Source organism: Euphorbia lathyris, chromosome 2 (assembly GCF_963576675.1).
Source record: "Euphorbia lathyris chromosome 2, ddEupLath1.1, whole genome shotgun sequence".
In the NCBI taxonomy this organism is placed as follows: domain Eukaryota; kingdom Viridiplantae; phylum Streptophyta; class Magnoliopsida; order Malpighiales; family Euphorbiaceae; genus Euphorbia; species Euphorbia lathyris.
Window position 1 is genome coordinate 18,815,905 of NC_088911.1, and position 72,089 is coordinate 18,887,993.

Sequence of the window (72,089 nt, forward strand, 5' to 3'; positions counted from 1 at the left end):
TTATTCCACAAACCATGTTTCTATTCAAACTTGCTGACTCCGTAAATAGGCAACAATTTCCTCCTCCATTCTAGGTCTCAAGTCTTCCTCACAAGCATCAAAATTGGAAATCTGGAACTAGGATGCAATTTACAACAAGTTTACAAGCTAAGCAAACACCTTCACAAGTGGCACAACACAAAAATGGATTGTAGTTTGGACTCTCAAAGATTCTCCATTCATCATTCTCCAAGAGGGTCCTAATTAGAGAGAAGAAACTTATCTTCTCTTTCCAACGCTTTAAATTCATCTCTTGCAACCCAACAAGAAAACATCAGAAGTTAGACATGCTAACATCAAAATTCCAACATATTAAAAGATTCACTAGTTACGTAGGATTAATTTGAGTTGTTGCTTTAACAATTCAATGGACGAGTCCGATTGAAAAATTAGGAGTGACAACGTGACGGAAAATCCCCGAAACCTGTGGGGATACGGGTACGGGAGCGAGTGATACTACTCGCGAATCGTGGGGATCCCTGCTTCATCCCTGAAAACCCCAACAAAGATACTCAATATGTAATTATAAATTATGTATAATAACAACAACAATTTAGGTATAATGAAATGGGAGATTTGGAATTAACCATGTAATGTTCACTGTTTTTAGAATGCTAGTTGGCTGCGGATCCATTGAAATCCTTGTTTATGGATCTTAATTTTAAAGTAAGATTTTTATAATATCTTTAGTTTTACTTAATTTTAAAAAAAATAGTAACCTACTGAATGGAAGTATATATAGTATCATGTTTCTAAATCTATAAAAACACCATAAAGACATGAAAAATAAAAAGTTTTTTTTTTTTTTGGGGTATGAAAAATAAAAAGTTAATTTATTTTAATGATTAGAATCACGATTTTTCATGATTCACTTTAAAAGAAATCACGTGACAAATAGGCTATTTTACGCAAGTTGAGAAGGCTAAAAAAATGATGTAAGTTTAAGGATTGAGGAAGCTCTTGATGTGTTAAGCCTTTATAGTAAAACTAGTTTTTGACCCGTGCAATGCACGGATTCATCTTAATATATAAATATTAATAAAAATATAATTTAATAATTACAATTAATGATATAAAGGTACTATATAAATTAAATATTATTATTTTATTTTCACATTTAATTTAAATAATCTTTTTATAGATAAATATAATAATATAATTAAAATTAATATATTATATATTATATTAAATTTTTTATCAGTAAAAAATAATGAAGTGACACCTCAGCTCCATCGTTACTGTTTTATATTATACTAGTTTTTGACCCGTGCATCGCACGGATTCATCTTAATATATAAATATTAACAAAAATATAATTTAATAATTACAATTAATGATATAAAGGTGATATATAAATTAAATATTATTATTTTATTTTCACATTTAATTTAAATAATCTTTTTATAGATAAATATAATAATATAATTAAAATTAATATATTATATTATATATTATATTATATTTTTTATCAGTAAAAAATAATGAAGTGACACCTCAGCTTCATCGTTACTATTTTATATTATATATAGATATGCAAAAAATTAGAGAGATTTTAGGGATTAATTTAAATTATGTAGAACTTTTAGATATAGATATGCAGAGAATTAGAGAGATTTTATGGATTAATTTAAATTCTGTAGAACTCTTAGATATAATACGGATAAAATAATCTTTTTATAAATAAATATAATAATATAACTAAAGTTAATATATTATATATTATATTATATTATATTTTTTATCAGTAAAAAAGGAGGAAGTGACACCTCAGCTCCATCGTTACTGTTTTATATTATATATTATATATAGAATATATAGATATGCAGAGAATTAGAGAGATTTTAGGGATTAATTTAAATTATGTAGAACTTTTATATATAGATATGCAGAGAATTAAAGAGATTTTAAGGATTAATTTAAATTCTGTAGAACTCTTAGATATAGTACGGATAAAATAATCTTTTTATAAATAAATATAATAATATAACTAAAGTCAATATATTATATTTTTTATTATATTTTTTATCAGTAAAAAATGAGGAAGTGACACCTCAGCTCCATCGTTACTGTTTTATATTATATAAATATAATATAGATATGCAGAGAATTAAAGAGATTTTAAGGATTAATTTAAATTATGTAGAACTTTTAGATATAGATATGCAGAGAATTAGAGAGATTTTAGGAATTAATTTAAATTCTGTAGAACTCTTAGATATAGTACGGATAAAATAATCTTTTTATAAATAAATATAATAATATAATAAAGTTAATATATTATATTTTTTATCAGTAAAAATGGAGAAAGTGACACCTCAGCTCCATCATTACTGTTTTATATTATATAATATATAGATAGATATGCAGAGAATTAGAGAGATTTTAGGGATTAATTTAAATGATGTAAAACTCTTAGATATAGTACGAATAAAATAATCTTTTTATAAATAAATATAATAATATAACTAAAGTTAATATATTATATTTTTTATCAGTAAAAAATGAGGAAGTGAGACATCAACTCCATCGTTACTGTTTTATATTATATATATAGATATAGATATGCAGAGAATTAGAGAGATTTTAGGGATTAATTTAAATTATGTAGAACTTTTAGATATAGATATGCAGAGAATTATAGAGATTTTAGGAATTAATTTAAATTCTGTAGAACTCTTAGATATAGTACGGATAAAATAATCTTTTTATAAATAAATATAATAATATAACTAAAGTTAATATATTATATTTTATATTATATTTTTTATCAGTAAAAAAGGAGGAAGTGACATCTCAGCTCCATCGTTACTGTTTTATATTATATATAGATATGCAGAGAATTAGAGAGATTTTAGGGATTAATTTAAATTATGTAGAACTTTTAGATATAGATATGCAGAGAATTAGAGAGATTTTAAAGATTAATTTAAATTATGTAGAACTCTTAGATATAGTACGGATAAAATAATTTTTTTATAAATAAATATAATAATATAACTAAAGTTAATATATTATATTTTATATTATATTTTTTATCAGTAAAAAATAAGAAAGTGACACCTTAGCTCAATCGTTACTGTTTTATATTATATATAGATATGCAGAGAATTAAAGAGATTTCATGGATTAATTTAGATTTTATAGAACTTTTAGATATAGATATGCAGAGAATTAGAGAGATTTTAGGGATTAATTTAAATTTTGTAGAACTCTTAGATATAGTATATAAATCATATATTATTATTTTATTTTCACATTTAATTTAAATAATCTTTTTATAGATAAATATAATAATATAATTAAAATTAATATATTATATTTTTTATCAGTAAAAAATAATGAAGTGACACCTCAGCTCCATCATTACTGTTTTATATTATATATATATATATATATATATATATATATATATATATATATATACATATATATATGCAGAGAATTAGAGAGATTTTAGAGATTAATTTAAATTATGTAGAACTTTTAGATATAGATATGTAGAGAATTAGAGAGATTTTAAGAATCAATTTAAATTCTGTAGAACTCTTAGATATAGTACGGATAAAATAATCTTTTTATAAATAAATATAATAATATAACTAAAGTTAATATATTATATTATATATTATATTTTTTATCAGTAAAAAAGGAGGAAGTGACACCCCAATTCCATCGTTACTGTTTTATATCATATATAGATATGCAGAGAATTAGTGAGATTTTAGGGATTAATTTAAATTATGTAGAACTTTTAGATATAGATATGTAGAGAATTAGAGAGATTTTAGAGATTAATTTAAATTTTATAGAACTCTTAGATATAGTACGGATAAAATAATCTTTTTATAAATAAATATAATAATATAACTAAAGTTAATATATTATATTTTTTATCAGTAAAAAAAGAGGTAGTGACACCTCAGCTCCATCGTTACTGTTTTATATTACATATTGTTTTATACTACATATAGATTTATTTAGGGGATGGAGATCCTCAGTCACCTGAGGAATTCCCGAAACCATTCATGGGAATTCCTCAAAACCATCCCCCGTAAATGTTCAAAGCGGACTGAAGAATGCATCCCCATCCCCGCCCCGTCGCCACAGCTATGAGAATTAGAGAAATTCAACCAGCACACTTTACCTCATTATTGCAGACATTATTGCAGCCTTGCATCGCCCAGAAAACTAATCCTCCAAAAAGGAAACTCCAGAGACCACCAGCAGCAAGCCTAGGGAAGCAATTAGCAATTCAGAAAGATTAATATTATGCAAAGATGGTTTCACAGTAGAAATTGTTACTTGTATTAACATTGCATAGTAATACATACTTTTACAACCCAGTAACAACATACCCTCACAACACTTAAAACACGATACGCCATACAACTTGGTATAACTAAGCAAACAACTCAATCCTATAACATTTGTATACATGAAATCAGTTAGCTTCATATATCTTTATCTCACTATCTGTTCTCCTACGTTACAACCTAACATCGAGTCGACACCAGATGCTCTCAAGTTACATAACAAAGCATCACGACCGCTCAAAACTATCTTGAAAAACCCATCCACTTGTTTGGCAACAATATCCAGCCCTTCAGAAAGCTTTTCTGCTCCTCCTCTTAAATCTGAAACAGTCTTCTCGAATTCTTGCACTTCAACGGGCTGCAACCCGTCTTCAATCACGGGATACAACTTGTTCACTATTATTTCAACGCCGTCCACTTCTTTCAGCACAGAAAATTTTCCACCAGAAAGTATCTCTCTAACCTCCACATTTACATTAGCCTGCAAATTTGAATATGCTTGTGCCCACAAGAATGTCTCAGCAACATCCAAGTGTAGCAAATTCTTAGCGGAACCTGAGAAGGCAGCAGCAAACACACTACATACAAATACTGTCTGCACCTTCACTCCATACATTGCACGCATCAAGACCTTCCCCTTGGCAGAGTTCTTCACCTTTGGCAGATTCAGTGATTCCACAAGACCATTCAAGATGGAGTGGCAGTTCTGGACTCTTTGATTCTTAGAGTGAATATGTTGTCTCCAGCTATCAAGGGAAGAACGGGCACGAATCAATTGATTTGATGATTTGGACTCCAAATTGTGAAGTACACATTGAAGCAACAGATGGCCTTGGTTTAGGCGTGAAAGCTCCGAGCTAAATGCAATGCAAATATCAAGCAACTTCACACTGATGTCCAAGTACACATCTATCCATTTCTCATCCCAGTCAGTTATGGGGAGCTCAAGATCAGTAATCAGAGTTTTGATGTCTTCATGTGTCTCACAGAGTGACTCCATTGCATATTTCATCCATGTCAAACTAAGCACTTCATCTTTGTCATTAGGATTAAGTTTCCTCAACCTCTCTGCCAATGTTTCCTCAAATGAGTTCAATACGGAAAGAAGCCTTGGAGATAATTGAGACCCCTTGGGAGATATCATACGGAAAGGGTTCCCAAATGAAAAGAACGGGCGGTGTGGCTCCTGTGGTCTGCTCATCTTAACAAGTTACTGCAAGGAATAAAAAATAAAATTCTTAAACTAAAAGCAGAAGGCCACAAAATTAACATGTACAAGCAAAGAACTGTAATTAAATTAAAGAAAAAATAAAATGATAACAGAAAAGGAGCATCAAGGCTCCTTGATTTCGAAGTGCTGGGGGAGGGCAGCCTTCCTCCTGGCTTCACACAAAGAGATCTCATGACTCAAAGCTGTGACCTCCCACTCACAAAGGAGAACCAAGACCAGCTCTCCTGTAAGATCAAGCACTACTAGCTTCAAATATACATGAACTGAAGAAAGTGAAACATAACCATCTCAACCTTGGATCAATTTATAAGTTCCAAACACCAATCGACACAAATTTTTCAAATATGAATTTGCACAATTTTTAACACAACAATACATAGATAACAATAAAATCAAGATTATACGAAGTGAAATAATATAAATAACAGAGGTTATGTGTTAATTCATCCTAGTAGCATTTCATCTCCTGAAACTTAGAACTACATAAACCACATACTAATTAACCAATAACTTTTCCTGTTTTTCTTTCTATTTTATCCTAATCCAACGAATTTCAACCACAAACAATCCATCATATTAAATTGAACAATAAAACAGAATTAATAAAAAAAAAATATACAACTTACCAAGAAGCTAGATCTTCAAGTTGAAGATAGAACTACGAGAGACTAAGCAGGAACCAACAGAAACAGGCACCAAAATTCGCACAAAATATAGAAGAAAAACCTAACCTAGAAAGTAATCTAGTAAAAACCCTTAGATCTAAACCAAAAAGAACAAATAACAACGGATCCAAAAGAATACACCGCTCTTTGCTGAAAATTATAAAAAAGAAAATAACGAAAGATCAAGGAAGTAAGGCAGATCCGTACCTGAATTGGTACTCGCTCACACGAGATCTGAAATTTCGCAGAAAGTATCAAACGCGTTATAGAAAGAGCTTTCGTTTGGTTGAAAACTTCACCCTTATCTACGATTTCTTCTCAATCGTTGATTTCTTTCCAACAACCAAACAAAATAGAGCAAATGTTAGGTTTTGATTTATAATGCAAGGAAATGGTGGTGTCACGGGCTGTTAGGAAGATTTTCTCACAGATATAACACGTGGAATATAAAGAGTGGGCAAGTGCAGATAACCGTCGGTGGTGTAAAGTATTTTATATGTTGGTGAGAGTCGTTTAGAGCCGTCAGCGTACTGTAGCTGAATTTTATTATTTTATTCATTTATTATGGAAAATTAAAAATGAGAAAAAAATGAATATTTATTAGCAGAAAATGTGGGTCAAAAAAAGCATATCGTGATATGCACTGCGTGAAATCCAACGGCTAGAAAAGCATTGTCGGTTTAATTAAATATCAAATACGACAATGCGTATGCTGTTCCGAGCCTCACTCCACGGCTCCACCTCATCTCTTCTTTTTCTTTTTAAATAATCAGAAAATTCGAGAAAGTCTCTTTTCCGTTGCTAAATTTTTTTAGAGGAAATTTCTTTTCATCTGTTATATAGAAATTTTCTAGATGAATGGTATTATTGATATAATTATAAATTTATATATATATACACGTTAAAAAAAGATGTTACCAACGACTAACGAAGAGAAGCGTAACCTAATAGAATAGAATAGACAGAAGGAAGAGTAGATGGTTTTCGAACCGTAACTAAGAAGCTTGACTTCGAGAACAGAACAGAAAGGAAGACTAATTACGGAGCAAGTCATCATGCCCCACAAGCACCCCCAGGCCCAGGGGGGACCAGAAAACGCCTTTCGTTTTCCCGACGGTCAGAAGGCTTTTGGGCAAAGGAAACTGATAGTCGCATCCCGTTCCTCTCCTTTCAGTCGAGCAGCTCCACCAATACAAATACAATGGGTCAGTCGAGTCCTCGATCGGGTACTCGACCAGTAGATACACTATAGCTTGCCCTTTCATCGCCTTTCGATAAGTGCACGTCATCGGGCTCCCTTCTTTCCAGCGGAGGCTGCTGTGGCGGAGACAACAGCAGAAGCACTAGTCTATGTTGATCACCGGGGAGCAGCATAGGTGGCAGGAATTCAAATATTTGAATTATTAAACGGAAGAATATAATAAAAGCTAAGAAATGTAATTATTAAAATACAAAAACTAAAATCAAATGTATTGTTACACCTTTAGTTTTAGAAAGGGTGTTGTTAAACATAGCCTTAATTTTCCACCTCTAACCCCGTGAAAAGACAAAAATACCCTTTGAGGCTTTGAGGTGGGAAAAGGGAAAAAAATTCCTATCCCGACATGCGGGCGTGAGGTAATCACGCATCACCACAGAGTGAGGCGTGAGGTAATCACGTCTCACCTTGTGGTGAGGCGTGATTACCTCACACCCGCGTGGCTTGGATTGGAAAAAAATGAGAAAGTTAACCTTTTCGAAATAAAAATTACGGAATTTAACTCGGATTACCCTTTTACAAATAAAAGTTAACAACATAAACATTAAAATAAATTAATAAACATAAAAGAGTACATATAATATCAAAAGTGTTAAAATGTAATAAGTTCTAATACATAAACTCATGCAAACATAATTTAGTTCGCTCGACGCCACGCGTCCATAGACTCATCCATCTCCCTCCTAATGAGTGGAGCCTCCTCTTCAGATCGGTTGGTAGCCGCTCGCTGGGTGATACGCCACAACCAGGTAACCCACTGTAAATAAATAAATAAATATTAAAAAACAGACACATGTTAACTAGTATTAAATAATGATAAACTTACAAATTTGCTGTTGGAGCGAGCATGCTGGACCGGTCCATCCTGTGGGGCATGAAGGAGATGAGGATGCGAATATTGCATGTACCAGTCCATGTAAGCAGCATCACAGGCAGTGGGATCGTATCCAACTGGCCGGCATCTCCTCCAATCAATGCCCCGAGCCGATGGAAATCTCTGCCAGGTATCTTCAACTGTGACAGAGGAATGCGTGAGCCTGTACGATAAAGACTTCCATGGTCGTACTGTTTTATCAGGTCTAATACGCTCAGCTGGGATAGGCTGAGTATATTCGACCTGTCGCAACGCTCGATCCGGCATATACGGCTCGACAATGTCTCTACACCGTATCCAACCGGCATAGGACACTCGAAGCTGATCATCATCGGGGACAGGACTATAAGGCAACCACGTCACCTGCAAAAAAATAATACTCAAAAATAAATAATAATATACTATAAATAATACTTAAATTAATACTAAAATTTTATAAAATACTACACTACTATAATTAATTCTAAAATTTTATAAAATACCTCGGCTGCCGTCATGCGATCCAGCTGCCCACGTATGGTATCTAGTCGGACGGTCATCTTGCCTGGTACCCTGGCCTCCCATCTGCATGCACGGGGACGGTCAGCTGGGATCCTGTGAGGTAATCTATGCGGCCGGAACACCAGAAAATACTCGTATATCCACGCCTGTAGTAGGGTCAAACATCCGCATATACCAGAACAGTCTCCTCTGGTCGCTATCACCAGCTGCCGATATAACGTGGCAAGTGTAGCAGACCCCTATGAAAGTACAGCTGCCCCTCTGATACCACCGTGAACCTCAGCAAGATGGGCCGGCCTAATCCTATCGCCACTCTTGTCAACAAACAAAGTGGATCCGAGCATAAGCCACATCCACGCTGTGGCCCGAGTAGCGTCATCCCTACCCTCGATGGTAAGTTTGTGTACAGCATCAACAAATACACCTCCACCACTCTAGTAATGTCGGGTCGGTGATAGCAGGTTCTCCTGATCCACCCCGAACATCATCATGCACATGGCATGCAGCCGCTCAGTACTGGGAGACTCGGACACCATCGCACCGTCGATCGGGATACGCCGAATCTGTCATACATCATGCAGTAGAATAATCATCTCACCGAGCGGCATGTGGAAGGAGTTCGTATCGGGCTGCTACCGCTCCACGAAAGTAGTTAACAGCGGAGTGTCGAGGTTCCTAAACATGGTGGATGGAAGGTGAGACAACCCAGTCTTCTCGATCATATCCTTCAGCTGTAAAATGACACGTATAAAATTACTGAATGTTTTTGAGGTTTAGAGTAAAAAATACTAACTAAAATAAATTTTGACAAACTAAATTATTCTTACCTCAGATGATGCACCAGATAACCACATCCCCCAAATTCTGACATGCTGATAATCTGTTGTAGCATGTCAGAAACGATCGAAGCTCCCCTCCCAGCATCCGTGAGGCAACATGTCCTAGAAAACTAGGACTCATGGAACCATCAATGGGGCCATCATCCACCGGCATAGAAACAATCCAGCTCTGGTCCTCACTAGCTTTAGGACGTTTGCTGGCCCCTGAAATTTAAAATTATACTAAAATTATAAAATTATACTAAAATTATAAAATTATACTAAAATTATACTACACTAAAATTATAAAATTATAGTAAAATTATATTAAAACTATACTACACTAACATTATACTACAACTATACTACACTAAAATTATACTAAAATTATACTACACTAATATTATAATAAAATTATACTAAAATACTAATATTATACTAAAATACATGTACTCGTAAAGCGACCACCTCTGCGTTGTCTGCCCTGGTTCGGCTACTCGCCATCCTCACCATTACCACATGATACCGGCTGTCGCTGTAACTGGGCTACCACCTCGAAATAGTCATCCATGACATCTACATAAGGATCTCGGTCATCAGAATAATCTGTTGCCGACTCTGCTCCCCGAATCTCCGGCATATCAGCCTCCACAATCGGACCCCTCCGCACCTGCTTCGTCGTAGCCCCTCTTCCCCGACGACCCGATATATCAATACCACGCAGTCTCATATGTCGTGGTGTATCCTCCTCCTCGTTCATATCTAGACGATGAGCAGATGACAGGACGGATTTCCCCGCGATAGTAGACCACTCCGTCTACAAAATCACATTAAATTAATCTAAAAATTTAACATATAAATTATAATCAAATTAATCTAAACATTTAACATATAAATTATAATCAAATTAATCTAAAAATTTAACATATAAATTATAATCAAATTAATCTAAACATTTAACAATTTAATTAAAATGTAATTATAATTTTTTTTTTAAAAAATCGAACACCACTCGAGCGTATGAACATCACGCCTGGCCTGTGGTTCGGGCATATGAACATCACGCCCGACCTGTGGTGCGGGCATGAGGCTATCACGCCCGCACCATAGGTCGGACGTGATGTTCATACGTCCGACTGCGATTCCGGCGATTTCAAAAAAATGCCCACGGATTCAAATCACAAGCTTAAATCAAAAAACGAAAACCGTAAATCGTACCATTTTTGCTTTCCCTTTTCGTCCTCTGTCACGATCCATGTTTTTGTTGACGAATTTGTCCGGATTTGATCGAAGAGTCTATAGGGTGTTTGAGAGGTTTTATGTTTTTTCAAATTTTGGATAAAGGGTTATTCGGTCTATTCCCGAGGCTAGAGGTAGGAATAAGTGGCTAGGTATAGTAATTCACTTTAGAAATGGTTTCATATTAATATGCTACTAAACAATTTTAATTCTTGAAATTTTTCATTTTGAGGTTGTTATCGTCCAAATTTTAGAAATAAATTTTTTACCAACCACATATATAGATCTCTAAAAAATGTGAAACTACAGAGCTTTATTTAAAATTTACCCTTAAAAATATAATGAATAGATGGAGTTTCGAATAACATGTAATATGTCATTGTAATCTATTTTACGAGATCTTTCCAACGATATATTATAAGCTCAAATTGATGAATAATGAGTGAAAAATTGATACTTAAAGTAAACCACTTAAAATGATTTCATTGAGAAATTTGAAACTTATCCCACATTATTAAGCTGTAGAGAGCTTCTATGATTTATAAGTTAAAACCATTTACAAGGTTTTAACTAATGACCAACCAGAATACTCTCTTATGTGTAACGGATGCTAATCAAATGCCAATGAGCTTAAGGATGCACACAACCCGATCCATAACTTTTTATTCCTATCAAACATAAATTTAAATTATTCCAAAATATTTTTCTTCCACAGCTCTTCTTTCATTTATGATTGTTTTTTAAATTTGCATAGTATTATTATTCATTTGTTAAATACAATTTACTGTAAATATAAATAGAAAATCATTTTTTTAAAATAAAAAAAAATATTAGTATGGGTGGGCTTGGGATGTGTCTAGAATTGAGGTTGTCTAATCTAACCCAATCCGACTTGAGCCCAAGGAATATTTCGTAATGACCTGTTTGTTCTTTTAATTCTCGTGATAACTCCTCTGCACATGATAGAGTTTGGCGATGAAGCTTTTGTATTTCGGGAGACAATTGCCCATGATGGCAAATTATGTCTTAACAAAATTATCAAGTACTTGCTCAATTTTCCTTCTTTTAGTTTCCGCTCACTTGAAGGTTGAAAAGTATTCTGTTTATCTTTTTTGTTTCAATTACTTTCAACTTATTAAATAAAATAATTTTGTTATTTTCTATTTGTATTCTTTTACAATTGATCATGTTGCTAAATTTGAGTGAGTGTAGTATACCTTTAATATATATAAAAATGAAAAAAAAATCATGCTGGCTGATGACTAGTGGAGAATTTCCGATTAGCTTCTGTCCCTGTGGGGGCGTCGTTGGGTTCAACGGGGGGAAGCTCCGATGCCAAAGTCAGTATAGAGTATGGAGGAATAAACTGAATTGACAAAATAGGGTTTCTAGGATTGTGAGAATGTGTACCTTGATAGCTTGAGATGCAAGCTATATATAGTCATGAAGTTGTAACCCTTAGTAACTAAAAAGTCTCCATTAATGCTTCATTAATGGCGGTTACTGGTTTCCTTTAAGTATGTCTGTTAGCTTATTAATAGCTCATTAATTGCCTTTATTGAGGAATCGGCTCAGCTGTTCAGCTGGCGGATCGAAGGGTGATGGCGGATCTAACGTAGGTTTGACTACGGATCTCGTGTGGCGGAGTCTCGGTGATCCGCCCATCGGATGTCTTTGCTTGATACGTCATGGCCTTCTTTGACCGGTTCAATACGCGGTCGTTTGGGTAAATATCTCCTTTGATCCCTTGGATAATATCTCGATGTTATCAGAAGCCCCCCTAAAGTTCCTTTAAAGTCCTTTAGGGCTTTTGAGCTTCTTCGCTTGCCGTCGTGATGATTCGCATTGATGGCCACTCTGTTCAATGCCATTCGTTGGGTGACAGGTGTCATAGACGCGCTGCTCGAGGGAAGAGAAAACATCTTCTTCCCTCTTCCTTTTCTCTTTCTACTTCATTTGCGTCTTTCTCTTTCGTCTTCCTTTGAGCTTTTTACAGAGCTTTTTCCGGAGTTCAGAATCCTCAAAGCCTTTAACTCTCATGTAAGTGAATCCTTTCGCTCTGTTTTCTGAATGTTTAGGAGTTATTCTTCTTATGAGTCTACCTTCGAACTCTTTAATTTGACCACTTCCTCTGAAACTATAATTAGCTGGACTACTTCTTCGGAAAATTCCGATTCTTCCGAAGGTACTCCCAGTTGCGACCTAGCCGAGTTGTGTAACTCGGTGTGTAGTAACTATAGAACTCGTTTAAGTAGGACTCAGAACCTTCTTGTCGACGTTTCTCCCATTGCTCCGGTAATAGATTTTAGGCAGTTTTCTGGGATGGAGGCTTCTTCTTCAACCCCGTCTAGGAAAAAGGCGCCACGTGCGGAGTCTACTCCGTCTCGTATGAGCGCCGCGGATCTAGCGAATCTGGCGGATCGCTATCCATGGATTAAGAATTACGAAACTGAATTGGTGGCCGCTCATCAGCGACCCGCCTGTCCGCCAAGTGGATATTTGTCTGTGTACAGTTGTCATGTAGAAAGAGGGTTCCGACTTCCTCTTCCTAAGATGATGGCGGACATCTTGGCATACTTTGGAATCACTGTCTTCCAGCTGCATCCGAATGGTTGGTTAGATCTAGCTCTGGATTGTTATTTAGCTTCAAACTTAGGGGTAGTTTGTAACCCTCGTGTTTTTCGGTCTCTTCACAAACCGACGAAGTGAAAGGCCGAATCTTTCCTCACTTTCGCTAAATTCAAAACTTATTCACCCTTCTGCGGTAAGATGTCAAATGTCCATCTTTAGGATGAAAGATTTTTCTTTGTAAAGATAAGAGAGGGCGAATCACTAGGATTTCCGTCGGTTTGGAATGCCAAACCTTTGCATATGGCTGGAGACATGCGTATATTGACGGACAGTGACGAGGAAGTGGCGGATCTCCTGAAAAGTATCAAGGCGGATGCCTGGACATACGCTGACGCCTTGGACTTTATGATGAATGACATTCCCTTGATCCGCCGGGAAGGGGACAAGATCACTTACGTGAAGTTTACACTTACTTGATGAAGGTAACTTTGTTTTTACTTGAACTTTGATTATTTTATTGTTCCCTTGTCAGGGGTTTGTCTAAGGCCAGTCGCGCCCTTGTAGAGACACGCAAGAAACAGAAGGAGGAGGAGGCTCGAAAGAAGGGGCAGGTAGCGGATCCCCATAAGAGTTCTGAGAAGCGTCCTACTGGTGATATCGTTGATCCTCCTCTCCCAAAGAAGAAGAAATCTGTGTCTAGCAGTGGAGGGAAGCTACTGGCGGATGCCATGAGAGTCAAGAAACCAATGGCGAGGCTTGAAGAGGTGCGTCTATCTTATCATTTTCTCTTCTCTTACTTGGATCTTATTTTCTGCTTTTTAATGCTTGTATAGGTGGTGAAGCCGGACTTAGGAGGTTACTGGTTCGCCAAATATGATGACAAAGGATCGTTGAAGAATGAATTCGTCATCAATGATTTGGACGAAGCTATTGGTCAACTAAGCGAGGTACGGGAGAGCCAGAATAAGATCTCGGGATCAGCCCATGTCTAGATGGGAAAAACAGAGCTTCTTACGGTAAGTTTCTTCTATCCCTTTTTGCATTTTTGGATGAAAGAGTGATCTCCCTTAAGGAGAGTTTGTCTTTTATTCCTTTGTTTGAATCGGCTTTTGCCTTGATAGGTATACACTCGCATGCGTGCTATGGAAGCGGATCTCCTTCAAGGAGTGGCGGACAAGGCAACCATAGAAAGGTTAGAGAAAGAGGTCGTTGTTGCCAATGCGAACACTGCTTCCGTCGTTGCTCTTAATGAGAGTAAGGATGTCGAGATCCTTAGATTGAAGGAGAAGATAGATGCGGATGCTAAAGAGCATAAGGCTGCCTTACTGGACACAGAGATCCTGGCAGGGGAACGAGCTTACTACTATGGCGAGTGGATCATGGCGTATGTTCAACTTGCTCACCCTGAGATTGATTTTACCGATCCGGAGTACGTGGTTCCTGACGTGGAGGTTTGCCTTAAGTATCGCAAAATTCCAAAGTGATCACATTCGCAAAGTGATGAATGGATCCGTCGAAGAGAGTAAACCCCTTGTCAATCTTGAACCAGAGGACCTTGATGAAGTGTCCCAGAAGGCGGGTGATAAGAGTGAGGAGCTGATAACTGATTGTACCATTCCTCAGGAGGGTACTGTTTCTGTAGAGAAGGAAGCCCCACTGGAGGGCACATCTGGTGTAAAAGATGCTAAGGAGGATGCTCCTTTAGATGTTTAGTTCTTTGTAAATCTAAGTACAATTTTTAATCCTTGCTATAACCATTTATCTTTACTTTACGCTTTATGTTTTTGAGCAAGTAAATCTATAAGTTTTAGGATTGAATTGAAGTAGGTGGCTAGCCATACCTCAGAGTATGAGCCTTTGTGAAGGCTTGGAGCTTTTATTCCTTTAGAGGAAGTTAAGCTGCCTTAGGCGATCTGTCACATCCGTATCCAAAAGTTTTCATATTAATTATAATTTGATATTAAATTATATAATATTTCAAATTAGTCTATTTTTAGAATTTTGTGTACAATATACACGTAATTATATTTTATAAAAACAATTTGTTTTTATTATTTTATTTTACATATATGGTAGTAGAATATGAATTTTTTTTAATTCAAAGGACGATTTTCAATTTGATTTAATTTTATGGATTTGGAGTAACATGAATTGAGATCAGTCATACGTGATGAATTTTTATGATCGAGATAATAAATAATAAAGGTTAACATTCCGTTCTTCAATGGATATTGAAGAATTAATCACGTAATTTTCTGATTACTCTTAAAACGGAAATAAGTACGAAAAAGGAGGAGAATAAAGGGAAAATAGTACCCAAAAATAGGTGCAAGAAGGTGATACACAAGATCTAATTTCATGAATTAGAAAAATTAAGGGCTAAAGTGAAATTATCAAAGAAATAAATATCATACTACATACAAAACATAAACTCGAAATTAATCTATTCAATTTATATGGGAAGTATCAAATTTAGTTTTTCAATTTGTGTTTTGGGGAAGTAAATTTAGATTTTCAAGAATGGGATGCATCAAAAATTTGGGCTATGCCTCCCTCTCACCACTCACTAACGAACTCATCTTCTTCCTCACTTTTCTCTCTTCCCTTCCCAACCAAAAACCAGAAAAAAAATAATAATTCAGAAAAGCCTTGTGATGAAATGCCCTATCTTTCTTCTCTGTCGCGATGAAAAATTAGGAATCAGAAAAGGCTCTCTGATCAGTCTCTCTCTCTCTCTCCCATCTGCATCCATCAATGTGCTAAGTTCTCTGATTCCTGTTCACGAAGAACCATACTCCGATGCATGGCGGCTCCCTGATTTCTTGTGATTTCAGGTTGTTTTCTTTAACTGTCATGCTATTTCAATGAGTTTCAGTCACTTTCTCAATGGGTAAATGAAGCTTTTAGCTTCGTTTCTTCATGTTGGGGTTCTAATGGGTATTTCGACCCCTGCCGTGGGAGATTGGTCGCCGGATCGTGACAGGTAGGTAAGGAGGTAAGTGATTCTAAGATTTGTTCGGGTTCGGTTTCGTTAGACCCTTATTTTCGGATTTAAAAGACTAACCTTTTGATTTTCATTGTGAATCAGAGCCTTAAGGCTAAAATTTCCATTTTAAGACTTGTTTGATGGACTTGTGGTTGAAAATGTTCTATCCTATGCTATATTTATGATTGAAATTTTGAGGTAAGTGGGTACCTGTGGCTGTTTGGTTTCAGTTCTGTTTAGAATTGGATTTCAGTTGGATGTGTTTGGGAAAAGATTGAAAAGATTTTAGACGTTTGAAATCGGGTTTATTTGATAAAAATCGTGTTAGACATTAAAATTGGATTCGTTTGGTAAAAACAGTTGGTTTGGTAAAAGAGCCGTGTTAGACTTTTAACTGATTCATTTGGCACAAATGATTCGAGTGATAAAATTTGTGGAGTTAGACTTAGAGGTTGATTTGTTTACTACTCGTTTTAGGACGAAAGATGATCTTGAATCTGGAGTTGACAGTATAACTACAAAAATAATTAAAACTATAATTTTGAGACTATCCACAGCCAATACATTCATGCAATATTATTATTCACAATAATGGAGAACCATTTGTGCAAAAAGCAAAGAATAGCAAATAATGTTGGAACCGAATATTGTCTTCTATAATTGAAAATAATGTTAATTATCACATCTCAATTTATCAAATTGTCTTAAAGAAAATGGTAAATAGTCTAACAACCACATATTGTAACTTGGCAAGTAAGATAACCTTTGATATTAGAACCTTGTACAGATAAAATAATAAAGTTAATTTGAATTAAATTTGTATCATCAAAAGAACCATTTAGATCTTAAGTTGAATTGGTTCGGTAAAAAGTTCCGTTTTTATGGAGTAAAAAGGATTCGATTAATCATATGAAATTAATGAGCAGGAATGAGAGTGTGTCATTGAATTAAAGAATATTAAAATATTTTGGATAGTTATAAATTTAGGACCTACAAGTTAGGTCATTGCTATATGGTACAAGTGAGTAGTATTAGACAAGTTTTCTTTTAGGAATTCGTTTTTTTTTACAAATATTACTTGTACTCGATATTAACTTTTGATTATGGGGTGTGGTGCGAAACATTAAAATTACTTTTAGGTAAAAATGCGCTGAAATAAATTAATTGTTTGGCATTATTAGATGAGTAAAAATGACTGAGTGAGGATCAACGCTGTATGAATATATATATATATATATATATATGTGGGTGAATATAAATAGCAAGAATATGTTGTGTATATATATATATATATATATATATATATATATATATATATATATATATATATATATATATATATATATATACTTTGAGATTTTTAACTCGAAAGACGAGTTGTGAAAACAAATGTTATCATATAAAGCAAGTTATGAAGATACAAGTAAAGTCGAAATAGAAACAGTATCCAGTAAAAGCTAAGTAGAACTACGTGGCTTTGATTCTCGATTTAAAGATAAAAAAAAAAAAGATTCGAGATACGTAGGAAGCTTGATAGAATTATCAAGTCCAAGCCAAATAATTAAATAAAACTTTAGGTAGTCCAAATAAATTTATATCTAAAAGAAAATAAGTTTGACTTTTAGACTGTTAGAAGTTTGTTATGATGTTTTCCGTTCATACCCGATGCCGTTTAGGGTCGGGCGTGACACGATCGATTGACTTCCTGTCTTTGAGGTGAATCGATCTGCCACTAGGACTTTGGACTCTTTTTTGGAAAGAGTGTACGAGAGTGTAAAGATCTCACGTATGAGAAATGTTTTAACTCTATCTCTGACGGGGATCAATGTGTTTCCTATCTTTGAGGTAGATAGATCCGCCGTTGAGATGGTTCTCCTATCTTTGAGGAGAAAGTAGTTTATGGCATGATAGCATTATCCTATGTGTGGGAATGCGTTTGTTGGCCTCCCTTCTTTTTTAATCTGGAATATTTATATTGCTATAAGAAAATACTTAAAAAAGAATTGATAGGACAAAAGTTGCTTTTTATTGAATGGCGATGTGCCTTATTACAGCAAGTGGGTCTTACATGTGAGCCTCATTAAAACCTTTAATAAGAAAAACCTCATGGGATAAAAACTTTACTAAAGGAAAAAGAGTACTCAAGACCTTGATTACATTCTATTCTCTGGTGAAATATTTGCGGAGGTTCTGGATGTTCCACGTACGTGGCAATGTGTTCCCCTCCATATCTTGAATTTTAAACGTGGCGGATCCAATCTTGGTGATTATTCTGTATGGACCTATCCAAGTGATCCCCAGCTTTCCTCTTCCTTCCATAGATTGGATTTTATCCGCCTTTCGGAGCACGAGATCTCCAACATTCAGATTTACAAGCTTTGCATTTTTATCATGATAAGATGCGATCCGTTGCTTGTAGGCTGCCATGCGTACATACGCCTTATCTCTTTTCTCCTCCACTTGAGCGAGACTTTCTTTCAACCTTCGGCTATTTTCATCCTCGCAATAGAATGCAACTCTGTCACTAAGGACCTGTATTTCAACAGGGATTACAGCTTCCACGCCGTGAGAAAGGGCGAATGGTGTCTCGCCTGTGGCCGTTCATGGAGTGGTTCGGTACGCCCATAGGACGCTCATTAACTGATCCGCCCATTTTTTATCATGCTCCCCCAACCTTTTCTTTATTCCTTTAACGATCGTTCGATTTGTAACCTCGGTCATCCCATTAGATTGGGGATAGTAAACAGAGGCGAACCTGTTTTGAATGCCCAACTTTTCACAGAAAGTTTTGAACTCTCCACAATTGAATTGCGTCCCATTGTCAGTGATAATCGTGTGGGGAACCCCGTACCTTCCAACGATATTATCCTTGACGAACTCCACCATTCGTTCGTCGTTGATAGAGGAGACAGCTTCGGTCTCTACCCATTTAGTAAAATGATCCACAGCCACCACTACATACTTTCTTTGTCTTTTGGTAAGAGGAAAGGGACCAACGATATCAATTCCCCAAACTGCAAAGGGTCGACCTTCGATGATGGCCCTTTGAAGGTGTTTAGCAGTGTGGGATTCATTTGCATGCACCTGGCAATTGTGACAAGACTCCACTAACTTTTGGGCATCAAGTTCCGCTGTGGGCCAATAAAATCCTACTAACCTGGACTTCTTCAAAATTGAGGTAGACGCCTCATGGGCTCCACATGTGCCTTCATGCAACTCTTTGAGGATCTATTGTCCCTATTCTGTCATGATGCATTTCAACCAGGGGTGGCCAAAAGACTTTCTGTATAAGTAATCATTTATCATGGAGAAATAGGCGGCCTTCCTTACCGTCCGTCGAGCTTCTTCTTTGTCATGTGGCAGGGTGCCATCTATCAGGTACTGGCGAATAGGTGACCTTCAATCACTTTCGACGGATGCAAGTAAGGATACCTCTTCTGAGGCGAATGCCAGTGCTGTCTTGACCTCGAATGGGCACTGTAGATCTGCCCAATGCTCCTTGCTTGAAGCCATTTTTGCTAGGTGATCGGCCTCGGTGTTAGATCCTCGGGGAACATGGATCAGTTCCCACTTGGTTTCTTTGGCTTCGAGGTGGTTCAGCAATTTCTTAACCTTTTCAACATATTTGGCCAGAATGTCATCTTTCACCTCAAAATTTTTGATTACCTGGTTGACCATTAATTTGGAATCACTATAGATTACGATCCGCTCGGGAGTGATTTCCTTCAACAGGCGTAGTCCCAATATTAAGGCCTCATACTCCGCTGCATTGTTGGTTGCAGAAAGTCCAATTTTGCTGCGTAATGCAGTTTTATATATTGGGGACCTTTGATCACGATGCCTATTCCTGCGCCTTCCGCCGAAGAAGCCCCATCTGTATACATCGTCCATTCTTTGACTTTAGATTTAGGGAGATTCATCCCTTCCTCAGTGAATTCATTCACAAAGTCTGTCAAGACTTGACTTTTCAGGGCAGATCGACTTTCATAACGAACATCAAATTCGCCTAAGCGAATTGCCCACTCCATCAATCTTCCCGAAGTTTCTGGCTTTTGTAATACTTTCCTCATGGGTATGCCTATGCGGACTATGACAGTATGTGCCTGAAAGTAGGGTCTAAGACGTATTGAGGTGGTGACAATGGCCAGTGCCATTTTATCCAATTTGGAGTATCGGGTCTCGACGTCTTTTAACACTTTACTCACATAATAGATTGGATACTGCTGTCCATCCTCTTCCCTGATCATGACTGTGCAAACAGCTTTATTTGTAACTGAAACATACATGTAAAGATTCTCACCTTTCAAGGGCCAACTCATCAGAGGTGGTTCCGTGAGAAATCGCTTGATCCCTTCGAAGGCTTGCTTACAGTCCTCATTCCACTCGAATGTCTTTTGTTTTTTGATCACCTCATAGAAGGGTTAACATCTGCGAGCCGAACAAGAGATGAACCTGCCCAAGGCCACGATACGCCCATTCAAACGTTGCACTTCTCTGATGTTCTGTGGTGTTTTCATATCCAGGACTGCTTTAACTTTATCCGGATTTGGGCTCACTCCTTTCTGGCTGATCATGAATCCCAAGAATTTTCCATATGTCGCCCCAAAGGTACATTTCTCTGGATTCAATTTAATGTTGTGATGTCGGAGTACACCTAGGATCTCCCTTATATCATCTGCGTGTTTTTCTACAGTGGAACTTTTGATGATCATATCATCCACGTAGACAGAAAAGTTATTACCTTTGCTTTCTTCGAATATTTTGTTCATCATCCATTGATAGGTCGCCCCTGCATTTTTAAGCCCAAAGGGCATGACCTTGAAGCAGTAGGTTGCTTCGTGCATCACGAGGTAGAGGGTAGTTGTCTTTGGGATAAGCTTTGTTGAGATCTGTGAAGTCAATACACATGCGGTATGATCCGCCTGCCTTTTTTACTAGCACCACATTCGCCAGCCATTGTGTGTAAAGTACTTCTTCGATGGCGTCCGCCTTTTTAAGCTTAGCAATCTCCTCTTCTATTACTTTCTGTCTTTCAGGACCATGATTTCTCCGTTTTTGTGCTATTGGGACAGCGTCTTCGGCAATATTGAGCTTATGAGTGATCACATCTGGATTAATCCCTGGGAGAATCTCATCCTTCCATGCAAAAACATCTTCTGACTCATGGAGAACCTTTGTAATAGCCTCTTTAATCTCACCACTTAGCCCTTTAGCAATTCGTACCTGCTTTTCATCCGCCATAAGGTACATCTCTGTTTCACCCAGAGCCATGGTGACAAGTTCCTCTTCTTCCTCATCTTTAGACTATGGGCGAATCATTAAGGATGCCGAATATGTCTCCTGAGCAACTTTTTGATTTCCCCTGACCATTACTCCTCCCTTGGCCGTGGGGATGTAAATGGTTAGATGGCGGATGGAGATGAGAGCCGCTACTTCGGAGATGAAAGGCCGACCCAGGATGATATTATAGGCCAATTGACCATTTATAATGGAGAACTCCAGATCTCCCTTCCAGATTTGATCTTCGTCCGCCAACTCACAATCTAACGTTACCTGTCCCTTCGTTTGGATCATGTGCCCCGTTACTCCTAGGATGTCCACAATAGTGGTTTCCACTTGGACAGGATCGACCATAAGTTTGGCGAATGCTCCTCTTGTAATGACGTTGCACGAACTTCCAGTGTCAATCATTACTCTTTTCATTTCCCATCCTTCTACCATCATGGTAATGACTAGAGCATCTGCGTGAGGGGAACCTCCGGGCCTACGACCGTAAAAGGGCGATTGAGTGATGTCCTATCCAGAGCGGTGGTCTTTGCCTTCTTCAGCACGGGTTGATATCCTGGTCCGCCTGCTATGACATTGATGGTCCCCTTCGCCTTCTTTTTCTGATCATCCCTTGACTTATCATTATTTCCTTTCTTATTATCATTTTGGACGAACCTGTCTAGCTTTCCCCTTTCTATAAGCCTTTCTATCTCCCTAGCCAACTCCCAACACGCGTCTGTATCATGACCATTCCTCCTATAGTACTTGCAATAATTTTTGGGATTTTCCCCGTGTTGGTGTACTCCCCCCCTTTTGGTTCGGGGTATGAAATACTCCGTTTGTGCTGTCTATTTTCTATCCACACCAGCACTTCGCTTTTGGAGGCATTTAATGGTGTCAACGATGGTATGTATGCCGATTTGTTCTTAGAGCCTCTACGCCTGCCTCTGGATGACGAGTCCAGATGTTTGTCCTTCTCTTTATCCCGTCTACGAGATTCTCCCTTGTCCCTCTTAGGCGGAGATATCGACTCCCTGCGGATGTCATCCACCTCCATGAAATCCTTGCATCTTTCTATCAATTCTGTCATATCTCTGGGCTTCTTTCTGATCAGATCTTCCTGCAAGCTTTTACACGTGGTGTTTTTCACTAGAGCTTCCACTGCCATGGAGACATCCATATCAACAATTCGTATACACAATTTGTTGAAATTGTCTACATATTCTCGAAGGGGTTCATTTGCTTTCTGTTTCAATTCAAAAAGCTTTCACGATTTGACCACTGGAGGGATGCACCCGGCGAATTTTGCACAAAACTCTCTACTCAACTGATCCCAACTGTCAATTGATCCAGGAGGTAAAGATTGGAACCAATCATAAGCGGGTCCGCCAAGCGTGGTGATAAACATCCGACATAATACCGCTTCACTGGCTCGGTTAAGGCTGAGCAACATGCGGTACTTCTTGACATGGGCTTCAGGGTTGTCCACGCCCGTATAGACTGGGATATTAGGAATTTTAAAATGCCTATCCGTTTCCTCAGCTTCTATCCATGCTGTAAAGGGCGAATCCCGATTGTCAAAGGGATTATGTCTCGCATTCTCTTCATTCTGGCGGCGCACCTCGTCTCTAATTAGATCCGCTATATTCCCGGGATTTGCCCCGGGACGCCCTCTATGTGGAGATCTACTCGGAGAAGATGAAGAGCTGGAATTAGATGAAGGATCTGATGGCGAACCACTTCCTCCACGTCTTCCTGGTGGAGCCTGCCTATGAGCCCCTCGATTCGGAGGCGGGTGTTGCCTATCTTGACGAGGTTCCTCAAATGGTCGCTTACTTCTCCTACGTTCTGGGGGTGGAGGAGATCTACCTCTTTGGGAGGATCTATGTGTTAAGCGAGATGGAGATTTAGATCATTCTCTGCCATTCGTCTTCCTACGCTTTTTGTGTCTCCGACCCTCTGGTCCGCCCTCCGAGGGATTAGACCTGGTGTTATTGAGAGCACGAGACCCGCCAATGTTAATCCTTGGGTTTGCTGATCCCTCAGGAAAAGTTTGATCATTCCTCCGACTCCCTTCTGCTCCGTCCGAAAACAGTCGCCGATTTATTGGCGGGTCACTGGCTGCCACGGGAGTAATCACTGTGGAATCTGCAGGTTGAGATTGAAAAAACGAAGAATCATGAGCGTTGGGTCCTATGGTTACATTTTGCCATTGGGATGCCGTAGGAGTTGGTGTCGTACGTCTAAGCGGGGGAATTAACATGTACGACCTTAAGCGGCTTTCCATCTCAGGGCCAAACTCTCTTCCTATGGATCCCGCACATATTTCAAAAAATGAATCAGGTGACATACTTCCCTCACCATGCACCGTAGGTGCGTCAGGATCAACGCGACCAGCGTTCGCAACAGGATTGGCTGATGGTGTTACTAATGGTGTTTCAATCCCTGTTGTGGGATTAGACTCTCCACTCGTCATATCTTACAATGTGAACGAAACCCTTGTTTGGTTAAGGTTCCACGTTCACCGCACCAATTGATGACTAGTGGAGAATTTCCGATTAGCTTCCGTCCCTGTGGGGGCGTCGTTGGGTTCGACGGGGGGAAGCTCCGATGCCAAAGTTAGTATAGAGTATGGAGGAATAAACTGAATTGACAAAGTAGGGTTTCTAGGATTGTGAGAATGTGTACCTTGATAGCTTGAGATGGAAGCTATATATAGTCATGAAGTTGTAACCCTTAGTAACTAGAAAGTCTCCATTAATGCTTCATTAATGGCGGTTACTGGTTTCCTTTAAGTATGTCCGTTAGCTTATTAGTAGCTCATTAATTACCTTTATTGAGGAATCGGCTCAGCTGTTCAGCTGGCGGATCGAAGGGTGATGGCGGATCTAACGTAGGTTTGACTACGGATCTCGTGTGGCGGAGTCTCGGTGATCTGCCCATCGGATGTCTTTGCTTGATACGCCATGGCCTTCTTTGACCGGTTCAATACGCGGTCGTTTGGGTAAATATCTCCTTTGATCCCTTGGATAATATCCCGATGTTATCACTGGCATAAATCACTCAAGTAGCCATGAGGTAGTATGGCTTAATAGATTCATAAACCATCTGAATCTTACTACCTCAAATACTCTCGTAATGATAAACAGTGATAGTCAATCTACTATTGTATTTTTCAAATATCAACGGTTTCATGGCAAGATGAAACATATAGAGATGAAGTATCATTTTTTAGAGAATTAGTTGCATGTAAAGAAGTTAGTATGAAGTACGTGTCTATTCATGATATGGTAGTTGATCCCTTACTAAACATATCAACAAAGATGTTTATGTAAAATATGTTAGATCATAGGGTTTGCATATAATCTAAACATACTTCTGTTTTATGTACTTATGAGAACATGATCAACAAATAAAGTCTTTTAAAAAAATTCAATACGTGAGTGCGATGTTATTTGTTGATATTTGATTTATATTATTATGCATGATAGGCAGAGAAATAGCTCACTCACACGAGTGTTTACCCTTATATTTTCACACTATGACAAAATGAGTAAGGATGAAGTTGTTGTTTTTTTTTAATAAAAGGAGAGCTAGCTCAATAAACATGAGCCACCATGCATAAATAATGAAATTAAGTTCATTAAAAGCGCAAAATGGATATATGTGTATGATATAACGTATAAACATAAAAGAGAATTATATTATACCAAGATGACAAAGTTAAAAATAACTTAAGTTATTTTATCTTTATAGTAAAAAATAGTCTCTGTATAGAGTAAACTAAAGCTAGATGTTTGGTACATTTGAACTAAAACTTATGTATGATGTTATGAAAATATATGCTCTCCTTTTAGAAACAAAAAGAGAGAACACCATAACACAAGTTTCATACATACCATGTGTGATTTTAGACCACGTGATGGAAAAATATTATATATAATGGATCTCAATTTTTCCCAGTGTGAGACTCACATCATGAAACTATGGTTTTTTTAAATTAATTTTAATTATCATCGGGACCCTTAACTTGTTATGGAAGTATTATCCAGATTTGACTTATCTTGGAAGGAAATTCTGAAGACCATGAGATAAGTCGGACCGTAAAAGAACCCGACAATTTAAGTTAGTTGGATCATGATGGAAATAATATAGTGAGAGGGAAATAACTCCATTTGATCACATCAAAGTGTTTCTGTTTATCATTATCCGAAAAATGTATACATATGTGCATATTTTATGAAATTATAAAATTGTAAATGAGATCAAAGTACTACATATGGTTATGAGATGAATTTTAGATAAGGCGTACCACTTGTCATAATGTCTGTTTAAATCAAAAGGCTATGTATCTCCAGCGAGTGCATATCACTAGCTTTGAAACATGCTCATTGAGACGATATGTATCTCTGATATTATAAGTTATAACACTAGTCCTCTCAAGTGTATACCGATAGCACGAACTATTTGCGAGTATAAATGTCATTAAAAGATATATGATTAAGTTTCATTACGTGTGAGTGAGAGATGTTGGAAATATTTAGGCATGAGCCAAATATAAAGTCCGCGCGTGAATGAAATGAGTCAGACCCATTAAAAGGGAAGGAGGTTAGGGTTTGCCTAAACCACTCCTTGTAAATAAACAGTTTATTGTTTATTTAAACCTAATCACTTTAGCAAGTTAAAACAGCTAAACATTTGTGTCCATATGTACTCAGCTTCAAATTATAATATAAAAATTATTCAGTTTTTCCCTTTACTAACATAAAAAACACTCAACTTTCACTTTAATAGCATGTAACCTTCTATTGTAAAACTGATGCAAATGATATTCTAAGGAGTTTTAATTCTTAAATTTTTTGGTTTTGAAGTTATTTAGGTGTTGTTTGGTTATGAGAGAGAAAGTGGCGGTTTAAAAAGATAAAGCTCTAAAAATGGTGATTTGAAAAGATGCAAACTCGGTTCCTTATAAAATTTGGTTCTTACAACTTTAATTCTTGATTTTTCTATTTTGAAATCATCAACAATCAATTTGAGGTTGTTTGCTTTCAAAAGAAGCCATAATTTTATTAAAAAACAAAGTTGGGTGACTTTTATGCTAGACTTTGAAGTTGAATGGTCATAATCAGTGTTCTAGAAGTCACTAGGCGCTAGTCGGACGGACAAGATCTCCGAAGATTAATCAGGAATTAATCGGTGATTAATTGGATTTGTATTTTTCTATTTTTTAGATTTATATTAAATAAATATTATATAAGCACATTTAAGATATAAATTATACTATCTAAAAAAATAAATATGATATAATAGAAAAATATAAATATTTGTTTTAAATAAATAACAAAATAATTATTAGTTAATAGTACTAATTACTTGTATTATTTTTTACTGATTGTAATTTATAAATTGAACCGATTTTAGCCCGTTTCAGCCGATTTTTTCCACCTAACCGACTTGTCCGATTTAACCCGATTTGAACTGTCTAGATGGAAGAAAATCGGGCTACCAACTTATGCCGACTAGTTATACAAAATTGGACGATGTTTTAAAAATCACCGATATATCAACCAATTAGTCGATGACTTGACCTTTTTTACGACACGGTCATAACATTAGTAAGGGAAAAGTTGAGTGGTCATAAATATAATTTACTTTTTTCAATATGGAGTATTTTTTTTTTTTTTTGATAAAATGCCACATATCATTTCATTAACTTAATAATACAAATACATCACGAAAGAAACATGGAGTATTTTTAGATTCAAATAATTTTGAGCGCAAAAAATAAACCCAACCCATATGGACTTAGATTTATTTATTTGTTTGCACATGCTTAGGCCAAAATGATCTGTTTTGGCTTGGGCTAAGACAAAAAGAAACAAAAACATAAGTTTTCATATGGTAATATGCAACCAGTACCCAAGGAGTAGGCAAGAGTAGAATTGGTGGTTCACAACCGACGACACCGAGGTGTTTGTACCCATCTACTTCCTCCTTTGAGTCTAAGTAAAAGCCTTGTTTTATATTGCCACATTTGTTTATTATCTCATGTAACATTATTTGAATCCAAAATTATTTCAAGTGGTAGAAGTTAGAAATAAAAAAAATTTAATTTCTTGCATTAGATTAGAAAAATGAAAGTGACGTTAGCAGGGGTGGAACCGGGAGGGTTGGGAGGGCTCGAGCCTCGGCAGGACGCCGGAGAATTGAGAAAAAAAAATTTAGTAATGGTGTCTCGTAATATTTTGGAGAGAATTATATTGACTCTATGTTGTATTATTTCAATGTTTAAAGGTAGATGAGATGGTTAAGGATGCTTGTTTCTATTTGAGACGTCCTAAAATGATAACATTTTTACAGTTTTAATGCGTTGGAGGCTAAAAAAATTTTGCCCGCACAATTAATTTCGATTTTTTTTTGACGTTTTGAATTTTTTTTACTGATATGTTTGAACCCCGGGTCATCCGGGATCCTGGTTCCGCCACTGAACTTTAGGATCAAATTGGCTCAAATAGGCTATATAGCTTGGAGACTTGAAGGTGAGCTCCCACTAAAGTTTTAAAATATTAGTTGATTAATACTGCGAGAATTGGTTAATACTAATTACAAAAAGTATTAGTTGATTAATACTGCGAGAATCCAAAGAATTGTGAATCACCATTGAATAAGTTTACGGGTCGTTTGGTATTCTATTGAGATAGTGATAAGGATAAAGATGCGATAGAGATAAGGATAAATGGTTGGGATAGGGATAAGGATATGATAGTCGAGAATTATTATTCAATGTTTGGTATGTGGGATAGGAATATGGATAAAATAATACATTTTACTATTTTAACCTTATTTAAACTACATAACATTAATTTGAGGGATAAGATGGACTTTTCCATCCTATTAAAATCGCTGGAGCTTATCCCACCTCCTTATACCACCTTCTCTTGGGTACAGGATTTGAGGGATAAGATCCCTCATCTGTCTCACTCTTCTATCTCCCAAACAAACACGAGATAACTTATCTCGTTTTTTTTATCCCTATCTCACCTCCTATATTCCTTTTAACAAACACCCCATTATAGTTTTAAAAGCATCCTAGTGGATGTCACTTGGTTATTCAAAGTTGTTATCAATCATTAGAGGTATGTGTCTAATATTAATTTATTACCAAACTTAGTAACAAACAACAAAAGTTGCCAATAAAAGATATTAAAAGGGTTTGAAATGGAGTTTGAAACACACAAAGGCGTGTGTACTACACGCGCCAGATGAGACGCGTCTAGCGCCTCAAAAGACAAAATAATCTGCTTTAACTAGTGGGCACATTTAGGTGTTACCACCCCTACACATGCTCTAAAATGTTGTAGCCTGAAAACTAGTGTACCAAATCAAATCAAGCTACAAAAATGACAGCCACGAAATAGATGCTCTCCGAATAATATTTAATGCCTACACTCTTTTTTGTTTTGTTATTTTGGAGAAGAATTAATGCCTATAATAAAGAGGGTAAGCTTGTGAGAAACATAAGTCATAATTTCATAACTTTGAAAAAATAAAAAATAATATTATTACGACAAGAAAAGAAATATTAATTGCAAATTAGGAAAAAAGCAACCAAAAAGGTACACTGCTGAGCCTAACATCTGTTACTATTTGGCCATTTGCTTTCCGTATCAACCAACCACCCACATGATGCTATACCTATATACCAACATACCAACATTCATACAACAATTTGCTTACCTAAATTTTTTTAGGAAATTTGGTTTTGCCTCAGCAAATACCAAGTTTTTTAGAACCTCAACTTGGCCTCTCAACTGTCTTTGTGAACCTCTTAATCATATCTTATTTAAGCAACAACAGTTGGCATCTTAATGACATCATTACTACGCCACCATCTAGTTACAAGCCTAGACAGATAGGCAGAGGCTCGATGGATTGAGAATTTAATCATAGTATTTGAAGTGCTCTCTAGTGATTTAAGCTTCGTACACAGCTTCTATGTAATTTTCCAGCGTTTCCTAGCGACCGCCCTTGTAATTTTCACATTTCAAGTATTTACTAGATAATGAGAAAAACAAGTATCATTGCTTTATTCATGGCAATGTACGTGCATAAATTTGCCCCACCAAATCTACTTTCTGCCAATTAAAGCATATCACATGAATCCATGCTCCTTCTGCTGCCCCAAGCAACAATAAAACCCAAGGGATGTAATAACTACCATTATAAGGGCTGACAGAATTCAAAGCAAAATAAATAAATGAGATTTTTTTTTTACTTTATTAGGGTCCTAGATACTGATTTCCTGTACTTATAATACAATTAAGATGCAACTATAATCAATCAGTAAATTCTAAACAGTCTTAAAACATGCCAAATCAAACTCAACGAAGCTTTGTAGCAACTTGCAAGACTAGTTCTACATTAGAGAGGAGAGGGTTAATATTCTTTTACCTGTAATTCTTGACAGCCGGCACTCAGCAAAGTCTTTGAGCAAGACTAAATCACCACCAACCAACCTATTATAGCAGGCTAGCCAAAGACAGAAAAAGACACAAAAAGGGGTCATCATAAACATCCATATTCAATCAGAATTTCGTTAGGGATTTCCAAATGTCACACCAAGGATAAAAGCATGTTCTGGCATCAATAATGAAATTGATTCCAGAGAAAGAACCATACCCCATTTCCAAACTACAGTTTTGGAAGCTACCTAGCTGGCTGGTCCAAAACAAGACAAAAAGTCACAAGCTTCAAAAGAATTGGCTTATTAATTAATCCAATATTTTACAGTAAGCAGATAGCAGTGATGTTGAGCTTATCTGAAGTTTCCAAGTGCTATCAAACTAGCTGTTAAATGTATCTATCATCCACTGGGACCAACTAAAGATAGTGATGAAATATTAGCTATCCATGATAAGTAATATATGTGCTGAAATGACTCTAAGAACAGACAAAAGAACTAGATGCAAAATAACTAAATTCTGAAAATGTATGGACACATTGGAAAAGAGAAGACATGTTTATCACTTGTGTATACAACAAATTGGAAAAGATGTAATAAATAATAATCTTGGCTTCTATAAGAATAATGAATGAATTCTCTCAATGATACAATTTATATCCAATTGCGGTAGGATATACGTAAGAAGATACGAAAGCTAAGAAAAATATAAAAAATCTAAAATTATTGTTTTTCTTTCAATTGGAAATACAACAAGCACAATGGAATACATACACAAGAAAAGGGGGAAAACCAAAGAGAAGAGGAAGTGCTTCAAAGCTTGGAGATCTTTTAACTTAGTTAATCACCTAATCCTTTAATAATGTTATGTCCATCTATTGGGCTGATGAAGATTCCTACCACTATCACCTGTATCTGAAGTACCTTCACCCCATTGTTTATCAACTGATTTTCCACTGGCATTATTTTCTTGCTCATTGTCACGGCGCGGTTTGGAAGTTTCTTTTGCACTCCCATTCCGACGTTCCTGCAGAAATGGGAAAAAGAGTACATATCAGCGGAAGCACAAACAATGAAAATCTCATTCTTTCTTCAGACATTGTGTTATACTTCAAAATCAGAAAAGATATGGACCGTACATCACGAAATAACAAGTCATCTGCCTCAAGCATGTGGATCACATGCCCCATTTTAGGCCTTTTCGTTGCATCAGGATCAACACATCGCAGAGCAACTAGGAGAACGCGTTTTAATGCTTTAGAAGAGGGCATCTCAGGCAACTTAGGATCAACCACTTCTTCAGATTTTCGGTTCCCGACCATGGTTTTCAGCCAATCCACCAAATTCACCTGCAACCATTGAGCACTTCCATGTTAGTCTAAGAAAAACAGAATCAGAAGAATAAGGGTAAAGGGAGAAAACATTTCCCAGTTAAACTGTCAAAAACTAACCTCTCCCTGTGGTCGACTATAATCAACAGGGCTTCTTCCAGTAATCAACTCCATAATAAGTATACCAAAGCTATATACATCGCTTTTCTCGTTCAACATTCCGGTACAAGCATATTCTGGTGCAACATAACTTGCAAAAGCAATGAACTTTAATTAGTTCTTAGTTATCAGATGGCATGCAACATTTGACTACATTAATGTTCTTGTTATCCATTAAGGATACATTTTTTACAACTAACTTAGTGGATTCGGGAAACAATTGAAACATTGAAATTCACTAACCCAAATGTTCCCATCACCCTTGTTGTTACATAACTCCTCTCAGAGCATAAGAGCTTAGCAAGGCCAAAATCAGAAATTTTAGTATTCCATTGGCGATCAAGAAGTATGTTGCTGGATTTTACATCTCGGTGAACAACCTTGGGTTCAAGACCCTCATGGAGGTAAGCCAATCTGCAGAAAACAGTAGCAGTTAAAAATAGCTCAACGAAGAATTTAAATCCGTTGATCTGAGAGATTATTGCATCCATCAGTATGAAAACCTGTACAAGAAACAGAATCTCGTGTTCTAATTACAATACCCTTTTGCTGTTCCCAATACAATGTTCATGCGAATATCCCATGTTAGAGGGCTGACTTCTCCTACATCACCATGGAGCCACTGGTCCAGATTACCATTGTCAACATACTCGTACACAAGCATCCTACAAAAGGATACAAGTAATCAAAATTATATCTGCACAAACACGTGATATGCTGCAAGCACTATCTTAAATTAGAAGATAACCATGTATACCTGTATGCACCCTCGACGCAGTATCCAAGCAACCTAACAAGATTCTTATGCCGTACTCGTCCAATTACTTCCACCTCTACTTTGAATTCCTTCTCAGCTTGCCCCCTGATGAATGTCAATTTCATTCTTGTGAACTCATGAGCTATGAATGAATAAGCACAAAAACAAGGCAGTAACAAAAATTTAAATGGGAGATAAGGCCTTTAATTAAGCCTGTGCCAAAATTGTCAATTCAAATATTAGACCAAGCAAAAGGTGTTTCTTTACTAGAGAAAGGTTATTGTTTCATCCAATAAAGGATGTTCTTTACAGCAAATACTGTATATGCAAGACAAGAATAAAGTGTCATTCAAATTTCACTGTATTTTCCTCTTGCAAAAGTGAGCTTGCTACTAACCTTTTCTAAATTCAATCCGTGATTAGAAACAAGGTCCACAATCTAATTCTCTAATCAATTTTTGTTCTTTGGTATTCTGCTAGACAAATCAATGATAAACACAAATTCAACAATTAAAAGTTTCAAAATAAAAAACAGTTCAAAGCGAAACTTCACCTGTTATTCAACAAGTTCTTAACAGCAATTTTAGTTCCATCACCAAGAACCCCACTGTATACAATCCCGTAACCACCTTCACCAATCACATTCTCTTCACAAAGCCCATTAGTAGCAGCTTCCAGCTCCCTTAAAGTATACCACCGACCCCACCCGAGATGCGAAACCTCAGGCCCCACACTCCCACTACCAAACGACGCCGTCTCGCACCCACTCGCAGTCCCTCTACTCTCCCCACTGGACAGACGGTCGGAGAACACCACGCGATGCTCGATCTTACCGATCTCGACTTGAATCTCGGGGACTTGAACGGCGTGATGATGATGATGGTGGTGGTGATCCTGTGCAGGGAAGTGAACAATCTCCTGTATTTCCTTTGAGATAGGAGGGGTTGCATCAACATTCTTCCCCGTTAGCCGATTCTTCCGTCGCGATGTTAAGCAGAGGGAGAGAAGGAAGAGAGCAAGGACTATGAGAGATCCCAGCAGGATTCCAATCACTACCCATAGTCGAAGCCCGAAGATTGAGGTTGGCTTCGATAGCTCAGTATTGATAAATGCGGCGTCGTACAACGACATTATTCCCAATCCAGTTTCCCTTCCCAAACAAAAAGTCACCGGAGATGAAGCTCGGATGCACCAGTAATTACCTGTACATTAATCAGCCGCATTGGTTCGGTCGCCGGAAGAAAGGAAATTCCGGCGAATAATGGAAGAAATTGAAAAAGAGGAATCAACGGAATAATAGAAAATGAAAAGCAAACAGCGGCAGAGAAGAAGATGAAGAAGAAGGGAAGGGTTTCCCTATGGGGGAAGTAAAAGGAATAGAAAGCAGAGAAGAGGGAGAATGAGAAAGGAAGAGGAAAAGGAAAGTACAGAGAGGGAGAGAGAGTTTTGTAGCAGAAGATGAGCTGTCAGTTTGTCTGTGTAGGTGGAAGAGGAGTGAGAGAGTGTGCGAGAGAGAATAAGATTTTGGTGTGAAATGACGGATATATCCTCAGGCGAATAGTGTGATGTGGGTTTTCTTGATGCCTTTTTATGGGATTGGAGATTTTAGGTAAGAAAAATTCGACCGTTAAAGGGGAGATTATGGTTAATGTCATAAGATAAGTTTAGTCATGATAATTGGGTTGATGTTGTTGGATATTAGGGAGAGTTTCTATTAATCAATTCCATTGGATATTAATCCTCTTTTGAAATCCAACCTTCCAAATTCATAAATTCTTGGATAGTGAGATGGTTGTAAGTAATGATCACACTAATTGAAAACTCAAATCGGGTTAATTTTAATTTTGCGGGTTCTTATTTTTTCTGGTTTCAGTTTGATTATCGTTTTGGTTTTTTTCTATTAGTTACATGTGGGATTTGATTTGTTGACTAAAAAATCTTATTAGTTAAAACATATAAATACTATATATCCTTATTAATAGATTTGTAAATAACTCTTAAGTAATTCTTAAAACTCTTAAGTTTAACATCGAAATTAATGTCGTTTGAAGGAAACGTTTCTGATGGATCGAAACCGTTTGGCCTCTAGAATTTAGTTATTGTTGATTTTTTTTGTCTTGTCTCATTGACAAGTTTGCTCTTCTTGTCGCATGATACGCTTTACGGTTTTATCTTTCATTTTGCAAGTTCTCTTTTGTCCTTTCTCTTTTTCATTCTTACGAGTCTCTTTGGGTGGAACTGTCATGGATTGGGTAATCCACATATAGTTAGAATGTTGTTGGACCTGTTGTGTAACTATAAACCTAGTCTATTTTTTTTTGTGAAACATGTATTGGGGAGGGGAGGTTAGATGCTTTAAGACGAGGAATGTGTTATGTAGGATGTGTCACTGTTAACTGTATTGGTAGAAGTGGAGGTTTAGGGGTTATTTTGGAAGAGGATGACATGATTTAGATTAGGGATTCGAGTAAAAACTTCATAGATGCAACAATTCATTTGTATCTGGATCAACCATGACGGTTTACATGTTTTTATAGAAACCCAAAGAGATCGAAAAGACAGAAGTCTTGACATCTCTTTCATCTTCTTTGAATCAACCATGGTGTTGTATTGGTAATTTCAACGACTTGTTTAGTGTTGAAAAGGAAAAATGCTCCCTATCCTCAATGGCTCTTTAGAGGATTTGAGCAAGTTGTTTATAGTAGTGGGTTAATTGATCTTAGTGCAAAGGGTTTGTGGTTTACTTGGGAGCATGGTAGAGGCATAAATGCTTGGGTTGAAGAGCGGTTGGATCGAGCTTTATCGTCTAATTCTTGGCTAGATCTTTTTCCACAAGCTCAGGTTCAAGTTCTTTATTTCTTTTCCTCTGACTGCTTACCTTTATTGCTCTCTTTGCAGTAGAAGAACCAGAGGGTTTGGGTGAAGCGATTCCTTTTTTAGAATATGTGGCTCAAGGATGTCGAATGTCAATCTATTGTGGAAAAAATGCTTTTGAGTTAAAAATATAAATTTTGAACGTATACGAAATGAATAACACTATATCAACCGAGTTTTATATTCAAATTTGAAGTTTTTATTCATTAGGGGCTTAATGTGACAAAAAATAAAAGATTATGAGATTAATAATAAAAGATTAAGGACTTAATGCACCAGAGAATGAAAGGTTAAGGGCCTCATAATGCTTTTTGTCTTGAATGATTAATACATAGGTAGAAGAGTATAAATACGACTAAGAATAAGAGTACTTTGAGAACTAAAGATATTGAGATTGATAATTGTTATCTCAATCCCACATGATAAAGAAGAATATTTATAAAGAATTGTCTCTACCACTCCCCTCAAACTGATGTTGAGAAATGGTCATAAGGCGACCATGAAAGGTTGCAAAAAGAGAAGACGATAAATGCTTGATTAAGACATCAACAACTAGATAATCCATGAGAATGAATCGAATTGTGAGAAACCCATTAAGAACATGTTCACGAACAAAATGATAGTCAAATTTGATGAGTTTTGTTTGAGCAAGAAACACCAGATTGGCGATTAGATAAATCCAAGCTCTCTTAACAAAGACTCGAGCCAGAGCAACTCGACATTGTCATTAGCCATTGCTTTATACTCATTTTCTATTGAGAAGCAAACAATAGTGGGCTGCTTTCGCGTGTGTCAAAAGACCAAACGATGCCTTAAGTAAATATAAAATGCCCTAGTTGATTGTCTATCATCAGGATAACCCCTTAATCGCTCTTAGAGTAATAATGGACATCGAATGGGTGAACAAGAAAAGGATACATAGAAGTCCTAGGAGCCTTAAATGTAACCAAAACATATTTCACACTTCCCAATGCCCATTTGTCGAACAATTAAGAAATTGATAAAGTTTGTTGATAGAGAAAGAAAGGTCGGAACGAGTTAGAGTGAGATATTATAGGGTGCCAACAATGTTGTGATACTCATTAGCAGACGAAACACATGTGTTAAGGTCCTTAGTTAAAGTTAGCATTGTTGTCATAAGTGTGGGGCATGGCTTACACTCTGTATCTTGACATGATCAAGTATATCAGACACATATTTGGTTTGAGATAAATGAATTCTGTGAGGCGTGTACCGAATTTCCTAACAAATAAAATAAGATGCCCGTCCCAAATTTCCTAACAAGAATTAAAACACTCGTCCCAAATCTCTGATAGGAAACACTTTCTCAATATAAGTGATACGTTGGTTAATTAAAGCCACATTTGTCCCAATAATAATATAGCATCAATATAAAAAGGGATATAAAAGCATGCATGTGTTAGTAATTTTGATATACATGGATTTATCAGCTTATGAAATTGTTAAGAGCACAAAATTAAAAAGGTAAAAAGAGGAGAATGATTGATGTTATTGAATCTACAAAGCAACAAATAAATATATAGGAAAACTCTAACGGGAAAAGCAACCATGTGTAAAAAGAAGCCTAGACATATGGAAACAACAACAAAAATTACAGCAAAATCATATCCCTTAAAACTATGGATTTTATTGATTGTGCAACAAATAACCTAACATGTCTTCCTTTAAACTGAATGCCTTAAAGCACCAACTTATATCAGATTCAAAACACATTCCTAATGATGTTCTTATCTTCACAAAGACATCTTGCTTAAATGTTATAGTCATTACATTAGCTAATTGATCTTATATGCTATTTCAAATCAATAGTACTAGCTTTTGTAAGCTCCCGAAGAAAGTGGAAACACATGTCTATATGTTTGCAACGACCATGCATTACTGGATATTTTGATAGTTTCATTGTTGATCTGTTATCATGATGAACAATAATTGTTTTACGTTGATGCAAACCAATTTGATCTAACACACTTCCAATCCATATTACATATCAAACACGTGAAGTTGAAGAAAATAATTGAGCCTCAGTAGCGGACAAACTGACAACAAATTGCTTCTTTGATAACCAAGACACAACCATTGAACTTAAAACAAAAACATAATTTGAAGTACTTTTATGATCCTGCAACTCTCTTGCATAATCGTTGTCTGCTTAGGTAATTAGTTTATTATTTCTTTCTTTCTTATAGAAAATACCAAAATCAAGTGTGCCCTTCACATATCGCAACACTCCTTTTACTGCCAGTACATAAAGTTTAGTAGGATGATCCATGCACCTGCTAATAAGACTTATTACAGACATTATATTTGGTTGAGTGGTTGTAACGTACATTAGAATACTAACCACTTGCTTGAAATAATTCTTGTCTACCTATATACTGCCTTCATCCTTGTTGAGTTTACATCCCAGAACAATCGGATTCAGCACATAATATATTTTCTCCATTCCAAATCATTTCAACACCTTTAGTGCACATTTCTTTTGGCTAATGGACACGCCACTTTAATTTTTTTAGAACTTCAAAACTCAACAAATGTCTTATCTTTTCAAGATCAATCATCTAAAATTCACTCTTCATAGAGTTTTTAAATTCATAAACCATAACATTATCATTGTTGGTCCCTTATAACGTGACAAGGTTAGTTCTAAGGGGGGGTAGGAACTATTTAAAATTTTATCCGTTAAGGCTGACTTCTTTTCTTAAGAAAAGGTTTACACAGCGGCGCTAAGTAGTTTCAAGACACAAGCTTAGTCAACTTGTGACTAAGTCTGTTTCTTTACTTGAATCAGGAGATAGCACTTAGAGTCTATTCCTGAACTCAGCTTTTTAGTGCACTCAACTCAACGTGAGTTCGTTACTTAGTCAGTTTTATAGCAAGCAATATATAAAGGAGTTTAAGGGTTAGAAATATGTTACTCAGCAGACATATCCTGGTTCGGCCTCTCCGCCTACGTCCAGTCCCCGGAACGCGTTCCGAGCTTTTCGAATTCTCTACTGAGTTCTTTAAAGGTAGAGCACGAAACCTTTTACAATAGAAGCTGAGTATACAAGAGTACCTTCCTCTATACCTCTACTCACTCCTATAACTACCGCTGAGTACTATAACCGAGTACTCAGCCTCTCCTTTCTATTCTTCTAGAAATGATAAAGTGTTTGTCCTAAACAACAATTGCTAAGACACTTTAGATGATTGAAATCACTCTAGACTTTTACACAATAATTGGAAATTGGTGTAAGATTTTTGCTTTGCTTTTCTCACAGAACTTCGTGTATGAATTTGGTCAGCGTTTCGACTAATTGAAGATCTGCATCGAATGAAGCAAATGAGAGGCCTTTATATAGTGACACTTGAGGCACCGATAATTTCGAATTTCGAAATAACCATTGGAGGGAAATAGCTTCCTGTCGTTGTCACTCAGTACGCGATCAGTGTCGTTGGCCAATGAGATTCTTGCATCTTCTGTCCACGCAGTGCTTAGCAGCTTTTCGTCCGGTAAACAGAATGTTTCGACATTTTTGGCAAAGTCTTCTAGACAGCTTCCTGCGCCTTCTGAACTTTACCCAAAGTAGAAATACTTTGTCTAGAAGTTGGTTCTTGTCTGCCGCTGTCTTGTACTTCTTATCGATACACTCAGCAGCTTTATCTTGAAGCAATTGAGACAAGGCTTCTCGATCCTTCTTCATGCTGAGCTTGTGCTTTGTACAAAACGACCGCGTTTTAGAATCTTTGGCCATGAGGTCTTGATGTGTTGACTTGGGCTTGACTTCCACTTATGGGCTTTATATCTTAATGTCTTATAAATCAATAAACTCAACATTGAACAAACACATTAGTGTAATTAAATCAAAGCATTTAAATTTAATGTGCTAGAATATTTTTTATCAATTACTTAAATAATTTTGTCAAATCAAAATCATGTGAAAAGGTGTTTCAACAAACTCCCCCATTTTGATGTTGGCAAAAATATTCAGTGAAGAACTCAGTGTTGAGCTCCCCCATGATAGTTGACCTTATATTACTTAATATACTCCCCCGTAAGGGTTGAGCTGCTGACTTAGTTTTACTTTAAACATTTCAAGGTTTAATTAAGTAAGTCTAAGGTCAGTTTTCAGAATTAGGCCAGCTCATAGAACATATTCTTTTTAACTCAGTTTATGTGGAAGATTTAGATATCAGAGAGCGTTGAGTATTTCTTTGTTCAATGTGTTTAAGAAGACATATAAAAGAGGGCAACATATTGATCAACACAGCATACAGTTTTAAAGCAATGTAGACAATTGATTTAATGAAGATGCGTTAACTATTCAGTACAAAACATAAGTAAGCATCACATAAGATTGGTCAAATTTGGAAAAGATAGATGTATGCATAGTTTTGTATTCAGGGTCAGCACAACAAAAATGCATAAGGGAAAGACTACAAGTTTAACAAAAATTGAATCTAGTCAATCCTAGTCAAGCTATTTTTTCTTGTAGTTGAGTTGGGCTTCATGCTCTTTAGCTTTTCCTTTTCCCTTGAATTTCTGATGACTACCTGAAGCTTCCTCTGAATGATGAGTTCTTTGAGCTTGTTCTTTCTCCCCTGTTTTTCCACCATCGTGAGGAGGAGGAATGAAGGTGTCTTCAATGGCAGCTTGAGTTAGGCGTTTAGAGAATGCCTTAAGCTTTCGTGTGCTTTCATTTATGCCGTCAAAGACTGGAACCCCATCATCCAAAATAGAACGTGGAATCCTGATAGCTGCGGCACTGAGCATACTCAGGATATATGCTTGAGATTTTCCAACCCAGTGTATACTGTTAGTGAGCATTGCAAAAGCTTGATGAAACATCTTTAGTAAGGACGTGTCAAAATACTGACGTTGAGCATTGGAGTGACGCACGTGGTTGAAAGTAACTCGAGAGTACTTCAGGATTTCGTTTGTTTTAAGCTGGTCAGTTTCCATCTCTTCCTTGCTTAAGTTTAGCAGACGTACATCCTCACTAATTTGCTCAATGGAGCATTGGGAGGAGGAAGAGAGTTGGTGATTGGGTTTCTCTTGCTCAGTGTGAAGCTGGTTGAAGAGTTGATGAACTTCGGCAGAAGTTGCATACATTGTGTTCGCAACTGACAATTGATGAAGTTGACCCTGTAGAGAGTTCATGTGATTAACCATGGTCAGCTGGAGTTCGGCCAGCTTCGTTATTGAGTCCTGCCTGGGCTGTTGAGACTGTAATGAAGTCATGACACTCAGAAGATCCTTCAGACCTTTGATCTCAGTAAGAAGCTGAGTGACAGACGAAAGCTGAGTTGGCTCAGCATTAATAGACCCAGCGGCATCGGCGTTTGTTTGATGAAGGTCCTAGAGAAGGGCTTAAGCTGAGTCAATGATTCTTCGACCAGACTCAGAGGCAGTAAGATTACTGAAGGATCCATCATTTGTTAGCCCAGATGCCGGAGGAGGAGTAGAACCGAATGGAGGCGGTGTTTGGTTCTGCTCAACATTAGAAGTGCCAGCATGATCAGCGGCTGGTCTTGAGTTAATATTTCCAGTGGAAGCTGACTGGATTAGATTCTGCACTTGGATTTATGGAAGAGGATGATCGGCAGAATGTGTTACTTGCTCAGAGTCAGGCTAAAGCTGACTGGATTTGGGAAGCTGAGGAAGTTCAGTATTCACCTGAGCAGGTATTTCCTGAGATTGCTCAACATGTTGATGAGCAGGAACTTCGAGTACTTGCTCGGGATCATCTTGGCTTAGGAGAGCAGTTAAGTCGGTATGTTCCTTAGGCTGAGAAACAGAGGCTTGCTTTTCCTGTTGCGCTGGTGGAGATTCAATAGGATTAGAGAAGAACCTAAACTCCTTATCTGATAGGTCAGTGATCGGATCCCGGAAGAGGTGAGTCACCCATAAGGTCAATGACGGGGGATCGATGTGCCTTCTTCTTAAGTCTTCTCAATTTCTTGGTCTTTGGAGGAGAGGGGTCAGCAGGAATAAACTCAATAGAGTCGGTAGGTGAAGTTTCCCTTCGAATAGTGTGTTCCTTTTCCATTGGCTCAGCTTCTTCCTCTTCAATCTCCTCAGTGTAAATTGTGCCATGTTGGTCAACATCTAATGGCTCATCATGCTCATCATCCACTGTTTCCTCATCATCGAACTGACCACCCAGTTCTTCTTCATCTTGTTCATCCTGTGATTGCTCAGTATCAACGACAAGACTTCTCACATAGTGTGAGTCTTCAAGAATGATGATGTTGGTAGGAGGTGCATTGATGGGTCTTAACTCAAAAGAGAGTTTCTTCTTCTTCCTTAGTGGTTGCTCATCAGCATCCTCTCTCTCTTCTACCTCAGGCTCAACTTGCCTTGGTCTTTTCTCAGCTGACCTAGGTCCATCCTGACTTTGTTGAATTTGAGGCTTAGTTCCTCTGGATACAAATTTAAGCTTCTTTGGTGGAGAAACAACTTCTTTAGAGGTGCTTTGAATAGCTTTCCTCTTTCTTTCCGTCCTTCCCTGTCGAGTCACCATCCCCTCAGTTTCTTAGACAGCGATTGCTTTCCCTTTCTTAGGCACAATTGGTTGATCGTAGAATAGACCAAACAGTGCCGCTGCAGTGATCTCTATCCCTATAGTGTGGATTTCCTCAACCAAGCTCACCCTGTGATCCTTAAGGATTTTGGTGATTATGGAGCCTAACCTAAGGGTTCCAATGCTTCTTTGAAACCCACTGATTAAGAAGACAAGCATGTTTATCGGCGTGTAAGTCAGCATGTGCCAGATGAAGCACTGTTCAAAGTTTGTCGCTGAGTTGGTGCAGTTGATCTTGGGGAAGATGAAATTGGTCAGTATGTAGTGGGCCATCTTCTGATTCCGACCCATGGAGGTACTTGAAATTTCCCCTACATGACCAGGAGGTTTACAGAACTCAACAGAGTAGTTGGTTTTATCTTGGTCACTAGATTTACGAAGTATCGCTCCTTCGTTTTTCAGCTTGAGTAGTGAGGCAAGATAAGCGGGGTTGATGAAGATATCCTTTCCTCGAACCTAGGTAACTATGTAGTCCCGATTATCATCCGTGACTTTTAGGTTAGCGTAAAATTCCTTTACTAACTCAGGATAAGTCTCTTCATGAACTGAGAACAGCTCGGTCCAGCCGGTGTTCTTGATCCAGTCACAGAAGGGTTGCTCGGCCTCCACAAAACCCTTTGAAAACCATCTAGAGTGGTCTACCTTATACCCCCTCACACTTTCGTAAACCGGAGAGTAGGTGCGTTCCACAGGCTTCTTTGCCTTATCCTTCTGTTGTTTTCCTTTCGAGGAGGGGGCTTGGTCAGCCTTGGCTTGCTTCCTCGGTGTAGTGACCTTTGAGTGGTCATGCTGACTAGTGTCTTGAGACTTGGTGGGAGTCTCACCGTGTTCCTGCTGAGCAAGGATTTGAGGGTTTTCATCGAAGCGATTATCGGCACCAGAGACATTCTGAGAATCTTTTGTCATGATTCTTAGAGAAGTTTGAGAAGTTTGGGAGATTTTTAGAGAAGAGTATTTGAATACCAGAAATTTCTAAGCGTAAAGAGATAAAAGTGGGAAATCATCCACTATTTATAGAGGTGTCGAATTGATCCTAAGCGTTGAGGTGGCCGTTTGACCTCGAGATACTCAATCGACAAATATTCTGGCATTTATGACACATTCGGCGCATGTGTTTTCTAATCATCGCGCTTACGTCATCCAAGGTGGCTATTTAATTCGCGTGCTATGTATTAAATTTTGCAACGGATCTTTACTCAGTGTTAAGGATTTCAAACGTTTGAAGTTCTGAGTAGTCAGTGTTACGCAAAGGAATAATTCTTATGCTTAGTAGCTCAGCGTAAGATAAACACTCAGCATGTATATCTACTCAGCATGTGATAGTTATTGATTTAGCATAAATCATTCAGCATGGTAATTCACTCAGCCTGCATACATACTATACTTGGAATTTATTGAAGAGGATTAAACATACCAATGGCTTCTCTAAGTATGTTGAATTGCTCATGAGCCAGTGGCTTTGTGAAGATATCAGCAAGCTGCTCATCCGTTAGGACATAGGTCAGCTTGATCTCTCCCTTGAGTACATGATCTCTGATGAAGTGATGTCTTATGCTGACATGCTTCATCTTACTGTGCTGGATTAGGTTCTTTGATAGGTCAATGACACTCTTGTTTTCACATTTGACTTCAATTGTTTTAGTCCGAACGCCATAATCTTCAAGTTGTTGCTTAATCCATAGGACTTGAGCAACACAGCTTCCAGCAGCAATGTACTCAGCTTTAGTGGTTGACAGGGCTACTGACGCCTGCTTCTTGCTGAACCAGGACACAAGACAGCTCCCAAGGAAGTGGCATCCTCCTAAGGTGCTTTTTCGTTCAAGCTTGTCTCGTCCGTAGTCAGCGTCAGTGTATCCAATGAGTGTGAAATCATGAGTATTGGGATACCACAAACCTGCATTCACTGAACCTTGCAAATATCTAAGGATTTTTTTACAGCTATGTAATGAGATTCCTTAGGGTTAGATTGATATCTAGCACAATAACATACTGAGAACTGAATGTCAGGCCTACTAGCAGTTAAGTAGAGTAGAGAACCAATCATACCTCGGTACAACCTGCTGTCTACTGACTTACCATTTTCATCAGCGCAAAGGACAGTGTCAGTGCCCATTAGGGTAGATATTGACTTGCAATTCTCAAGTTCATACTTCTTCAATATCTCCTTAGCATACTTAGTTTGACCGATGAAGATGCCAGTTTTCCCTTGTTTGATTTGAAGTCCAAGGAAGAAATTGAGTTCTCCCATCATTGACATTTCAAACTCAGTCTGCATCTGCTTACTAAATTCCTTGCATATTGACTCGTTAGTGGCACCAAAAATAATGTCATCAACATATATCTGAGCCAGTAGGGTATCCTTACCCTTCCTCTTAATGAATAAGGTTGTATCAGCTTTACCTCTGACATAATTTCTAGTCAGCAGGAAACTGGTCAGCCTCTCATACCAAGCACGTGGTGCTTGCTTGAGGCCATACAGAGCCTTTTTGAGCTTATAAACGTGGTTTGGGAACTTAGGATCCTCAAACCCTGGAGGCTGATTAACATAGACTTCCTCATTTATAACTCCATTAAGGAATGCACTCTTAACATCCATTTGAAACAATTTAAAGTTCATATAACTTGCATATGCTCATAAAATTCTTATAGCCTCTAGCCTTGCCACTGGGGCGAAGGTCTCACCGTAGTTAATACCTTCTTGCTGACTGTAGCCCTGAGCTACAAGTCTTGCTTTGTTTCTGACCATGTTCCCTTGTTCATCCAGCTTGTTGCGGAAGACCCATCTTGTTCCTATGGTCTTCTGGCTTCTTGGTTTTGGCACTAAGTCCCATACTTCATTTCTTCTGAACTGATCAAGTTCTTCTTGCATTGCATTCATCCAGAATTTATCATACTCATCTTCAGCGAAATTCTTTGGTTCCTGGACTGAGACGAATGCTACGTTGCTGAGGTATCTCTTGAGTTGATTTCTTGTCATCAGGGTGTTCTCAGCGGCATCAAGAATGGCACTCTCTGAGTGCCCTCTTGGTATTATGATCTCTTTTGGTAGATTGATGTCTTGTGCTGGTTGTGTTTCAACAATCTTTGCAGGTGTAGATTGGTCAGTGAAAATAATTTGAGTTTCGCTTTTACCTTTGGTCAGCCCTTGAGGCAATGACTCAGCGGTTGTTTCTTGGTCAGCGGGAGCTGAGTGTGGATCATCCTCTGTCAGCTATATGTCTCTTCCTGCAGGGTTAGTTTCATCGAACTCAACGTGTACTGACTCTTCTAAGACCTGAGTTCGTTTATTGAAAACTCTATATGCTTTGCTGTTTGTTGAGTAGCCTAAAAAGATAGCTTCATCAGCTTTTGAATCAAACTTAGCAAGGCTGTCTTTGGTATTTAGAATAAAACATTTACAACCAAAGGCACGAAAGTATCCAATATTGGGCTTTCGTCCTTTCCAAAGTTCGTAGGGAGTCTTCTTTAATATGGGTCTAACTAGAGCCCTATTAAGTATGTAGCATGCTGTGTTGACAGCTTCTCCCCAAAAGTACTTTGGAACCCTATGCTCACTCAGCATTGTCCTGGCTATTTCAACCAAGGTTCTGTTTTTCCTTTCAACAACCCCATTTTGTTGAGGCGTTCTAGGAGCAGAAAAATTATGGTCAATGCCGTTGGCTTCACAGAATTCAAGAAACTGTTGGTTCTTGAATTCTCCACCATTATCACTTCGGATGTGAGCTAACTTAAGGTCTTTATCATTTTCAAGTTTTCTTACTAAAGTTGAAAATGTCTCAAAGGTTTCATCCTTGCTACTCAGCAAGATGATCCAAGTGTAACGAGAAAAGTCATCTACAATGACCAAGGAAAATCTTCTACCACCCAAGCTCAGCGGCTGGACTGGACCGAAGAGATCCAAGTGTAGCAACTCTAATGGACGCTTAGTTGGGACAATGTTTTTACTATGAAAAGATTGTTTGGTTTGTTTTCCAGCTTGACAAGCGTTGCATAATTGATCTTTTTCGAACTTAAAGTTCTGGCAATCCCTCAACTAGTTGCTTTCTTGCTAATTTGGCCAGGAGGTCCATGCTTACATGACCAAGTCTCCTGTGCCATAGCCAGGAATTTTCTTCCTTTGACACTAAGCATACAGTTTTTGAAAATTTCTTTTCTAAGTTCAGCATAAAGACATTATCAATACGAGGGGCAGTTAAAATCAACTCATTTGTTTTACCCTCGAATATTTTACATCCAGTGTTATCAAATATAACTTTTCTCCCATTGCCACATAGCTGAGCTATGCTGAGTAAGTTATATTTGAGTCCGCTGACTAGGGAGACTGACTCAATAGTAGGATTACCACCAACGGTTCCTGACCCTACTATCTTACCCTTTTTGTTGTCTCCAAAACTTACGCTTCCTCCTCGTTTACGCACAAATGTGATGAACTGAGTTTCATCACCAGTCATATGCCTCGAGCATGCGCTGTCAATATACCACATCTTTGACTTCTCAGCACACCTCAGGCTTACCTGCAATATAGCTAGTTACTTTTAGGTACCCAATTCTTTTTGGGTCCTTGTTTGTTAGGTTCAACAGGTAAAGCATCATATTTCATTTTATGACGACATACTTAGACAATGTGTCCATTCTTCCCACAGAAGTCGCAGCTGATCTTCCGTTTAGCATATCTCACTGACTGGTCAGCACCCTAGTGCTGAGCATGCCAGCACACCTTTGTGGTGTGTCCTTGCTTCCCACAAAAATCACACTGGACGTTCCGCTGAGGATTCCATCTCTGCTGACTAGTACTTCGGTACTGAGTGTTCAGAAGAATATTTCTTTTATTCGGAACCTTAAGTTGGTTCTGAATAGATGTGACATCCTTTTTCAGTTTCTTGGAATCTGATTGGACCTCAGAGACAAATTTTTGCATAATTTCTACGTTACTATGCAAAGTTGAGTTCTCTTAGAGAAGATATCGAAGGTCACTCAGTTTGACCTCTTCAATCTCGTCACATCGCCTGCTGAGTGCTCTAACCTTCTTGTTACACTTTTTGATAAGTGTGTAGAGGTCACTCAGGGCATTTATCATTTCATTTCTGAGCAAGGGTAGTGATATTACCTCAGTTGAGTGTACCTCATCGTCAGATGTAATGGAGGGGTCAGCATGCTCAGAAACACAAGACTCAGCAAGCTCATCTGCCATGAAGCAGATCTTTGCTGACTCAGTGGCATCAACTTCTGATGATGATGACTCATCACTATCACTCCAGGTTTCCACTGTTGCCTTCTTGTCGTTCTTCCTTTCCTTCCTCAAGGTAGGACAACTTGATTTGATATGGCCAGTTTGATGACATTCAAAGCATGTAATGGGCTTTGAGTTGTCCTTCTTGTACTTGCTGTCGCTTGACTCAGCTTTGTACTAATCAAACTTCTTGTAAGGATTTTTGGAATATTTATCATTCTTTCTGAACAGCCTTTTCATCTTTCTAGTGAACATTGCCATTTCTTCATCATCTGTTGAGCTCCCATCAGTGGAGTCAGCTTTCATGACAAGAGACTTTTGCTTCTTGTCTTCAGACTTCTCCTTCACCTCGAAGTTCTTCATTGAGATCTCATGGATCAGCAACGAGCCAATGAATTCATCATACTTGTAGGTGGTTAAGTCGTGAGCTTCCTCAACAGCAGTTTTCTTGGCTTGCCAGCTTTTAGGAAGACTCCTCAGTATCTTCTTGACTTGCTCTTCCTCAGTAAAGATCTTGCCAAGTCTCTTGAGCTCGTTGATTATGTTTGTGAATCTCGAGTTCATGTCAGAGATTCCTTCATCATCATTCATTTCAAAGAGCTCGTACAACCTCATGTGCTGGTTCACCTTGGACTCCTTAACTTTGTTGGTTCCTTCGTAGGTGACCTCCAGCTTCTTCCAGATCTCCTGCGCTGACTCACAACCTGAAATTTTGTTATACTCTGCAGCATTTAACGCACAGTGAAGTATGTTTATAGCCGAAGCATGATTTTGTAGCTTCTTGAGATCATCTTCTGTCCATTTAGTCTCAGCTTTAACAATCGTTTGGCCGTCAATAGTTTCAACAGGAACAAATGGGCCTTGGACTATAGAAAGCAATGCACTCATATTTGTTGCCTGAATGAAATTTTTCATTCTGTTTTTCTAAAAGGTATAGTTAGACCCGAAGAACAGAGGAGGTCGAGTAATGGACAGTCCCTCAGGTAAAATCTGAGTTGTCTGATTTCCTGGGAGGAAACGAGTGCTGTTCTCAGCCATTGTGGGGATCAGCTCAAGATAGTTATATCTTGCTCAGTGAGCTTTTAAGCTCTGATACCACTTGTTGGTCCCTTATAACGTGACAAGGTTAGTTCCAATGGGGGGATAAGAACTATTTAAAAATTTGTCCGTTAAGGCTGACTTCTTTTCTTAAGAAAAGGTTTACACAGCGGCGCTAAGTAGTTTCAAGACACAAGCTTAGTCAACTTGTGACTAAGTCTGTTTCTTTACTTGAGTCAGGAGATAGCACTTAGAGTCTATTCCTGAACTCAGCTTCTTAGTGCACTCAACTCAGCGTGAGTTCGTTACTTAGTCAGTTTTATAACAAGCAATATATAAAGGAGTTTAAGGGTTAGAAATATGTTACTCAGCAGACATATCCTGGTTCGGCCTCTCCGCCTACGTCCAGTCCCCGGAACGCGTTCCGAGATTTTCGAATTCTCTACTGAGCTCTTTAAAGGTAGAGCACAAAACCTTTTACAATAGAAGCTGAGTATACAAGAGTACCTTCCTCTATACCTCTACTCACTCCTATAACTACCGCTGAGTACTATAACCGAGTACTCAGCCTCTCCTTTCTATTCTTCTAGAAATGATAAAGTGTTTGTCCTAAACAACAATTGCTAAGACACTTTAGATGATTGAAATCACTCTAGACTTTTACACAATAATTGGAAATTGGTGTAAGATTTTTGCTTTGCTTTTCTCACAGAACTTCGTGTATGAATTTGGTCAGCGTTTCGACTAATTGAAGATCTGCATCGAATGAAGCAAATGAGAGGCCTTTATATAGTGACACTTGAGGCACCGGTAATTTCTAATTTTGAAATAACCGTTGGAGGGAAACGGCTTCCTGTCGTTGTCACTCAGTACGCGATCAGTGTCGTTGGCCAATGAGATTCTTGCATCTTCTGTCCACGCAGTGCTTAGCAGCTTTTCGTCCGGTAAACAGAATGTTTCGACATTTTTGGCAAAGTCTTCTAGACAGCTTCCTGCGCCTTCTGAACTTTACCCAAAGTAGAAATACTTTGTCTAGAAGTTGGTTCTTGTCTGCCGCTGTCTTGTACTTCTTGTCGATACACTCAGCAGCTTCATCTTGAAGCAATTGAGACAAGGCTTCTCGATCCGTATTCATGCTGAGCTTGTGCTTTGTACAAAACGACCGTGTTTTGGAATCTTGGGCCGTGAGGTCTTGATGTGTTGACTTGGGCTTGACTTCCACTTATGGGCTTTATATCTTAATGTCTTATAAATCAATAAACTCAACATTGAACAAACACATTAGTGTAATTAAATCAAAGCATTTAAATTTAATGTGTTAGAATATTTTTTATCAATTACTTAAATAATTTTGTCAAATCAAAATCACGTGGAAAGGTGTTTCAACAATCATTTCCAGTGATATAAGATCGGAAACATATAAACTAATAATCAAAATTTTCCTTGTCGCTCCAATTTCCATGAAGAGTGTGTGCTCATAGTCATATTTCTCAAAACCTTATTTCATAAAGTAAGCTTCCACACGGCTACACCAAGCATGTGAAGCTCGATAAAGCCTATAAAATGCCTTCTTTAATCTGCAAGCCTTATGGTCATGCCCTTTTTGCACATACTCATAAGGTTTTTCAACAAAACTTTTTCTTTCAACTCACCATAGAGAATCATAGACTTCACATCTAGTTGATAAATATCACGTCCTTTTTGAGCTGCAAGAGCCACCACCAAACGAATTGTTTCCATACATGTCATTGGTGTGAATACTTCGGTATAGTATACCTCATACTATTGAGAATGCCCCTTTATTACGAGCCTTGCTTTGTACTTATCAAATTCTCCATTTTCTAATTTTTTTATAAACCCATTTGACGTTATTTTTTTTGCTCCTTCAAGTAATTCCACTAATTTCCACGTGCCACTCCTGTTTGTTGTTTCCATTTCACAACCATCGTTTTTCTCCATTTCTGATTTTTTACCGCGTCTTCAAAGTAAATAGGACCAGCTGCTGCAGAAAAATAGCCAATTGAATTCTATTGTCTTCTTTAGAAAGTCCATCTCATATTCTGTAGTCTCATATCCAAACTTATGGTCTCTTGTCCCTCTCTTCATTTGCGCTAGAAGAACTTTCAATCAAAGATTGAGATGAAAAGTTCTCATCCTTATTTTCCATCTAGACGAGGACGGTGATGGAGAAGCAGCCCCTATCTCTATCACGCCTCATTTGTGAGAAAAGATCTCAGTTTTGATTCTTTCTCATTAACACGTCCTCAATAAATATTTATGAATTTTAACGCATCCGAACAAAATTATCTCAATGAGGATAACTGCGGTATGTAAAAATAAATAAGTATATAGTAGTTTTCTGATTGTAAAGTGAAAGGTTAGCAATCCTTTTCTGTTAAGAAATTGATTAAGTTATGATTAAAACCCATAATGTCAAACCTCATTTGAATCAACCTAATTAAAAACCAATCCTCAACAAGTACTTCATAATAAACAAATGGACCTACAATGATAATGCTGTCAGTGTGCTTGTGTGAGTGTTGAGCCTCTTTTTCTGGGTGCATGTGTTTTTTCTTTTTCCTAAAATAATTAATTATATTTAATTTGATTAAATTCTAAAATGCTATTTTCTTATTGGAGTGATGTCCCTGTTGAGTGCATGTAGTTTTCTTATTTTAGAATCTTTCTTCATCATATTTTATTACATTCAGAAAAAGTATCAAAGCATATCATTGGTTTTCTTTTTCTAAATAAAAAAGAATTCTGATAATATATAAATTTATATTTATTTTATTAAACGATAGGGAATTCGATCTTTAAATACAAAATAATACAATTTTAAATCTTATACGAGTTCAAGTATAATTGACGAAAGATAAGAAATTTTTCTTTAGGGTTAAATTTGTAATTTATCCAAAAATAAAATAGTGGAAAACCCATGAGAGTGGGAGTCCATAGAGTTATATAAAAACTTATGGCTACCACCACCAACTATATATCCTTTTAAATGGTCACAAATTGATTAAAGGGAAAGAAATGGTTGCTTTCTTATCTTATATGCATTTCTATTCTAAGTTGTGGGCTGTCTTATTCACTTTTCTACCAAGCTTAAAAAGTTTAATCATTACCATTAAAGTCATTAAAGAATACTATACTAATCAAGCTTCATTGAGATTGGGTTGGTTGTAGAAAATATTTCTAATTGCTTGTGTTAGGTCTTAAATTCTATTAGTAGCGAAGAAAAAAGAAAAATTGAGTAAACCATCTAAAAAGTTATCTTACTAAATCGTATGCAGATTAAACCAAACCATATATTAGGATATAAGTATGACTTAATATCTAAAAAGTTATATCGGAAGAATATGATACGTGTTGCAGTGTACATATGAGTTGGTACAGTGCAGAGGCAACCCAATTCTTGGAGAGTCAGAGCAATTGTGACTAGGATATTGCCTCTATCGGAATTAGTCCACGTTTTAAACCTTCTCCTGCTCTTTTGAAGTCCTCCTCCTCACTTACTTCGTTCACTAGGCCACCGGCGTTGAAGTCCACAAGGATACTTTTTCACAAAGTTCATGGTTAGCCCTCCATGTAGAAAAAAAAAATATATGGTGGCTCGCCCAAATTGTTGCTTAGATATTCTTAGCTAAATATAGATCTTATAGAATCAATGATTACTTTTTTGTACGTTGCAGTATTCAGAAAAGCAATTTCCGCTCGAGAAGATAAACTCAGACCAAATGCGGAAGAAACTCACATTTGAAGGGAAGATTATTAGGATACAAGTATAAATGAAAATCACACATTGAAAGAACATAAAATGGGCAAAGAGTTAATGATTACAAAGCACTCTTTAAAGTTTGGGTTGAATGTGGTGTAAACCTATAAATATTACTCATTTACAAGGCATGGAGTTTCTTCCAACTTCCCACTACCCAAATCTAAACACAGTGAACCTTAAAGCAACCTCTATTAAAACAACTCTAATAGAGGTTGCTTGTGCTTGGTGAAGTGCCAGTAGGTTTGACAACCCTCAACATATACCATCTATTGGAATGACTATAAATGTTTAGAAATCTCAAACAATGTTATTTTAATATAAAATAATAATTTAAAAAAGCTAAAAATTATATATAAAATAATAATTTATAAAACACGGTAATCTTTTTAAAAAATTACTCTTATAACAAAAAATAATGCAACAAGGAGACAAACAAGCCTGTCTCCGAGAATTCAGCTCCAAGTTCCTTATCAATTGTTGTATGCTAAATACATCAAAAGCCCAAAAAACTTAAAACTTAGTCTAAAAATTTGACTTTAGAGATGTCCCCCAAACTTACTTAAAATGACACATTAATCACCTAACTTTCTTAAAGTGGCTTATTACCTTCTTTAACTTTTTTAAGCTAACCCTCTAAACTTAGTTAAAGTAATACACTGCCACATAGCAATACAGGCAAGTCATGTGACATCTTCAAAGTTTAGAAGCCAATCAATTTTTTCCACCAAATTCAAGGGAACTCTGATTCATTCAGCCAAAAACTAAATTATAGAAGAAAATAACTAAGGCAAAACTTCATTTTTGCCGCAATGCAAGGTGAAAACTGAGAACACAATAGAGAGATATATCCTTACTAGGAAATAGCCTCAAGAGAAGCTATTATATGCACACACATAAGTGCAGGCTGAAAACAAGTATGGATTTTGACCATTAAGCTCATGCAACCATAGTAATATAGGATACATCTGTTTCTTTTTTTTTCCTACTTTTCTTTCTTCCCAAGCCTACTGAGTTTTTGACAAAAAGGTAGTGTTGATGTGAACAACAAAAACGCTCAACTTAAGACGGGATATCGATAACAAAAGTTATATATGATAATATAGCTGATTGATTCTGACTATTTTACTATTTGATTAATGAAATGAATAAAATTCTAAGCTACTCTATCAGTCCTCCTTTTTATCTGCTTCATCAAGTGCACCTAATCTTTCAACAAGGGGCGGATGAGAGTAGTGATATGCTGAGTACCAAGGATCTGTGTTCATAGCTGACAAATTTTCTTCCTGAAAAACATTCACTCGGTATTCAATGACTATATTTCCACATAAAAGAAAATAAATAAAAACTTCCAGTACTGGGTAATCACCTGTAGTTTCACAAGACCAGCACGGAGGGCCGAGGCATAACCAAGCTTCTTTGCGAATGCATCAGCCTGCATTAAGCAAAAGCACATTAAAGTATAACAAGATCTTGTGGACTTATTTTACTTTTTTTATAAGTTTCTTTTGAAGCTAATGAGGAATGAGAAGCTCTGAGTAAGGCAGTAAAAAGCTACCTGGAATTCAAAAGAGCGGCTCACAAGATTGAGGCCAAAGTTTACGAGGTGTTGGAGAGGAATTACAGTATGCTGCAAACAAGCAGATCAGATAAAAACTGTTATTCGACTAATTTCTCTTATGCCACCAACTAAGCTATCTATATATGAAATAAATCCCACAAACATTATGACAAACCCCTACATGTCATTTCTTCAGATAGCCTTTCTTTGTATTGTTAAATAAATACCTGAAATATGATCAGTCCAATGAGTACTGGCTGTGTATCAAATCCGAAACTTCGAAATAGATCAGTTGAGTTTCTCACTAGAGCATATCCTCCAAATTGCAACAATGTCAGAATCTGCATGGGAGGAAAACATTTAGATCAATCCAAGAGTTTTTTTCATCAAATTTGACTGGGAAGGTTATAAAGGCAATGCAAAGAAAAGTAAAAAAGCAAACATCATGAAACAACAGATACAGGCTTTAAACATAATGAGATTTAACCATCTTTCTTAACATTTTATAACTGGAAACAAGATGGCAAACAAAACTCTTATTGGGATAAGAATTATAAGTTAACCAAGGTTCCATTGCTTGGTAAACTCTCCTAAAAGCAGCACCGGAAATATAATAGAGAGGAGTTATAGGACCAAAATTCAAACTCTTCGTAAACTACGTACAAAAAAAAATTTAAAATTCTTGATATATCCTCCTTTGTTTTTTTAAAACTACTGAAGAGAAAACAACAAATGAACCACCATTACCAAACTTTGATTCCGATGTTAGTCTTCCCATTTGTTCAAGAGTGCTATCATAATTTATTTGCATTTCAAGGAACTAAGTACGTGGCCACAATTCTGTAGTGTGAAATTCCCCAAGTTTTGCAGGTCAAGGCAGCTAGATAACTACTTTGTCATAAAGCTCATGAAAAACATATTTCAAGTTTGAATCTTAACATCAAATCAACTGATGGACAAGAAACATCATGTCAAAGTTTTCATCGAACCTTTTCTTGGTAAAATCTTTTGAGCAAAAACAATCATTTTCGACTATATATTATTCTGTAACACGAATTAACCACAAAATTGATTGTATCAAGAACCAAGAAAAAAATCCGCCGAACTAAAAGTGCCAGTAAACAGAAAAGAAAATATTCAGTTTGTAATAGAAATTGACAACATACCTGCACAGCGATAAAAGAGTATGTTGTATGATTAAGTTTCCAATGCCCAAGTTCATGACCAATAACAGCTACTATTTCTTCTTCATCTTTGCACTGCGATGCATCACAATGTTAAGACATTCATTTAATATTAGGACAAAGCAGAACCATATTCCAGCATAATTACTGGATAAGAGAGAAAAGAGCATGCCCAAGCACAAAGTTATCAAGACCACCAGATTGCCAGTTTATGAGCTTCTTAACTATATGTTGTCATGTTGACTGATCAAATGGGTACCCCTAAGATGGATAGCTAATTCGTCAGTTGAAAGCATGAGCAATAAATAATAATAATAATAAAAGATGATTGCACTCCCATTGAGAAATTGGCACAAAGCAACTGAAAAGCTAGCCATCAAGTAAATTTATCACAAGAGTAAAAAAGATAGCTAAAGGCAAATCAAAACCCAAGCCTTTTAGTTGTAAGCAAAAGAATCTGGTGCGTACAAGAGAATTAAGTGTAGGATCTGAAATATATATACACACACACACACACTCCCCCTCTGGATTGGCTTAAGATGACTAAGAAACAAACTGAGTCCTGAGAAATAAGCCTTTTGAGTCAATATAAGCCTGCTGCTTCAGCAACTCGGTAAGTAGCTGACTGTAAACATGGTTTCCAACATTAAGATCACTCTATTTATTGGACATGTTGAACAAAGCAAATGCCTCAGCTCTCAGACACTACACTGATTGAGGGATTACAGCAGCAACACTCAACCTATGTTTATAGGCTTTTCAAGGAGACCTCCCAGCTAAAAGAAAAAGAATGAGGAACAATTGCAGCCAAGTTTAGACAAAAGTACACCATGATAATAAGCTTCTACGGTCAACAAAGAGTCTGCTGCCTCAGGAGCTCAGCATGAACCAGCTGACTGAGCAACACAGTTTTTAGCATTCAAATTACACTCATGTTAGACACACTGAATAAAACAACCGAGCCTCAAGTCCAACAGAACACATTTCAAAGCTATCACACCACTGTTTTTTGATTGATTTATTGAACCAAAGCAACATTATCCAAATACAAAGTAAGAACATTGTTATTAAATATTAACCACCATCCCTCCCCAGCCAAAAAATAAAATAAAAAGAATCTTCAGTTTCATAGAAAATTAAAGGGGCCTCAAGTGCAAGAGAACAGAAAATTTTCCCATGCTAATTCTCACCTGCTGGATCAATGTGTCATAAATGACAATTCTCTTGTTCTTAAAGAAGCCATACATGTATGCCTGCACATTAATCACAAAGACCACAATGAATGTCAAATTGATGGTAGCATAGATTGGAAAATATGGTTCTACTAAGAAACCAGTAATGACTTGCAAAAAAGAATACATGCAACCATGTATTATACTCCCTCCATTCTTTTTTATATGTCGTTTAAGGTTTTTCATCAAGACCAATGCAATATTAATGAGACTATTAAAATGACTAATGTACCCTTAATACTTTTCTCCTGGATCTCTACTTTCTATGCAAAATTTCTCTCTTATTAATTTTTATGACTTAATTAAGATAATTTGCATTAATAACTATATCTCTCTCTTACAATAAATAGGGGCAAATTAGAGAAAGTATTGTAAAAAGTGCATTGGTAATACAAAACGACATATAAAAATGAACAAATTCAAAAGTCCAAAACGTCATATAATAAAAAACGGAGGGAGTATAAGAAAAGGAAAATCAAGAAAACATGCATCCTCTAAAAACAATATTACTCCAGGAAAGCACTATTCACTTGCACTGGAATAACAGGCAAAAGACAATTCAGAAACAGCAAGATTTTACAACTCATGTATCAGAATCTCAAAAAATATCAACAGTTGAATCCTCACATTGCTATGGCTTGACCTTGTAGATCCATCAACGACAAACAATTTCTTCAGAGGAAACTTTTGGGAGGAAGCAAGTGCCTCAATTTTTGTCCTGAGCTCTCCTTCTGGAAGCTACGACAGAAAGAGCAAGGAAATAAGGATTATATAATACAAAACACGATATATTAATCAACAATGTGAAGAATTTCAGATACTCACAGGGGTGAATTTATTAAAAAGTGGGGCAATCAGAACTGGATAGACTGTCATCATCACAATAGAGAGAACAAATGTAAATGCCCACAGGTAGATGGCTAAGTAAGGACCCCCTTTCTGCAACCATGTCAGTACCAAAATGAGAAATTACTCATGAAAAGCAAATAACTATGACTTTGAAAAACTTTTCTAACGAATAGAATAGTTTTTCTAATAATTAGATTAAAAATTGGCAATGGGCGATATGTCCTCTTAGAGCATATAAAACTAATTAGCTGTTCTCACAGATGATTGTACCTGTACTATCAAAATCATTGCTGAAACAATAGGTGGTCCAAGTACAATGGCAATGCAAATTCCTTTGATCAAGTCCCTAAAGAACAACCATATTGTTTGCTGTAAAAAAGATTTAAACAAAAAATGAGAATTCCAAAAGAAAAACGATACTAAATTAATGAAAGAACAACACCAGCTAAGTTTTCATCACTAGCAATATAATTGGAGAAACTCAGAAAATCAGACATAGAGAACTAGAAATCAAGTAAAAAGTAAGAGGTGCAAAATGAGAAAAGACAAGAATGGATACGAACTTTATTGAAACCATGACGAGATTCAATAACAAAGGTTGAATAGAGCGAAAACGGCAAATCAGTAATCTGCATTAGCATATTTGGAAAGGAAAAAAACAGTTACTACTAAGTTGAGGAAAATAATATCAAATAGGATAATAAGGAAATTATATTGATACCTGAGACCATATCATAACACCACCCAGAAAAGCAAGGGTGTGTAGTATTTCATTCTCTGGACTGAGACCAACCAAAAGGACAAAGTTCTCTGCTTTCTGCAGTTATGAAAGAGTTTTTATATTTATAATAATGCAGCCACAACATATGCTTCACTAAGATCATACAAAACTAGCCAGTTGATTACCTTCCAGAACCAAGGCAATATCCCAAAATATAAAATGGCAGAGTCCAGGAGTATGGTAACAAATTCATGAACAAAATTGAAGTAGCTGAAATTAAGAGAAGGACCAGCAGAAACATGAATGAAGTTTAAGGAAGATAAATGGATGAAATCAAAATCTAAGAATCATGAATGCTGAAATGAGTGACAGCCTATATTGCACATAAACTTTGATTTTAAGGAAACGTTTCTGAAACGTTCCAGAAACTGAAACTATCAGGAAACATGTTCGAAATGTTTTAGGTACGTTTCTGTAATTTTATTAGAAAAAAAGATTGAAAACTCATTTCCTAGGATGTAATGGATCATTGTCAATCACATGTTCAGTATATCCCTAATATTTTCTAGATCATTTTGTACAAGCTTCCAAAATGAAAAATTCACTTTTTTTCTCTCTATTACATGACTTGTATGCAATTTTTTTTTTAAGTATATCTATATATTTTTATTATTTAAATGTTTCCTCCACATTTCCAATTCCTATATATTTTTAAAATTATCGTTCCCCAATTTTTGTTTCCGATTCAGTTTCTGTATCCGTTTTCATATAACATAGGTGGCAGCTAAATTATGTTATTGAACTACAAAGAGTTAGAAGAAACAACTACCTTTTTTCAAGACTATAAGCTCGGGCTTTTTTGAATTTCTCTTGGCTGATTACTCCTTCCAAAGTTCTAGGGAGGGTTGGAAGTTTCAGTGCAGTGTATTGGCGAAAATCCAAATATGTTTCAACGATGTACATGAATATCATAAAGCCTGAAAGATGGAGAAAGCATACATTAGGTTACAAATTCCACTTTGCAACAGAGCTCATCAAGCACCAATGATATATATAACTTATAAGTCAGCGGATGTTCTGTGCAATCGTGCAATAGAAAAAGCAGTCAAGAAGGCGAAACCTCAAGAATACTAATTTAAGTAGAAATTTCGATAAACTTAAACTTTCTTTTTCATTAGTGGAACTATGGAAAAATCCGAACACAGAACTTTTTTTCCAATGCATATTTCCACAGCGAAAAAAATAAGGAGATATCCAGTGAGATTGTAAGTATAGAACATTTCTTAGCTTCGATGACTTGTTTTTAGTATCTTAGGTCAAAAAACAAAAAACAAAAAATCCCCTCCATTCAAATGACTACAAATTTTCTCCATAACCCACGAGTGACTGTTCCAGAAAAGCAAGCCCTAAATCTTCAACAAAAAAAACTGAGACGCATCAAAAAACTGCAGTGAGGAAAACGTAAGGAAAGGACAAAATCAACTAAAACCCCTAGTACGCATACTGCAAACCTTGAAAAACCAAAACAACAAAATCATGAACCGGAGGAAAGAAACAAAATTAGAAATCGGAAAGCATGGATAGTTGAAAACTTAAATGAAGTCGAAGAAAGAAAAAGAGTGACCACTATAGATCAACCGAAAGACCTTCTATATCTAGAAATGGAACAGATGAAGATAGGAGTGCAGTTACCTAATACAGCTTCCATGTAAGGGAAGGCCATGGTGGAATCGGGAAGTTGCAGAAATTAGAAGTGAGCTTGTGAGATAAAATGGGGTTTTGCTTCTTGTTAGTCGACTCGCGACATATAACCTGCCAAATGGTGCGCTTCACTACTTGGCTTGGGTCCGACCCACGCCCGCCGGCCCGCCCCCGACTGATGGACAACTGTATCATTGATAAGGATAAAGAGGATGTCCTTATCACCGTATAGTACACATTTATTTGCTTACTGTTCAGGCGAACACGATACAAATTTATTTCGTTAAAGTTTAAACAGCTAATTAGATCTCACATTATTGAAATAGTGTTTATTTAAAGTTTGTCAAATCAGCAAATAAGATTGTCGGGATCCAAAATTGACGATTAAATGTGTTTATAGATCCAAATCGATAAGTTTAAGTGTGTGAGTATCGATACAATAGATATAGGGATACAAGTGGGGGGGAGGGGGGGGGGGTTCCGTCCCCGTCGGTGACCCGTCCTGATAGGGACGGGAATCACCGATAAGAATTTTCATGAGATGAGGATGAGGATAATTTTATCCCACGTAACACAAAACTATTAGAAATCTAGGATGATGTGCTCTAAGAATATGAATCAGAGAGTCTGTAAGAGATTAAGTGATCTCTCAGGTATTCCTCTTACTGATTCTCTTGGGAAGTATTTGGGCGTTCCCCTCCACAGTGAGCGTGTGTCTAAAGGCTCCTTCAAAGAGACTTTGGATAAAGCTAATTCGAAGTGTGCCACTTGGAAAGCCAAGACTCTGTCTCTCGCTGGCCGCCTCACGTTAATTCAATCTGTTAATTGTGCTGCTCCCAATCACATCATGCAGGCTTGTAAGCTTCCGGATCTTGTGCTTAATGATCTTGACAAGATTAACCGTAGGTTCCTGTGGGGGGAAGCTGCGGAGGGCAGGAAGATCCATCTTGTGTCTTGGAGTGAGGTTTGCCAGCCTAAAGACTCTGGGGGTCTGGGTATTAGGAAAGCAAAGGACAATAATAAAGTTTTATTAATGAAACTTCTTTGGCGTATGTGGCAAAACCCCTCCTCTCTTTGGGTTTGCCTCCTTTGTGGTAAGTATCGGAAAGACAAAATCTTCGGGGGCCCGAAAGAGAGAGTTGCTAATTGTTCCTTCCTCTGGAAAGGACTTAGTGCTGTGTTTGATGAGTTCTGCTCGGGAGTTGGCCTGGAGGTGGGGAATGGTAAGTCCATTAGTTTCTGGTTTAATAACTGGATTGGGGATAACCCGTTAATTGAGGTGTGTTCTTCCCCCCCGCCTAGTGATATACGCAACTGGAGGATTGCCGATGTGGTTGACTCGGAAGGGGACTGGATCTGGTCAAAGTTTGATACTTTCTTTAGCCTTGAGACTCTCCTTAGAATGCGGGGAGTGACGGTGAGTAATCAAGAGGAAGACTTGGATAGGCACTGCTGGGCGCTGACTAACAATGGAGTTTATTCTTGCAAATCGGCCTTTGAAGCTTTCTCTCTCTTTAGATCTGATCCTCCCTCAGATGTGTGGAAGTCGATTTGGACCCTTAAAGTTCCTTTCCGTATTAGGAGTTTCTTGTGGCTGGGCGTTAAGGACAGACTTCTTACTAATTCGGATAGGCACAGAAGGCACTTGGCTGATTCTAGAGCTTGCAGTAGATGCAGAGGCCATGTTGAGACTTTGTGCCATGCTCTTAGAGATTGCTCTAATAGTAAAGAGGTTTGGAGGAAAATTCTCCCACACCATATTTTCTCTTCCTTCATGGCACATTCTAAGGTCGACTGGTTCTCTGATGGTGTTAGAGGAAAGTTGCTTCCATACATGGAGCATGGTGACATTTTCTTTGCTATTATCTGTCACCAAGTTTGGAAATGGAGAAACGAGGAGATTTTTAGAGATAAAACTGTTTTTATGACAAACTTAGCTGATTTCTTCTCGAAAAAACTTTTCTCTATTATCGATAGTTTCAAAGGAGAGTCCCTTGCCAGAGCCTCTCAGTGTTGTGATGTCCATCTCGTGGGATGGAGCAGGCCAAGAGAGGGGGTTGTGAAGCTGAATACTGATGGTTCCTGCCTCAGTAACGGTAAGATTGCGGTTGGAGGTGTGCTTAGAGATGCAGGGGGCGCCTGGCTTTCTGGGTTCTCCCAGAATTTAGGGTTGGGTTCTTCCTTTTCTGCGGAGCTCTGGGCTATTCTTACTGGAATCAATCTTGCTAAAAGGCTGTGTGTTAAAAGGCTCTCTGTGGAGTCTGATAATTTGGAAGCAATCAAAATGATTTCTGAGAATCATTCTATGGGTCTTAACAGTCGCAACCTCATCAAAGCTATTAAAAGGCTTTGCTCCTCCTTTGAGTTCGTAGAGTTCAGACACATTTTTAGAGAGCAGAATCGTGTTGCTGATCGCTTGGCGGCGGCGGGCCATGAAGGGACGTTAGGCGTTACTACCCTTCCTGTTTCCCCTAGTTTCATCTCTCCTCTTCTCTTAGAAGATAGGATTAGGGTTAGCTTCCCTAGGCTAATTCCTGGGTAGTTTGTTGTTGTTCGTTTTTCTTTTCCTTTTCTACCAAAAAAAAAATTAGAAATCTAAAATTTCATACGAACTTCGTAGTTTTACATTTCTCTATTTATAGAAATACTATTTTTAAAAAATAATCGAACCAAAAACAATGGTAAATTTCATCAATGGTGTACAACTTTTACCCTATTTCACACTTTGGTATACAACCTTCAATTTGTCTCACTAATATGTACGAACTTATAGGTGACTGCACACTATAGTATATAGCCGGTTAAAATGACCGGTCAAACCGATCAAACCTGCCATATCACATTTTTTTAACTCATTCCTTAAAAATATGGGGCCCACTTTATATATAATTACCATCATACCCTCTTCTTCATCCTATTCTCTAAATTTGTCTCTCCAATTCTACAACTCCTCCTTTCTCTCTCTAACTCTCTCTCCAATCCTACCACTGTTATAGATCAAGGTGAGAATAAGCGTTTGAATTTGCAGCCACAATATGTAGTTGAAAACCAAAATCAATTGAAAAATGGATTTGCCCGAGGTTTAATGTTCTGAATGTATTAAAATCAAAATCCGAGATCTCAAAATCTTAAAATCTCATAAATCAGTAAATCAAAATCCTAGATCTCAAAATCTTAAATCTATTAGTAAGTATCTTCAATTGAGGAAGATCTTCCATTCACGGCTTGCAGATTTTTACAAAGATCACCCACAAGTTTGATTTTTTTCCCTCTTCTGGTTATCTCTCTTCAATGGTCTTACAGTTAGTAGAAGATTTATTAAGCCTAACACAAAAGATTACATGTTTTTAGTTTCTACTATCACTTGCATACCTTACAGCAGATTTGTTAATTTCAGATTAATTCCATCAGATTTGAGCCATTTAATAGATCAAATCAAGTTCAAGCCCGTAACTCGTCATCATCCACTGAGGCATCAGTCAAAACTCTGCTGCTTAGCATCACAATTTATATTCAATTAAAGCAAACCAATTATGAAAAAAACTAAGACTTACCTATCTGATAAACATTCCATTTTACCTGATAAAAAAACATTCTATTTTAGGATTAGTTTTATTTATTATTTTTAATTCTTAATATTTATTTTGTAATGCTAGAAATAGAAATAGAAATAGAGAAGGTTAGAGAGGTGAGTTAGAGAGAGAAACAAATGTAAAGAAAGAGGGGTTAGAGAGAGAAATTTAAAGAGAGAGAAAGAGATAGAGTGAAGAAGATGAAAACATATAGTGATAAGGGTAAAAAAGAGAAAGAGTAAAAATTAAATTTTTTTTATAATTTGTGGGTCCCACTTTTACTAATGACTTAAATGAAAAATGATGAGATGGCGCGTTGACCAGGCATTGACCGGTCATTTTTACCTGTTGTATACCAAAGTGGGAGGTCACCTATAAGGTCGTACATATTAGTGAGACAAAATGAAGGTTATACACCAAAGTGTAAAATAGGTCAAAAGTTGTACACCATTGATGAAATTTACCCCCAAAAACAATGTTCACGAATATTGTAATTGAGTTTGTTCATGAACCTATAATCAAGTCTGTAAGTGAGTTTTCAAACTGAATTTCACTGTGTTCAATTTCGGTTGGCTTATAAATTGACCGAATATGATCGGACTTTTATAAAACTTTTTTTGATGAAGTAATGCTTTTATTAATCAAATAAAGAATCATTACAGAATAAATTCCAGATAGACTCAGGAACATCCTCAATGAAAACTATAGGATCAGACAAAGGGGTAGCCCAATTGGCTAGTGAATGAGCTACCTTATTACCTTCCCGATGAACAAAAGAAAAAACACACGTGTTGAAAATTGAGCTCCACAAGATAACGTCTTCATAGAGGAAAAGAAGTCGTGAGTTGGGTGGTTTCCTGGCTTGAAGGCAGTCAATAAATGTTTTAGCGTCAGATTCAAGAATGACATTATTGAAACTACAATCTCTAGCCAGATAAAGACCCTCAAGGATAGCTTGCAGCTCTGCTTCTTCCACTGTGCTGCAGTTTCCGATAGGCATACCTACTAAAGCCATGACTAGTCCCGTGCAGTCTCTGACTATCAAACCTACTCTACACGCATGGCCATTTTCCCCAAATTTGGCATCGCCATTAATTTTGACAACGCCGCTTGGGGGAGGACACCATACTTTTGTAGAGCCAAAGTTTGCAACCCGAGATGGTTCCGACGTGGACTTGATAATAAAAACTCCAGACTCGGTAAAGATCTCAACGAATAACAGTTCCTGAACTTGGCGATAGATCGTGTCATCAGGGATCCAAAGCCCCTCGTGCACCCATTTGTTTCTGTGGTACCAGAGTTTCCATAACATCTAGACCAGCAGCCAAATTCTGTTGTCAGCAGTACCTCCAAACAGCGAAGCATCCACGTCTGAATGTCCGGGGCTGCAATTTTGCTCACTCGAACAGGTAGATCCGACGCCTTCCAAAAATTACAAGCCTCCTTGCAGAAAACAAAAACATGTAGCAATGATTCATCATCAATTAAGCATACCGGGCACTTGCTTGGGGTATTTATTCCTCTCGCAGCCAGTTTCATGAAACTTGGGAGGATGTCTTTTGACAACTTCCACATGAAGTGCAAAACTTTCCTAGGGCAGTCGATATTCCAAATCTTTTTCTGCAGAACCGTGATGCAATTCGACGTCCCTGGTTCGTCGTTTTCCTGCCTACGAAGTGTTTCCGCCAAGTGGTATGCGCTCCAGACTTTGAAGTCGCCATATTTTGACGGTCCCCAATATCTAGAGTCGCACGGTTGTCGAAAGCTGAGCTTAATATTCTTGATATCAGAGATGTCCACTGGCGTGAAACAGCCCCGCAGAACCTCTTCATTCCATTGCGCTGTATCCGCATTGATCAACTCCCGAACCAGTTCCGGATGGTAATCATTAAAGCTGAGTGGAAGTGTATTAAGAATTTTTTTGAAGAAGCTAAGGAGAATAAAATGCAAATTTTAACACTTTTAGGAGGTATTTATGTATTAAATGGTTGTTTTCCTTTTAATGGTAAAAGGTAAAAAAGTATAACAAGGGTAGGCATCCTGTTTTATTTTGGTGACAGAACATTTTAAAATAAAAGAAAAATGTGTTGGTCACAATAACAGTTTTTATTTTAACACCTTGTCTCGCCGAGACAAGCCCTGTCTCGGCGAGACGAGGCGGGGAAGGCGTTCCCAGCGCCTTCCCTTCTTCTGAAATGCGCGTATTGGCACCCAAGATCTACCAAAAACACTGTAGATTGCCTATATTTGTCCTCGATGCATTAGGGGTTTCGCCTTAACTCTATAAATAGGGAGATATCACATTTGTATGGGGTGAATCAGCTTTTAATCAGTTTTAGCTCAGTTTTTAGGTTTCGGATACATTTTTTCTAGCTTTTTAGATCAGCTTTAATTCTGTAGTTTCATTTTATTTTATTGAAGAACAATTAACGGGAGAAGCGCTTGATCTTCTATTTTGTAATCAAAAATCGACAAAATGGGTTTTAGATCTCTCTCTTTCCCTTTTATCTTTTACCTTTACAATTAATTGAAGATGTCATTTATCATCCATATTTGCCTTGTTGATAGCAGTAAAGAGTAAGAGAGAATCCTATAAACTATTGGGGAAATGTAGGAGTGACGAGAACTACGAAAAATACAAAGAGGCTAAAAGGGAAGTAAAGAAGGTCATACGAGATGCTAGAGCAAAGGTGAATCGGGATCTGTATACAATATTGGATACGAAAGAAGGGGAAAGAGACATATATAGAATTGCTCGGATGAGAGATAGGAAGACGCGAGATCTCGGAAAAGTTAAATGTGTGAAGGATGTGGACCAGAAAGTCCTAGTTGGAGATAAGGATATCAAGGAACGATGGAGGTCCTATTTTGATGACTTATTTAATGGAGATCGCCAACAAGATGTTGGAGATATAAGTATCCATCACGATATGATAAATCATGAATGCCTGCGGAGAATTCAAAAGGGTGAAGTCAAAATGGCATTAAGTAAGATGAAGTTGAAGAAAGCAGTAGGACCTGATGGCATTCCTATTGAGATTTGGAGATGTTTGGGAGAAAGAGGAATCGAATGGTTGACGACGTTCTTCAACAAAATTTGGAGAAACAATAAGATGCCATCAGAATGGAGGAAAAGTACCTTAATCCCTTTGTATAAGAACAAAGGCGATGTCCAAGATTGTGCCAACTATCGGGGAATCAAATTAATGAGTCACACTATGAAACTTTGGGAGCGAGTGATTGAACAAAGGATAAGGAGGACGGTGAAGATCTCGGAAAACCAGTTTGGCTTTATGCCGGGAAGATCAACTATGGAAGCCATCCATCTAATGAGACAATTAATGGAGCACTATCGAAATAAGAAGAAAGACTTGCATATGGTTTTCATTGACTTGGAGAAAGCATATGATAAGGTACCAAGGGAAGTACTTTGGTGGGCCTTGATAAGGAAAGGCATTTCGCGGAAATATATTGACATCATAAAGGACATGTATGAGGGAGTATGCACGAGTGTACGTACTAGTGTTGGGAAGACTGAAGAGTTTCCTATTACGATTGGAGTGCATCAAGGTTCCGCACTAAGCCCATTTCTGTTTGCCATCGTTATGGATGAACTAACAAGTTCACTTCAAGATGGTATACCATGGTGCATGCTGTTTGCAGATGATATTGTGTTGGTTGATGAGACGAAAGAAGGAGTGGAGATGAAGTTGGAACTATGGAGGCAAACTCTAGAATCTAGAGGCTTTAAGTTGAGTCGAAGTAAGACAGAATATTTGGAGTGTAAGTTTAGCGGCCGTAGGAGTAGGGAGGCAGGGACAATCACCCTAGATGGGAGAGTTGTTCAGGCCTCGGATTGCTTCCGGTATTTAGGACCTATTATCCAAACGGATGGAGAAGTAGATGGAGATGTTGCTCATAGGATTAAAGCTGGTTGGTCGAAGTGGAAGAGTGCTACGGGTTTCCTTTGTGATCCCGGCATGCCTAATAGATTGAAGGGAAAATTCTACCGGACGGCAATTAGACCAGCATTGTTATATGGTACGGAGTGTTGGGCAGTGAAACACTGCCACATCCATAAGATGTCGGTGGCGGAGATGCGTATGTTGAGATGGATGTGTGGTCACACGAGAAAGGACCGGGTGCGTAATGAAATAATTAGGACAAAAGTAGGGGTCACATCTATTGAGAATAAAATGAGAGAAAACCGACTAAGGTGGTTTGGCCATGTGAGACGTAGAGCGCTTGATGCGCCGGTTAGGAGAACCGAAGAGTGGCAAAGGGATGTAGTGGTGAGGGGTAGGGGAAGACCTAAGAAAACTTGGAGGAGGGTGATCGAGAGTGATATGAGTTTATTGGGAATTGAGGAAAATATGGTAGTGGATAGGACGGAGTGGAGGGAGCGAATCTGTGTCGCTGACACGACTTGATTTTCACGGTTTTATATGATGGTTCATGTTAGCCGACCCCGAACCATTTCGGGACTAAGGCTTTGTTGTTGTTGTTGTTGTTGTTGTATTTGCCTTGTTGATATGATTATTTTTTCTATGAACTAATCCCCATCCAATCTGGGACAGGGATGAGACTGACTGTATGATTATGTATGTTTAGGGACCTAGGGTTTATGTGATTGTTATCAATTGATCAATTTAAGCATGCTTAATGCCTTGAGACCGACAGAAGATAGGGTTATAGATGGATATGAGACCGACATGAGATTATCTAGTCTGAATTTGCATGAATTAACCTCGCTAGGACACTAGGAGTGCGGCTTCGTGGCCGGGCTACGACTTTAGTCTTAATCACCAGAGAAATTAATGCTTTGTATGGCCTAGGTTATATTGCCTAACCAAGATATTAACCGAATGCATGTAAATAGGTTATATGGATCTTGATCACATTCGTATTTCTTGTTAGGGTGATTACCGTCAATTAATAACGAAATATAAACCTGAACCCCCTAAAATCATACATAGGATTTAATCAAAGGATTCCTTATCCTAGATTGTGTCCTCCATTGATTCACATTCTACCCACTTTGATTGTTTATTTTGTTATTTTAATTCAATTAGTTAATTAAACAAACCCCAATTTCTATTCAACCCTCTAAACAATTAGATCAACCTAGGTAGATTTACTAATTAACAAATAGTCATTGTGTTCGATCTCGTACTTATCACATTTATTACTTGTTGCGATAGGATACATTTGTCCTGTTGTTTGCTATATACTTTACGAGCAACAACCAACATTCTTCCCTTTTACCTTGTTAACTAGTTTGTACTCTTTCTATGTGCTAGATTCGATTGTATTCCATTTTAACGTTTTCTGCAGTTATAATATATGATTTACGATTTTCAGTTTCACTATACTTGTTGATGTCTATTCCTTATTTTGATTCTCATAATTAACTATTGTGTAGGTTGATTACAAACTCCGAAATCCATTAGGATTCACATAGGTGTTGCCTTATCGGAATTGACAACCCAAAAACCATAGGAATCGACAAGCCACAGAACTTACGGGCCCTATTTTCTGAATCTATAAAATTAGAATCGCCTTAAGAGGGAATCACGATCTAAGAACTTAACGGAGTTTGTCAGTTTATATATAATCGTCTTTGCAAGAGTAAAATGTTACTTGTTTATAATATGGAATATTGTTTATTACGTGTTGTAACTTAACGCAATCCGTATCATCCCATAAGGGCTTGAATGCTAAAAGTTGTCTCACATATAGTTTAGGAGTAGTTCATAGTTGTTACTCAAACAAAAATCAAGATTATTCATCATCTAGATAACGTGTAAAATCGAGTAGTTTAATACTTATGGGTATGAATCACATGGATTCGATACTTGGACTTAACCAGATTTATTACTTGATAGTCCCTATAGAATTTGCAATAGCCATAACAAAATGAGCATTGTACAATTGAATAGGTAAATCTAGGAAACGAACACAAACCATCGTAGAGGAAATAGTAGCTGATTCTACTTTGAATTTAGGTGACCAGGTTGTGACTGAGAGATAGTGCCCATGAATTAGGGTTGTCAATTAGTTGTAGATTCCATATCCCCGTTTGGGATCCTCATAGGGCGGGGATGGTTTTTATATTGTCCCTGACAGTCGGGGACGAGGCGGGGATGGTTGTAAGTGTCCCATCCCCGTCCCGGTCCCTGTCTCCATCCCCATCTCCGAATATTCCCAACGGGGATCTCCGACTAAATACCCGAATATAGAAAAAAAAAAGCTAAAAAATATATATTATTAATTTATTTTGGATTTTTTTCTTTGAATCTTTGTTTGTAATTGTTTAGTTAATTTTCTATGTCTATTAGTTTATGACTTTATATGTCCCTGAAATATTAGTGTATGACTTTTAGAAAAACTATATACTACGAATGGATGTTTTATAAGAAAAACTTTAAAAACTTAAACGGTGATGGAGTTTCCCCACAGGACAGAGATTGTAGCTAAATTTTACTCATTTATAATTCGGGGACGGAAACAGGAAATCCTCGATAGACTAATGATCGGAGATAGTTGATGCAATCCCCGCTCCGTCCATGAATAGTCCACGGCCCATCCGGAACCACTCTCTTGCAATCAATATTCAAATCATGGAATTGAACTAGGTGAAAACTATATCATGAACATTCCCTTCGGTTTCGAAGGTCCAAAGCACGGTTTTGCAAAGAAATATATCCCAAGCAATATAAAAAGGGTAAATTACATCCATGGCCACTAAACTTTACTCATTTTAACATTATTGTCACCGAACTTCAATTCTTAACGGTATGATTACTGAACTTTATTCTTTTTAACACCGGTGGCCATTGAACTTTAACTAATTCCTCAAAATGACTGGTAACGACCTCAAAATGAAAATATTCAAGAATTAAAGTTGTTCAGAGCGACATTTACTATGAAACCATATTTTTTATTTTCCAAAATCATCTTTTTGGAGCTTTCTTTCTCTACAAATTCACTATCTCTCCTAACCAAAAAACACCTAAATCACCTCAAAACTAAAACTTTCAAGAATTAAAGTTCCTTAGATAATCATTAACTCTTTGAATTTTTTATTTGGAGACCGTCAACGGTTGTTTTGAGACGTTGAGTGGCCACCGGTGTTAAATGGGTAAGGTTCAGTGGCCATGGGTGTAATTTACCCAATATAAAAAGAGTAAATTTCAAATAAAACCCCTGTGGTTTTACTAATTTTCAGATAAAGGACTGTGGTTTATTTTTTGTCAAAATGAGGATTGAGGTTTCCAACTTTAGCAAAATAATGACTTTTTGGATTGATACTACTAAAATCACCATTGACGACTTCAAAAATGACATATTTTAAGAACTACTAATATTCTAAGCAACTTTAATTCTTCAACTTTTTTATTTTGAGATTATTTAGATGAAGTTTGGTAAAAAGAGAGAAAGTTAATGTTTAGAGAGAGAAAGTTCCAAAAAAGATGATTTTCGAAAATCGAAAATATAGTTCCATAGAAAATATGACATTGAACAACTTTAATTCTTGAAAATTTCATTTTCAGGTCGTTAAAGATGGTTTTAATAACATTAATCCAAGTGCGAAACCTCAATCTCGTTTTAATAAAAAGTAAACAACAATCATTTATCTGAAAATTAGTAAAACCACATGAGATTTATTTGAAATTTACCCTTAACAAAATTAGTGGTTGAGAGCTTACCTATGCCTTGGGAGGTCATGGGTTCGAATCACATCCGGGTCTGATGAGGATTTTTCTTTCTTCTTTAATGTAAGCGCATTGCGCAAATTTTTTTAAAAAAAAAATTGGGGAAAATTACAAATCTAGGTCAAATGGGAGGCCCATTTACATATTTAACCCATTTACTCAACCCACTACATATCTAGACTGTTTTTATGTGACTTTCCCGTAATACCCCTACCCTTCCCACTTCCCCTCACTCTATCGGTTTCTCTCCCCTGTTCTCCTTGGTGCGCGAAAACGGTTTGGCTCCTCCATTAATGATTTGAAGACTTTTGATCTTCCTATTTGCCTTTAAATTGCATGAAATCTGCACCATGTTTCCAAATCACAATGAAGTTCTCTTTTCATCTCTTGATTCTGCAACTTCCTAACCCTAGAAAACGAAGCCATGGTTCTTCATCTTCCTGTTCGTTAATTGGTTTCTTTCTTCTTGTTACCATTCCAGAAATGGTTATTCTACGTTATTTCCGTCGTTCTTCCCAGTTTATCATATTGTTAGGAGCGAAAAATGTAAGTATCTGCTGTTTTTCCTGCGTTTTCCATGAATTCACTTCGCGTAGTCGATGAATTCGCGGAGATCTGCGAAGAGAACGAGCCTGAAACTTGATGATCTACTTCGCGAATCGATGAATTCGCGACGTTCTGCGAAGAGAAAGAGTCTGAAACGTATGGATCTACCTCGCGAATCTATTAGTTCGCGAAGTCTGCGAATAGATCCTTACGTTTTAGACCTCGCAGACTTCGCGAAAGCATCGATATGCGACGTAGATAGTCACATTTCAGACCTCGCAGACTTCGCGAAAAAATCGTTATGCGAAGTAAAATCACCTCTTCCCATGCACATTTACATTCGCATGCTTCGCTAATTTTCATTTCGCGAATCCAAAATCGTCCTTTTTCATAACTAACACGGTTAATTTTTTCTGTAGATGGTTGAATACGTAACATCCCTTTCTGGAAGGCGGCGTACTGGGCTGCAGGGAAGATGATTTTCCTTCCTGTATAGGGATGAACTTCCCCAAGATTGACACATTGACTCCTGAAATGATTCGTTAGGAGAGGTTGTGTCAATCTCGGGGTGCACCATGGGACACGTCCATCCCATGGTGCCAATTTTGAAGCGGATGCGTAATCTTGGTACCGGATTAGTTAGTTTCACTTTGAAATGATTAGTTAGTAGAGTTCATTGTGGCAATCTTGTTGTAAATTTTGATAATGTTATGATTTGAATGTCGTTATTGTGACAATCTTGTTGTAAATTTTGATAATGTTATGATTTGAATGTTAGAATCCGTTGTTGTTTGCCATTTTTTGTTATATACCACTTCGCGAATTAGCTTCAAAACACATCCAGGCTTCGCATATGCGAACTAAATTCATCAAGCAAACCCAAACATTTACTTCGCAGACTTCGCATAGTATGGAATATGCGAAGTCAGACGGGATGGGGCGAGCCGCGCGTAAATATTGGGGGTATTTTTGGAAAGTCAGACAAAATGAGTCTAGATATGTAATAGGTTGAGTAAATGGGTTAAATATGTAA

General features: G+C 37.3%; 3 protein-coding genes across 4 annotated transcripts; all 3 read right to left on the minus strand.

The window, feature by feature from the left end:
• Positions 1 to 4,320: 4,320 nt before the first annotated feature.
• Positions 4,321 to 6,610, minus strand: LOC136217080 (protein BPS1, chloroplastic-like). Of its 2 annotated transcripts, none has more exons than XM_066003658.1 (2): positions 6,456 to 6,610; positions 4,321 to 5,565 (listed from the first exon to the last, which is right to left on the minus strand). In XM_066003658.1, the coding sequence occupies exon 2, from the start codon at positions 5,551 to 5,553 to the stop codon at positions 4,501 to 4,503; it is 1,053 nt and encodes a 350-aa protein (XP_065859730.1). In that variant the 5' UTR covers positions 5,554 to 5,565; positions 6,456 to 6,610; the 3' UTR covers positions 4,321 to 4,500. The 2 variants fall into 2 exon arrangements, with proteins under 2 accessions (XP_065859730.1, XP_065859732.1); XM_066003660.1 differs by lacking the exon at positions 6,456 to 6,610 and adding an exon at positions 6,210 to 6,433.
• A 24,208-nt stretch (positions 6,611 to 30,818) lies between these two features.
• LOC136217082 (probable serine/threonine-protein kinase At1g01540) lies at positions 30,819 to 33,958 on the minus strand. The gene is made up of 7 exons (XM_066003662.1): positions 33,025 to 33,958; positions 32,472 to 32,576; positions 32,257 to 32,379; positions 31,958 to 32,128; positions 31,676 to 31,805; positions 31,364 to 31,573; positions 30,819 to 31,251 (listed from the first exon to the last, which is right to left on the minus strand). Exons 1-7 carry the CDS (start codon positions 33,600 to 33,602, stop codon positions 31,090 to 31,092), a joined length of 1,479 nt encoding a protein of 492 aa, XP_065859734.1. The 5' UTR covers positions 33,603 to 33,958; the 3' UTR covers positions 30,819 to 31,089.
• Positions 33,959 to 52,883: 18,925 nt separating this feature from the next.
• On the minus strand, positions 52,884 to 59,372 carry LOC136217083 (CAAX prenyl protease 1 homolog). The gene is made up of 14 exons (XM_066003663.1): positions 59,215 to 59,372; positions 58,352 to 58,499; positions 57,708 to 57,792; positions 57,523 to 57,618; positions 57,365 to 57,430; positions 57,072 to 57,170; positions 56,778 to 56,891; positions 56,580 to 56,690; positions 55,911 to 55,973; positions 54,703 to 54,795; positions 53,764 to 53,877; positions 53,534 to 53,605; positions 53,345 to 53,410; positions 52,884 to 53,261 (listed from the first exon to the last, which is right to left on the minus strand). The coding sequence occupies exons 1-14, from the start codon at positions 59,243 to 59,245 to the stop codon at positions 53,145 to 53,147; spliced, it is 1,275 nt and encodes a 424-aa protein (XP_065859735.1). The 5' UTR covers positions 59,246 to 59,372; the 3' UTR covers positions 52,884 to 53,144.
• Positions 59,373 to 72,089: the final 12,717 nt, after the last annotated feature.

Excerpts from the sequence above, each read along its gene's own strand:
- LOC136217083 (XM_066003663.1), bottom strand. The coding sequence starts at position 59,245 with ATGGCCTTCCCTTACATGGAAGCTGTATTAG. Across the intron at positions 57,619-57,707 it reads TATTGCCTTGGTTCTGGAAG|AAAGCAGAGAACTTTGTCCT; the intron begins GTAATCAACTGG and ends TCATAACTGCAG. Across the intron at positions 53,262-53,344 it reads CTGGTCTTGTGAAACTACAG|GAAGAAAATTTGTCAGCTAT; the intron begins GTGATTACCCAG and ends AATGTTTTTCAG.
- LOC136217080 (XM_066003658.1), bottom strand. The coding sequence starts at position 5,553 with ATGAGCAGACCACAGGAGCCACACCGCCCGTTCTTTTCATTTGGGAAC.
- LOC136217082 (XM_066003662.1), bottom strand. The coding sequence starts at position 33,602 with ATGTCGTTGTACGACGCCGCATTTATCAATACTGAGCTATCGAAGCCA. Across the intron at positions 32,577-33,024 it reads AAGAACTTGTTGAATAACAG|GGGGCAAGCTGAGAAGGAAT; the intron begins GTGAAGTTTCGC and ends GACATTCATCAG. Across the intron at positions 32,380-32,471 it reads TGCGTCGAGGGTGCATACAG|GATGCTTGTGTACGAGTATG; the intron begins GTATACATGGTT and ends ATCCTTTTGTAG.